This window comes from Python bivittatus, unplaced genomic scaffold (genome assembly GCF_059951505.1).
Source record: "Python bivittatus isolate LINGU-HERP-01145 unplaced genomic scaffold, Pbiv_v1 ctg000580_np1212, whole genome shotgun sequence".
Classification (NCBI taxonomy): Eukaryota; Metazoa; Chordata; class Lepidosauria; order Squamata; family Pythonidae; genus Python; species Python bivittatus.
This window is the reverse complement of record NW_028277087.1, coordinates 24,075,324-24,147,412: the sequence shown is the minus strand read 5'-3', so window position 1 is coordinate 24,147,412 and position 72,089 is coordinate 24,075,324. Positions and strand designations below refer to the sequence as shown.

The window sequence follows — 72,089 nt, the reverse complement described above, 5'->3', positions numbered from 1 at the left end:
GATTACTAACTTAGCAGTTCAGAGGAATGCTGTGTACCTAGTGGACCTGGGCAATAGACTTCAACAGAGTGCCTCATGATGTTCTCCTTAACTGCACCATTACAGCAACACTCTACTGAGTGTACTGTACAAGTCTTCATCTGAGATGCTTATTTCACAATCATCCTGATCAATCTCACCATATTTGATCCAAACACATTTTTATCAGTCCCTGTGAGGTACACATGTCAGCAATCCATCATTCAGGGCATTCAGAACATTCAGAGCATTGTCCCCAACATTTCCAATCTACAGTTGCATAGGCAATTCCTTTCTGGTCCTTTCCATGGAGTGGATCAACAGATGCAAATATGCAGGATTTTGAGTTTCACCACTTTGTCACAATGGAGGAAGCAGAACATCACCTCAATACTAAGAGATTTAAAAGCATGAGGCAGCTAGTCTGCTTGGAGATCTTTCACTTCTACTCTCTTTTCCTCCATTGCTTTCCATTTAAAGCCACGATAATGATGTGGGAGGCAGCAAGAAGGACCCACACCCATCTCTGCCTGAAAGAGTAGAACACTGATGCTCTCAGGGCCTCTACAGGCACATTTGCTTATATCTGTGCATTGTGAATATGCCATAAATGCAATACAAAACAAACCAATTTTCCACAAAAGTGCAAGGAGGGTAGCATATTTTGGCAAATGAAACCTTTTTATTTTACAGAAAGGTACAAGCATAGATGAATCTGTATTTTTAAAGATTTAAAGCATAAATCCATAACAAGGAAAAAAAAGATCAGAAGACTGTCCTAATTTGTTCTTCCATCAGCACAGACTCCATCCTAAAGCTCTCTGTAAGTTACTGTATGACGAGGGGTGGGGGGAAATCAGTGGGACTGTTATGAAAGAAAATGCGTTATTTAGCATAAGCAAAATGGATGGATCAGGCCCAATGGGTCAAGCATATTTATCTTTAATGTCCAGCTTCTTGTCAAATGATTTACTGCCTCGTTCTATGGGATATGAAACAATTATTCTACTTGTGGCGCTTAGACAAATGGTGCTTCCAAACTGACAAGATTCGTCTGTGGGCACTTATAAATCTAAGACTGCAGCTGTTGGACTTGATCTAGCTGTCTCTTGTGGACATGGGGTCTATGAAGGAAATACCAGGGAATCTCCCTTACAAGAGCATCTCTCTTCCTTGAGAGGCAGCTTCTCATATGTAAAGGAATACGTACCAAAGACCTCTTCTGAAGAGTACAGTAAGTATTGAGTAAAGGGCCACTGCCTATCAAACCAGATCATATTAGGTTATATCAGTGGTTGGCAACCTCTGGCACTAGGGCTGAGGTGAGCTACCCATAGTTTATGCCATATTTTTTCCACTTTATTTTAAACCCAAGCAGCAAAATATAAGCCTTCAGCCTCTGTTAGGCTAAACATACCTAATTTACTTACTCCTTTCCTTTCCTGTCCAAACAAAAAACAACCTTGCAAAAAAGGAAACCATAATTCCAGCAGAAGAGGCATGCTGTGGGTCCCATCTGTTAGAGAATTACACTTGATGGGCCCAAGGAGGCGAACCTTCTCTGCCGTGGCACCCACCTTATGGAACATTCTCCCTCCTCCGCCAAAGTGAGGTCATCACCATCCCTACTTATTTGCCAGAAGTCCCTCAAGACCTGGCTATGTCATCAAGCCTGAGGGTCCCAGGGAAGAGGTCAGATCTTGAGGTAGCTCCTTTCTAATCTAATCCCTTGTGTGTCTTATGCTTTTTTAACTTTTTAATAATGACTGTTATTTATGTGTTCATTGTTTTATATCTTTGTTGTACACCTCCCAGAGTCATCTCTGGTGAGATGGGCAGCCATATAAATTTGATAGATAGATAGATAGATAGATAGATAGATAGATAGATAGATAGATAGATAGATAGATAGATAGATAGATAGATAGATAGATAGATAGATAGGAAATCTTCAGGGACGTCATTGCATCTCTGTTACATCCACTGGGCCTGCAGAGGCTGAATTCAAAAGAAGAAAAGTGCAGTATTTGTTTGAAACAAAGATTGTCTATCCCTCTTCTAGGGCAAACAGGGCCTTCATTCTAACTTCTGAGAAAGCAGGAGAACAGGGAGAAAGAAGAAGATAGAAGAGAGAGAGAGAGAGAAAGTGGAATAAAGAAATATCTACTTCAGATCCAGAAATGGAAACTAAGCACTATATGCTGGCTTGTAAGAGAGTCCCTAATCTAGAGATCCTAGTTTCAATAGAATAGCATAAGCATGCTTGGGGTAAAACTGAGTTTGGTGGTACTTGTGAAATACATGTGAAAATATACCCAAACTGAAGGCTGATCTGCATTTCCTGCTTCCCTCAGCACAAGATCAGGCCATCTACTATTCTAGGAGGGCACGACTGGATGATGTTATCATCATTCCCCCCACCCCACCCCAGGCTGCTGGGAAGTAAGCTCCAGCCACATTTTCTTGCTTTGCACCAAAATGTTTTTCCCCTCCATTGACACAGGCAGGGTAGTTCTGTCTGCCTGCTGTGCTTCATTCCATCTTACATCACCTTCATTCCAATTGGCTGGTGTGTGCTCTGACAGGCATGCCCACCTCCACCCCCCAGTACCACTCTCCGTCCTCAGTGGCCATTGTGTGCTGGGCTACCTGCCCTGAAAGGCTGGAGTTGTTGTTTTTTTCTTTCAGTTCAGCAGTGGAAGCACAAAGCATATGCCCACCAGAGGGAAAGCAGTTGGTTTTCATTTTGTTTGCGTGAGTGGGAGGGAAAAAGAAGCAAGGTGATCCACCAATATTTCTTTATTCCACCACACAGATTGTGTGAACCACAATCTGGACAGAATACCAGACTATCACTTTATCCAAAGCAGAAGAAGGGGCTAAAATCCAGAGAGGAATTTCTTAAACTGGCTTCATTTCTAGCCAGGTTACGCATGAGAGTCAAGCCGTTGAAGCAGCAGTATGGAAAAGCCCTAAATCTGATACAGATTTCTTGTCAAACAATAAGGTGTGATCTGCTGAAGTCGAATCTAATGTGGCAAGAAGAGCACTTAATTTACTGACTTTGTTAGCATCTATCTTGAAAGAACATCCTGGCTCAGAAGTTGCATATAAAACTAGATATGAAGGAATACTGGGTACATTATATAATACGTACTATATGTTAGAGAAGGATGTTAGCACACTGTGATGTTAGAGAAAGTTATGCATAATTGCAGATTTACTTGCATCTTTTAAAATATTATTTACTGAAAATTGTCAAAACTTACTAAAGGTTTGAAAACATCAAGTGCTTCAAGGCTGACAAAGAAAACAAAAACCACTTGGATTTTGGCAAGAGCTTCATTGCTAAAGAGGTAATTTAACAGAATCTTGACAGCCTGCTGAAGCCATTCTCCAGGTCAACTTAAACCCAATGTAACTAAGAATTACTTCCTTCTCCATGTTCCCAGTATTTGTTACAGGTCCCATCATAGGAAGCAGGTTTCCCTCTGGTGGGCATATGTTTTGTGCTTCCACTAACCCAAATTTAGACTGATGCATTTTAAGCCTACGCATGGCAACTTAGATTTGAAGGATAAGATGCTTTTCATTAGAGCAGCCACAATGGCTGGACAATGTTCTGCACAACTGTCAGTGCGGAAGGAACAGTCAGTTCAGGCAAGGCAAGGCAAAGCAAAGCAACACAGGCACTTTGCTTCAGTATTAGAAGTGAAGGATCCATGTTACTTCACAAAGCAGCTTCATGGAGGAGCTTTATTTAACCCTTCCTCAAAAATCTATACCAGTGTTTCTCAATCTCAGTGCCTTTAACATGCTGGCTGGGGAATTCTGGGAATTGAAGTCCACACATCTTAAAGGCACTGAGATTGAGAAACACTGGTATATACAGTCCTGATTTACATATTTTAGCTCCACCCACTTTGAACAGTAGCTGTGCCCACTGCTGGCATGTTGCCTCTAACGGATTACCTTGAAGGAATAGTCCTCAGCAAAAAGTTTCCTTAGTCCCAGGGGCACTTGGGGGGTCAAAAAAGTCAGGATGGCAGCTACGATCACACAGTTGAAGCCACAGCCTTTTTATTTCCACCATATGTTAAAGGGGGTAGGTCTTCAATCACATAGTCTTGGCCACCATCTTCACTTTTTTTCCCACTCCAAGGACACTCCTGCTAAGTCCTTAAGTAGCTGGATCTTGTCCTAACTCCACACAAAGCTGCATCACCAAGTGAGACCATTTCCACATTTTTTTTCCTATGATTATATTAGGAATTATAAACTTACAGAAAATTATTTTAAACTCTTACATTCTGTCTTATTCTAATGGTCCCTTTCCTATTTCTCTCTGATGAAATAATATAAAAAATATATAGCAGAGCAATCACAGTCATTTCCAATGGATTTTTTTTATTAAACTTCCATAAAAATTCAATTAAAAAGCAATGAGCTCCAAGAGTCTTCTTTCAAATATTCAGTAAACAAAATTATTCTATTTTTTTATTTTTCTTTCTTTTTTCTTTTCTTACAAAGAATACTTCAGCATGAAAGTAGTGTTGCTAATCTCGGGGGAGCAGTGTGTAATATCTGCCAAAAGCGATTTTCTGACTATTTGTAAAACTTGCATATCTTTTTATTGTTATACTGCCTTGAGCAATTTACTGTTTTCTGAGATGTTTCAAACTCTAGAAAGATCCCAAAGATCATGCACTGAGACCCCTGAAGCAAGATGTCATCCATCCCTGAAGTGTAACTTTCCTTATGAATAATTCCTTTATACTACATAAAACCTGAGTTATAAATTCACCATGGATGCCAGCAAGAAAAGCAGAGCCTATACAGTCCTTGTCTACTGAATATACATAAGGCTCAAGATAGGCAAATTCTGCAGTCCTTGGCATTTTTCATGAGTTCCCTCATAAATCCATTTTGCCCCATTTCCACATAAAATGTGTTTTATCTAATTGTGTGTCTCTCCATTGATGGAGAATTGCATGCCTGGGATGGAAAGGGACTTAGAATGGAGGAGTTGGCAATATATTCAGAATCCAACACAAGGATGTATTGGGGAATCTTTCTCTCTCTCTCTCTCTTTTTTTTCCCCACAGCCCCTGGTCAGATGTGGTCCATTTTCAAACTCAGTCTATCTTTTGCCAGTTTCTCCCTGCACACCTAATTTGGTCCAGTTCTGTTTAGTTATGGGCAAATTATTCTGCTGACAGCTGGAGTCTCAAGCCCCTTTACTTAACTTCTTTCCAATGTTCTACTGAGTTGGAAAGAATAAATCCCTTGGAAGAATTACAAGTTTTAAAAGCATATCTGCTTTTAAACATCCATCTCATTCTAAAGAAAATCTCAGAAAATCAGCTACTATTAAGTCTGCTTCTGTTTTTTAAAAAATAAATCCTTGCCATCCAATAATTTCCTTGCACAGATAATTTTGCATTTTTGTCATATGTTTTGACATTATGCATTATTGTTTCCTATAAAAGGCAACTTTCTTCTACTCTGATCTTGAAAAACTGTTATGAAGTCCTTGAAACAGCTTTAAGGTTTATTCTTAGCAAGGAAGTATTGCTCTTAGGACCTTATCTCTTAAAAAAATCTGAAGCTGAAGAAGGAATTTGTCCATTACAAGGAATGAATTATAAAGCAGCCATGCTTTATAAAATGGGGGTGGGAATAAGGGGGTCTTCATGAAATTCAGAAACCCCATTTCCTGATTCCTTCCCATTGTTAGCCAAATTACATTCCCTTCACAGCCTTGTAAAAAGAGCAGCTAAAGCGGACATTACAAAACATAGAGCATGGAGCCTTGAAAGTGTAGAAAGAGTAGGATATGCATGTCGCTCCTCCCATGACTCTCCTCAACTTCCACAGATTCACAAGAAGATCTAAGAGGAGTTGCCCTCCTGTTCTTTCTGCAATATGGAATCTTAATAAAGCAGATTTTCTGAGGTTGATGAGAGTCCTCTTCGTCCTGAAGGAGCTCAAAGTGGGGTAGAAAAACAGTAAAAACAAAACTCTTAAAACCCTCCTCAATAAAAGCTATTCACAACCAAATAAAGTTCCATAAACTATCAATTAAACAATGAGTGTGCAGTAATGAAAATATTAAAAAATGTAAAATTGTATATGGGCACGAGGAATGGTTGACAGAATCAGAATCACAGTATCATATAACACTGGAAAGAGAATCTACACCCAATTTTCAACTACGGATTATTGATATGTGTTGTTGTCAACATTTGAGTTTGTTTGTTTGTTTGACAAAAGGGCAAGGAAAAAGACTTTCACGTCATATGGTCAACATTTATGGAGTTATTCTAAAATAATTTTCTAGGTTCCCCTTTTTCTTTTCTCCCACTTTTTATTATTATTAGGCTTATTAATTTTGAAGCTATATTATTCCATTAATATTCTTGTGTACATTTATGTTTTTTGTTAATTAGTTTACTATATTAGTTTAATATAATAAAATATATAAATGCAATATAATCCAATTAAAAAAGGCAGAAACCTCTGTTTTTGTGCTCCATAAGCTGTGTTCACATTCAAAAACAAATACATATATTTGCGTCCCTGGTTGAATAGGTGGAAGATGGAGAGCATAGGGGTTAGGTTCACCACTTGTATCACACCTTCATCCATTTTCAGGCTCTCAGAAATTCTGGTGGAGACTTGAGATGAGGTCATTTATGGTGTGCCCATCCTATTTTCTCCACTCTGCCATAGCATCAAGCAAAACATGGGTTATTTCAGTAGTTTCTCTGGAACCCTCTGCTGCCTTCCCTGACTTTTCACCGCTTTCCCTGTTCTCGAAGATAGAATACAACTAGTTCCCACCCTGTAACCCAGAAAATATCTGGCCTAACAAAATGTACTCTCTTCTCCTCTGGCCTCATCCCCATCTTAATTACCACAGACCAAGTAGGAAGACAGAAGAAAAATGCCTCAAGCCAGCTGCACAAATGTGGGCACTCTTTTGGCCTTGTGCAGCAGCAATTCTAAAGATTTTTCTTGAATTAGTAGATAGATATGGCCCAGTATACTAATGCATTTTCCCATCTTCTTTTGTCATCTCTTTGTTTCTCCAGCTTCTGCCTCCGGAAATTACTATTGCTCCTCCATCCCCTGTTTTGTAGTGATTACAAGTTAAAGCTTTATTAATATGAATGGAAGGCTTGCCAGAAACATTATACTTGAATTTAACCACCGTGCAACTGACGTCCATATGTATTTCCTTTTATGTGACCTTGATAGATGTGGCTGCCTTAATAAGGCTAAGATGAATGAACCAATCATTTTAGACAAGACGGCCGACATGCAGGGCTCTTTGATTTACAGTGCTGTGGTAATAAATACCAATGGCATGTTTAGTTCTTTAAATTCCTAGATGGGTCCCAAGCTATTGTCTTGCTCAGGTTCCTGGCTCATATTACGTCTACCAGAGTGTCAGCCATTCATTTTAAAATGTGCAAGTATTGCACAACCAGAAGGTAACTCCATAAAAAAAAATAATTTAGTTTTTCTGTAACTTCCTGTTGATGTGCAAATCATAATGCATCAAATATCAGGATAGGTGATTAGAATTGCCAAGTGTCAGAAAAACAAACCAACAAATAAAAATGGCCCAGGCAGGGTGTTTGATATCTGATCCAGTTGCCAAATATTTTTCCCTTATTTTTTTTATCGCAAATATATTTAACATGCACTAAGTTGCATAACCATTGGCCCAATGAAACCTTACAAATGTACATACCAGTTACTCATTTCATAGTAATGCACCCAACCTCAATCTGTTTCCTTAAAGTCCATTTTAATTTGAATAGGGAAAAATGACTAAATATAAGCAGAATGGCTCCTTCAATACCAACTGCCTCCAGCAAGTCAGGGAAGCTGATTGATAATAGAGCAATAAACCATAAATGCCTAACGTGGAATGGGGAGAGAATGTAACTTCCAGATAGAAGTTTATATCAACTTATAGGAGGGCAGCACATTTTATTTATTTTGGTTTTCTGCTTCCAAGTATCACAAGGGGAATATCCAGGGGTGCTACAGTGATGTTTGATATACCTATTTTATACCCTTAGGAATTGCAAGGCTCTTGTTCACCATCAAGTCTGCCTATCTAACCAGGGCAGCCCTAAGTAATGCCAGGTATTCAGTTCCACCACCTTCTTTTTGTCTCTTCAACCAGATTATAGCAGCTAGGTCCAAAGAAGAAAAATGCCTTAAGGGCACTTTAAACCAACATCCTGTGGCCAATCTGAAAAGACCTAGGCCTTCTGGGGCACGTTACCAGATTATACCACTCCCTCAGGCCCAAACTGGCATCAATAATGTCTGTTTAAAATAGTGTTCCTAATTTATTAGGAATAGACAAGAGCAGAGAAACCATAATGGTTAGGGGTGTTAGGCTTAGAGAAAAGGACCATGTTTCAAGAGTGGACACAGCCACAATGAGCAGGGCCATTCAAGATGAAGATTAAGCCTCAGGAAAAAGGTGACTTTGAAAGAAATCAGGCAAGACATAAGCACGCACGAAGTATATTGTGCTTTATCTGGTTACTCACTACATCTAGCAGTCTCAGGGTATTGGATTCCTTCCTGAATTCTGAAACATTTCATCCCCTTAATATGGGCAGGAGAGCCTGATTTCCCCACAGCCAACTGCTGCTCTCCAGGGAAAATTCTGAAGAACAAAAGCAAATTCCTGCCTCACTATTTAACCTCACAAAGAGGGAATCTGGGTTTGCTCAGGGATTCAGCCAACTGGCCTTCATAGACTACCTTTCTAGAAGTAAAATAGATCCCTTTACAAGCCAATCCTGATCTAAGAGGGAATTCTAGAAACTTGCGTTCCTAAAGAACTGGTAAAGGGGTCAAAAATGGAGGAAAATTGTGCTGTCAGAAACTGGCAATTTTGCCTTCAGCTATCAGCTATATAATCTGATTATGTTCTGAGGACCAAAATGGGATAGGAAGTTTTGAATGTGGGCCACATGTTGTCTAACCCTGACTAACAGTATCTCCGGCAGAATGGATAGAATCCCTGTTTTTCCTACCTCCATTTCCTTCCCCTCTGTTGTTTTCCTTATATCTAATTTTAGACTGTATATTTCTCAAGGCAGGAACCTCTGTGGTTGCCCTCCATAAAGCATCAGACATATGAATGGTATTATATAAATAATTCTAAAAAACCCTTGTCTGGTGTTCATCATGTTCAAGGTTACAGTCACCATCATACTTATTGGCAGTAAAAGTACTTCCACGGCAGAATTTTACACAATTTTAGGATCAGCTCTGGACCTGATTGATCTCATAACATTGTCTGTTTCAGAATGCTGAATCTATCTCTGATTCTGTTTTAGTTTATTGGAAATTGTAGTATAACTAGTATTTTTCCCTTCCAATAAATCACTGTGGTTCAGCATTCCTTGTGTGTGTAAAAATTACCTCATAACCCCTGCCAATTCCTGGGCTCAAGCCAGCCATGACAGTCTGTCTCCTACCCATCCCTCCCCCAAATAAAGTTCATCATCCAGTCCATGGAATTAGTCCCTTTCTCTACACACCATTCAGAATTGATCTTCCTTCTGCTTCAGTCAAGACACCACCACAGCATATAATCATGGTCAGAGCTATATTTACAGGTTGATGTCATTACACTTATTCAACTCAAAAGGGCTTTTATATTTATTGGAGAAATGGCCGTAGGGTGGTAGAGGATTTCTATGCTTTTGTCTACATTTTTACTACTGTTATTCCTATTACAGAACTGCTCAGTTTTGTTTTGTTTTTTTACACAACTTTAGACAAATGTATGAAAATATGTGTACCAAACAAATGTGGAGGTTAGGTGGTAGAAAAAAAATATATATATTTTTGTTTCTTTTTGCTTTGGAGTGAAAGTGAGAAGATTTTCATTACTTCATGGGTGAGGGGTAGGATAGGGATTGGACTGGATGGCATTGCCCTGTTGATCAGCGGGGGTGGGGAGGGTGCGAGCATTGATTTGCTCATAGCATTCTCTGAATTTCAAAGCTGGCAGAAGTGAAAATGATCATGGGACAGTTTCATACAGCTTTGGGGAAAGCTAGGAATAGAAATACTGTTGGCCTGGAATGTCTGAGGTTCCAGGAGAATCAGTAAAACAAAACATACTGCTAAATAAGAAATGCTTTAAGACTGGATATAGACTATATTTTTTCCCCCAGTCTGAGGGCCATACTTCACTTTTGAGTGGTCTGCTGGAGGATTAACTCCAAATGTAGTCAAAACCAGGACAAAGAAAGGGTGGGGAGGTAACTTATAGATGTGTTGTAATATTAAGGGAATCTATTTACAACCCATTTAATGTTATTTAATAAAAGCTAACTCAGTTCATTGTTTAAATATTAACTGTGCTGTTTGATATCTTCTTCATGTTCCAGTTAATTATGTTGCCTCATATATGTAAGAAAAAATAGAGGAAAACAAAAACAAAAGAAATTTCCAAATCAGGAAAAGATTTTGGGGTAGCAACAAAACCAATAGATCCTTTAGAAATATCACTGTGTTAATGAGATTATGCTTTAATTTGGAAGGAAGGAAATGACACTGAGAACAGAAGAGCACACAATAAATAGCAAGAAAAAGAAGTGGGTAAGAGAAAGAACAATTACATTGGAATTAATGCAATTTAAATATAATTAAAAGTACCCTTGGTAATTGTGCAGCTTAGAAATGTAATACTTGTAAATGGTGTTTAATTATGAAATATAGTTCGCATAATATAAGGCCATGGCTACATAAAGGCCATGACTAAAGAGATCTCAGCCTTTGGATAGTCCCAGTCAGACAGAATTGACTTTACCGGGTTAGATAGATTAGCACTCTTGCTCAGCAATCCCATTAAGTCAGTGAGGCTTATTTTTGTGTAAAGGAATTTAGAACTGACCTGGGGGAAGGTATGAAAGAACTGCTAAGGGGGGAAAAAAGGAACAAGCCATAATGGAAGAACTTGGTCAAGAGATGTCATAGTCTGCAGATTGAAGGAAGCATGAAAAATATAGTCAAAATAACCCCAGTTTGATTTTGTTTAGCATAAGATGGGACAGGTTTTCAAGATTCTGTTATTATACCCTACATAATAATGAAGCATTCTTGGAATCCATACAGTGTCTGTTTCTTGACCTGACCTACATACCTCAAAGGGCTGACAACCTGAAAGGATGTAACACAAAAGAAGATCAAGACCTGCTTTTGATGTAGGATGTAGAATATTGGATTTAGATTGCAGGAAGGTAGATTCTGATTGAATGTTATAAGAAAATGCACAGTGGTAAGAATCATTTGATAGAGGAACCAATTACCCCAAAGTTTATGGTCTCCTGTTCTCTGGATATGTTCAGGTGGAAGCTAGATACTCAGATGTTGAGGATGCTTTAATTGGTTTCCTGCACAGGGGAGAGGGGCGCTTCCAACTCTATGATTCTACTGCACACAATTCTATTGTGAACTGTATGATACTTCTATTTTAAAAAATCAAATATCTAAATTCTTTTTGCTAGACAACATGCAGTTCTTAAGGATGCATATTTGCCAGGTTTGCATTCTTAGTTTATTCCAGATGCAAATGAGTTCATAGATAGAGGTGATTATTCCCTACTAGTACAGCATGCTTTTCTTCCCAAACCCCCCTCCCCCACCATTTCAGATAACTCATTGGGCAAAACTATAAAGTTGGGACTATTTTTTAAATTTTTACTTTGAGAAGAAGTAGGCAACATTTTATGGATGGACAGACACATTTAATGTCTTTTGGGGATGCATACAGGGATTGCAATGATGTTCCCAAGGGAACAGGTTTTCTCATACAGAGGAATGGGGGCTAGTAGATAGATAGATAGATAGATAGATAGATAGATAGATAGATAGATAGATAGATAGATAGATAGATCGTTCATTCATTCATTCATTCTGAATTTGGTGGGGGATTGGAATTTTTCCTTTCTTACAGATCATTCTCAGTAAAGTGCATTAAGGATTCATACTACTGGTCTTCTATGTTTCCGTCTCTAATTGGCAAAAAAGCATTGGTGCTAACAATTCGTGTTAACAATGCTATATCAGAGCAATGGCATGATTCAGTATAAAATATCTCCTTATGTTCTCTGGATTCATATGCTACTTTTTGTACAAAAGGAAGAGGAATGTTCTATTCTCTCTCCCATTTCCTCCTTTGGGGATATGTTTAATTGGGGTAAGCTCAATTATTTGATTGAGTTCATTTCCACCCTAGTGACATTGAGCATGTTCTAAAATCACCAGCCATCACTGAGGTGATACAAAGTCTGTCTGCATCAGTGCTATATCAGCAGGATGATTGGATGACTCTAGAAGACTCTAGAACAACGTGTCTCAGCTTTGGCAACTTTAAGACATGTGGACTTCAACTCCTAGAATTCCCCAGAATCCCACACTGGCTGGGGAATTCTGGGAGTTAAAGTCCACATGTCTTAAAGTTGCCAAGGTTGAGAAACACTGCTCTAGTTAAGTATCCTGTTTATGATTTGGTAAGTTCACTCCTGGTTGCTACAGGCCCTTATGGCTGAATTGAGGTCTATGTCTTCAGGCAAATGACTGAAAGTTTCCTGAAGCTGTAACTCTTTTCTTCCTTTTAATTAGATCAAACATTGCCATTTTAGACTCTACAGTCTGCAGCACTCCTAGGCTTATGGTTGATACTTGTTGCCTAGAAGTGCTGTTTCAGCCATTCTCCATAATCATCATCACTGTGAAATAGCAACCTCCATAAGAATTTCATGCAAGTATATTAGACTTATTATAACAGTCATCCTATTTTAATAGCAATTAACTCATAATGGGAGAGGATATTAAATTTGAAGCAGCAAGGCTATAAACCCTGATGCATAATAGAAATCACATCATTTTAAGTGATGCTTGAATTTGAATTTCCCACATTTGTAAACAGAATGAACAAGCTTTTGTTGGCTAAAATAGCCATTCATTTCTAAAAGAGCACTTCTGCTTCCATGCTATTTTCTTTTTCTTTTTCATAAAAGCACTGAATATGCCTTTATATGCCACTTTAATGTCTCCAAGTATTTCAGTCATCTTTTCAACAAACAAGATAGATCAGTGTTATTATCTCCACCCTGCAGATGGCGGAGACCTCTATCCTCTAATGAATGTATACAGGGATGAGTTGTGAACAAAGAACTTCACTGCTCACAGCTCAGTCCCTTAGTGTAAGGCAACAAGGAGAATCTTACACCAGAGTCTCCAGTAGCCAATTCCAAGGTCTCTTGTGCTACCAGCAGTTTGATTCCATCAAAGATTAGGCAGACTTGGCAATGGGGCAGGGGTGGAAAACTAGCAACCTTTCCCAGCTTTTATTGGATATCATTCTTTGCCATTGGCCATGCTAGCTAAGGTTCATGCAAATGATCCTATGAACTGGGATAGCCTGTCCTCATCTGAGCTGATACCAATTCCTGGCTTGTCTTTGACATCTATTACTTCTGGCTCTTCTCATCTTTGTCCATATGCACTTCTTTGGTGTTCAGTTGCAGCCTGCCTGGGGCCTATGCCAAAGCCTGGCACATAGCCATTAACATATTTATAAGTGATCCCAACTGAAATTGCATCCCGGAGTAACATTTATGTTTCTCTAAAATAGGGATGAGCAGTCCATAAATCACGTGCTTTAAGCAGCCCAGTTTCATTTTTCTTGCCCCCAGAGCTCCAGTGATGTCACTGCTGATAGTCAGTGGCAAACTGCCAATTTTTAGAAGCTGGATCATCATCTCCTCCTCCTCCTCCTCCTCCTCCTCCTGGCAAAAAATAAACCCTAAAATAGATGCTTTATGCCATGGGTAAGCCTAACACACCAATGTTGCTTAGCTCCTCAATAACCGTCCACCAATTCTCCATATCCTTCAATACCTTCGAAGACTATTTTTGAAAAAGTACAGGTCCTGACTGCAAAAAAATTGCCCATCTTACTGTAAATCAGGATTGGAAAGATTCAGAATGAGGATTTTTGTTGCATGCATCCTCTAAATCTCTATTCTTTCCTTCCTGGCTCACTTACCTGGCTTTATTCATACTTTCCAATTTCTTGATACTGTTATTTGCTGTTATATCTATATAAGCACACCACAGTGTAAGCAGTCTTTCCAAACCAATATTACAAAGTATAATTTTATTGTGGTTTATTCTCTTGGAATGGAGAACATATTCAATCCATATTTTAGTCACTTTGCTATGACAAATATGGGTTGAGGTTACTTGCAAGTCATTCTTAAGTCAGGCATGGAATGACAGGAGATAAAGCACAGGAATCATTTTCATTCTGGTTGCACCAAGAAACATCCTAAAGGATCATTTAGTGCAAATGTGGAAATATCTCAAGACTGGATAATGTTTTTTTAAGAAAAGAGAAAAGCATAAAACATACCCACACAAAGGAAAGCTGAGTATAGCAAAGAGGAAACACTAAGAAATATTTATTGCCACAATGGTGTAATATTTTCATATGAATCAAATTAATATTTCCTTTTAATAGCATGATTATTTAATCATAAACACAGATTGTACAATGGCACTCTTTGTAATTAATTTAATATCCTTTATGGCTTTAGTAAAGACTAGATCAATACTGACCAACCAAACACAGGCAGATCTAAAGAATTTGTAGAGATAGTTTAAAAATTATTTCTAAACCATCTTTCTTGAAAACCATAATAACAAAACACCTTCAGGCTTTGGACAGGCATTTAGACTTCATATATGATGATGCTGATAACACTATGGTGATTTGCTAGTTTTAAAGAGTGCAGGTGTCTTTCTTCTAAATAATGCTGTCTTTATTTGCTGGCTTACTGTATTTATCTGATTCCTTTTCAAGGCAACTTGGAAAATTCATAGTTTAAATTCATAGTTTATTCTCTAATGAGGAAGAAACATGCCCTTTACACAATGAAAATCTATAAAATCAAATACTAATTGTGTGTGTGTGTATCTGTGGAGAGAGAGAGACAGAGAGAGACAGAGAGAGCCTTTGCGCAAATCTATATCATGAACCAGTGGTGCCTATTCCTGGATTAGAAGATCCTACTCATAGTCACTCATGCACTAGTCACCTCCCAGTTGGAATAACGCAATGCACTCTATATGGGCCTGCCTTTGAAGACCGTCCAGAAGCTACAACTGTCCCAATCCAATCTAATCCTTCTCCCACTTGAAGAACCACCTATCTCCAACTGAATCCACCTATTCTAGAAGATCCAACAGTGTGGGTATGCTCTAGGTCCCCTTCATAAAGCAGTATAATCTGACAGGATCCAGAAGTGTGCCTTCTCTGTTGCAATGCTTGCCCAATGGAACTGTTTACCTTTGAAATTAGGATGTCCCCAATCCTGCTGGCTTTCTGAAAGGTCATGAAGATCTGGCATTTCCTGCAGGCATTGGGCCAGGGTAGTGAATGACCACATCTGCAATTATTTAATATGTGGACTAGCCTTAATTGTGTCATGTTTTTATTATGTATATTGTTTTCATACCAGTTTGAATCCTATGTTAGCTGCCCAAAGTCACAGTTTGCAACTTGGACAACCATATAAGCTGATTAAATTAACACGAATGTTTAAAAGATTTATTAGTATTATTTAATACATTTAATTATTATTTAATACGTATACATTTAAAAGTATATGGTATGAAAAAGATGGTTCTCAAATAGTGGAAAATTATTTAAAGGCTGGTGTAAATTTCCACCTGGCTTAGGAGCATAGTCCAGGAGCAGGATAAATTTTGATTCATTAGATTTACAGCACTTTCTGAAATGTCCCCATGCCCAATAATTGTCACATAAACATTTGTTCTTTCTAGTATCATAAAGACCTAAATTCTCTTCAAACTCATAAGGTGAGATCCAACCAATACTATGTCCTCACAAGAACCATGGCATTATTCCACCCTAAATAATGAACAAATGCTTTTGTTAGATTTCATTAAATTTCAGTACACAATAAAGTTCTATGACCTCTAGAACTCCCTACCACAATATATTATGATAACCTCAAACTTAAATTGCTTTAAAGGGAAATGTCTTCTTTAGAAAACCACCAGCTCTTCTAACATGCCTCCAGATCAGATGGCAGCCTATACTCCCAGTGAAGGAAGGGGGCATGCCCCCACCAACTGGACTACAAGATTCTCAGAAGCAACCAACTGCTGTCTTTAGCTTTTCAAACAGTTTTATGAGAAGATCACATCAATGGCTGTTCTTTCAAAATAAACCTCTTCAGGAATTAAGCACTGTTGGATACACAAAGACATTTTCCCCATGCCATCAATCAAGCAGCATCTCTCGGTCCAAGAGATGATGAGATGAAGCGAGAGGAAATTTTTGCCTGGGTGATCATTAGGTCCAGCTTCTCTGTTTTGAAGAAGAATAAATGAGGTATGTTTTGAAGTCAGGAGGTTCCTTGCCCTTTTCCACCTGAATGACATATCCTAACAGACAAGTTGATCTAATGGACAACTTAGCTTCTGTTCATAGTCACCAACCTCTGCCCTCCCATTAGTATTGGGTGTCAGGAGCAGAAATTACCTAGATGTGGGAAATGATAAAAGGAGGAAGTAAAGGATGGACTCTTTTATTCCATCAGGGTAACCACTAGCAGGATACAGTGATCTCAAGCTCAAAATCTCAGCTAAGATGATTCTTAAACTCCCACTCCTTGACAGAAATAGATGGCAAAACCTTTAGAGAGGGGAGCAATTGCTGTTAAAGAAAATTAACTATTTTCTTGCAGTTTTTCTTTTCCCATAAAGGCCACCAAATACTTTTCCCCAATCTGGTGCCCTCGAAATATGTAGGACTTCAACATCCACAAATCCAAGCATCTTGGCTGGGAGATGGGGGGTGAAGTCCAACAAAGGCAGAGAGTATCAGGTTGGGAAAGGCTGCTGAGGGGTTACTGTTTGGGGAGACCTTTGATCTGCCATCAGTGGCAGGAAGTATGAGGACACCTAAACATACATTGCATGGTGGGGGTTCAGATGTTGGGATGAAAGGACTTTGTTATAAGGAGCTTGGAATGAAATGGGAACTCAACTTTGGTTCATGAGTAGATTTACTTTTCTTTGAGTCCAGACAAGATTTTCTGTCCCCTCTCTCTCCCACCCCTTGGTGTCTGAGATGCAGGAAATTATGCTTAGAGACAGAAGAGTATTGCAATATTAGCTCTTTGCCTGTCCAGATGTCTGGAGTGAAGTTTACACATATGGACTTTCCCCGCTGAATTGTAATGCTATTGTCCACCCATTCTTGAATTGGCAGACAACTGTATGAAATTGGCTCTCCCCATTGCAAAGCCTTATCCTGCCTCTATTGCCTTTGTTCCCAATCAGTGCCCTTTGATACCACAAATCATGGTATCCTTCTGGGCCAGCTTAACTCAATTATGAGTTCCAGTGGTTTTCCTCCTTCCTGTGCAGCTGGTTCCAATTAATATTGGTAGGAGGAGAGGTCTAGCCCTAGAGCACCACACTGGAAGGTTCTTCAGGGCTCTACACTCTCTCCACTCCTATTTAATATCTACATGAAATCACTGGGTGAGATCATTCATCAGCATAGGGTTAAGTATCATCAGCATGCTGATGATATTCAGCTATACATCTCTACCCCAGGCTGACCAAATAATACCATCAAGATTCTTTTTTCCAGTGCTTGGAGGCTGTAAGTATCTGGATGAGGAAGAACAAACTTTGGCTTAAGCCTAGCTAGACCAAGTGGCTGTGGATTTTAGGACCTCCTGGATCTGGGTAGGTTCTGCCTTTAGTTCTGGATGGGATATCCTGCCTTAGACAGAACTGATGTGCAATCTGGGGTCCTCTTGGACTCTCAGCTCCTGCTTGAAGAGCAGGTAGCAGCCATGGCCAGATGGGACTTTGTTCAAATCCTTCTTGTACACCAGTTGTGCCCATTCCTGGATTGGGAGACCTTGTTCATTGTCACTCATGCCTTGGTCACATCCCTCAAGATTTGGATGGCCCTTGACCCTGTTTGTCTTCTATAAGGCTCTGAAAACCTGGCTCTTCCTTCAGGTATTTGGCTAGGGTGTTAGATGAGCCTGTTCTTTAATTTTTGGGAATAGAATTGTGATTGGCCTCAGATATACTATTTCTTCTGTTGTTTTTATTTTTTGTTTTTTTGTTGTTCTTTTTGTTTTGTTTCTGTTTTAAACCTATGTTATCTACCCAGAATTGCAATCTGAGTTGCATGGCCAGATAAATAAATGTGATTTCGTTCCAAGACAACAAAGCCTAACAGACCATATTCCCCCTACTGTTCTCCTTGAATGGTGGTAGAATAAGTGAGGAATGACTAATTTAACACTTGTACAGCTTGTTATCTCAGTCATTGTCAGGCCTAGCCCAAGGAACTCCAAGAGACAATGCCAATTCAGCCCAGCTATGTTTATTAGCTACAACCTCTAGCAAGAATCTTCCCAGACTAAAACCCCAGTTCCCAAAGTCCTCCAGCCACAACAGTGTGAATTCCTCAGGGAGGTGCCAGTCTCATCCTCTTGTTCCTCCCACGTGGTTCTGGCGAGCTAAGAAAATGTTTATCTCCCTGAGCTCGGCCTTCATAATTCCATTCCATCACAGTCATGGACTGAGTATGAGATGATAGTGAAAAAGGTGGTTGACAAGTCATGTTTGTGCCAGGGTTTAGGCAAGGGGGAAAGGGCCCATAGACCTGGAAATATATCAAGTCCTACAAATAGAAAGTGATTCTTGAATATTTTTATCTCCCCACCATCACCACCATGTAAGTCACCAATCCAGAACCAAATTTTAAATCAGTCCCAGTAGAAAGAAATGGAAAAAAAAAAAAGAAGAACAATTAGAAGGGTGTCAGGAGATGGAAAAGCGATTGGAAATCACAACAGGGAGTTCTTTTTTGCCCCTTTGTCATTTAATTTATCTTTTGTCTTTTTGGAGGGGGACAATTTTGACTTATGCTTTCTGGAATGCAGCTTGTTGTTGTCTTTCTAAAGAAAGACTTCCTTGCGTATTTTTGACATCCACCTTTGATTTTTGGGACAATCTTGGCTTTTTCTCTTTTAGTCTTTGGGACTGGAATGGATTCCAGTAGGCTTGTTTTCCTGGTTTCCTAAGTTTTCTCCTCTCTTCATTTTTATTTTAAGGCATTTTTGTTATACTTATGTCCCTTAGCACCACTAAGTTCTATTTTTGCACTTTGTTTTTTGCATTCCATCATGAATTATTTTCTCTGTCAGGACCTTTCTGGAGACCTTTGGATTCATCCCAATTTTCATCTGTAACCACAGGATCCCACAGTCCGCTACTGTGGATTAGGTAAACATAATCTTTGCTTTCCTTTGTTTAATATCTGATATAGTTTAGTTAGGAAAGTTATAAAGAGTTACTTTTACAGAGCTGGACTGCAGGAAGTCTAGGTGAAGCTGAAATCAAATTATAATTTTAAATGCATAGGTATTTGAACTGATTGAATATTATATTAATGGATATCCTCTAGCCAAATTGATTGTTTTATTTATGTATTTCTTTTGGAGTGATTTAGGAATCTCATTTTCAAAGGTAAACAAAGGGAAGGAAAGACCACAGACCCCTTGGTGGTGCTAGATTGGCAAGGTAGCCACTGAGTTGCCAGCTGAGAAACAGGAAAGTTGCAGACCAACCTGGGACTGCTGAGATCTGAGAGTGATTCAGTGGAATCCAAGGATAAACTAAGAAAATTCCATGCTGGAATTGGGAAAGAAAGCAAACTGGCATACAGTAGAGTGGATAGGGAGACTAGGGCTGTGGTGGGAGGCAACTGAAGAGATTAGGAATATCAGTGGGAAGACCTTATGGTCTGGGATAGAGAAAAGAGAAAGTGATGATAGGGCTGAGGGTGTCTGGAGGTAGTAGACGGAAACTTGGGCTGTTCTTAAAAGAAAAAAAATGTGGATTCAAAGGAACTAGTTTGTGTGTTAGGACCCACTATTGCTTTGTATTCTGGTTCTTGTACAAATTATTTATCCTTTAGCTTATTGATTTGCTGGTCTGAGGAATGGGCATTGAATAAGTGACTCCATCCACTACAGCAGCTATTCTGTGCATGGGTCTCCCATCCCTATGACATCTATGTTCTGATGGTTCTCATGACATTTTCTCCAAGTGCTTAATGTACCCACTGGCTCTGAAAGTCTGGCTCTTCCCATTAACAACTGCTACCCAAACAAATTCCAAACTGTTCATTATAGACTCCGTGCCAAGAAACAGTAAGGTAGGACTCTTTAGGGAGATACCTCAATTTTCTGAAAGGTTTTGTTATTTAGTGGTTTCTACTTGGGATGTTTACAGAATGTGAACATCAAACCTATCTGAGAAACATGTTATTTGTGCCCATGTTACAGGTGAACTAACTCTACTCACAGGCTGCCTGGCATCTTCTGTTTATTTGTTGCAAAAAATGTGGGCAAATGGCCACAAGGTTTCTGACAAAATCAGCAGTTGCAACTGTCACAAGAACATGGAAAAGAAGCTGGAGTGAGATAGGCGGCAACTAAATTTGAGGTAGGTAGGTAGGTAGGTAGGTAGGTAGGTAGGTAGATAGATAGATAGATAGATAGATAGATAGATAGATAGATAGATAGATAGATAGATAGATAGATAGATAGATAGATAGATAGATAGATTACCTGCCAAGACTAGCTTAGACTGTCAAAGACTGATGGGTATATTCTAAATGAAATCTAATTATTTATTTACAGAGTGCACTTCCAGTTACAGATCACAATGTCCAAATGTTTGCTAGGCTTTTTTTTAACTGTCATCTCTCTTGTTTATCAGTCATTATTAAAAGAAAGAGAAATGAGAAAAAGCAAGTTATGCATTCTGTTCTGGGGTCCAACCTGTATTCTGATTGTTCCCATTACCCAATGACGGGCCAGCTTTAAAATCATCCACTACGGAAAATTTGGTTCAAAAGGTTGAGTAGGTTCATTTCAGTAAATAGAATATTTTATCATGTATCTACTGAAGCTCATATTTTGGACTGGCCCACAACCTTTTACAATGATGCCCCTTATCCCAAATCAAGTTATACACAATCTAAAACCAGCCAAGTTATTTTGTTACTTAGTTTTTTAAAAATCCCAACACTGTTCTTTCTAAGAATAAAAATACAAAAAAGGGCATTAACACATCACCACTTGCTGTGCTTAATGACAGACTCAGATGCCTCTGGCCACCCTGTCATATTGCCTAATGGGAGGGGCAGCTCTGGAAAAGCTCCAGGGTCAATCCTGCATTGCTGCTTCTCCAGCTTGCTCTTGCCGCTGGTTTGCAAAGAAGTGTAAGAAGGAACAGCTGACATAAAGCATGTGTTGGGCCCCCCAAAAGAGGCAAATGAAAGTGAGAAGCAGTAGCAATAATGAGAAGGAAGAAATAAAAGGGCAGCAGGGAGTCTGAGAATCTCCTAAGGGCATCTCCTATCCTAATCTACTTGGGAAATCCCTACCATTCTGCATTCTTATTTTTTTCCCTGGTTTACATTTTCTAAATAATAATGCAGCTGGGTCGTTTTCAGTCTTGACCTTAATGTTCTTATAGTGGTTGAGGTTTGTGATCCTTTGAGAGCTCAGATATTATATGACAATAAACACCATTATAGATTTATAAAGAAAATAATGACAAGTTGAGTATTTGTGACTGAATACATGATTAATACCTGGATACCTCTGATTCTAAACGTTTGGGAGGTAAGAAGTCTGGAGAAAGAGTTGCAGCTTCATTGGATCTATTTCAAGAATAGCAAAAGAAAGGAGAGAGGTAATTCAGAGAGATTTTGCTCAGCCATTTTGGACTTATATAAATGAAAGCTCTCGTAGGTCAAAAGAAGCCAGTATTTATAGCACAAGCTGTAATGCTTTCTTTTATTTTTCTTGGCACTGGCGTTTTTCTCACTTGATCTTCAGATAAATGACAGGAGCATTAAACATCCTACCCCAGTATAAACACATGGGAACACTCTGTATTTAGCTCATTCCCAGATGGGGTCTTTGGCAAGCTGTAACATGGATGGAGGTTCAGGCAAGTAAATGACTTGATAGTTGCATAGGCAACTACTTTTATCCGGCTGTAAATTCTTATTGTATGCTTTGCTATGCAATTTTAAAAAAAAAAAGAGTACAGGCTAGAGATATATATTAGAAGCAGGAGGCTCCTTTCAAGGTGATGTTGTCTGGAATTCTCCATCCAAAGCTAATGTTCTAGTTCCTAAAATTAAAAGTGTATTGATAGTGGTTTTCTTTTTTTTCAGTGTAAAAGTTATCTTAAGGACCGAGATGTGAGACTTCAAGTGCATTTCCCAAACTCCAAATAGCAGGTTTAAACCTGTCTGGTACAGTGAGTTAGTGAGCAGGACTACCAGATCTGGGCTACAAAAATCCAAACATGCACTAGATGACATCAAGGAGAGCTGATCATCTGGATTTTTGCAGCCCTGATCTGGTGGCCCTAGAAGTGGGTCATGTGGGTGCCATACAGAAGATGGAGCAATATTGTTTTCCCATCATTTCTTCTCCTGCTTTCCAAACATAAAGACAACCAACTGCTTCTTCTGAATTGCACTGCTCTGGCTATGTATATTTCTAGGTTCAGATAACTGTGGTACAGAGAGTTTTCCTGGATCTCTTCTTTTTCTCATTTCTGCCTGCCTCGCCTGCTCTCAGTCTACCAGCACTCCAATGATTTGCTTGGCATTCCATTTTCTTCTGCTTTTCACTTTCATTTCAACCCCACTACAATCCTTTGGATTGTTTTTCAAATACTACATTAACCCAGGATTGACCCTGAATCTAATGTTACCCTCCTATAAATCTTTTCCACTGGTTTTGGATGTGACTAGGACCCACAGATTAACTTTCTGTATACAGTCATCTCTCACCAGTCCCACCAAACTACAATGTTTTTATCAGAAAAAGGCATTCTGCATATGCTCAAAGTTGCTTTCCTTTTCACCTTTAATGTCTTCTTTCATGGACTGTAAAGGACAGGCTGATCAGAGAAGCAACGTGCATGCAGCAGTGAGCCGGTTCATAAGACAGTGACCATCCTCCAAATCAACACCTCTTTCTCTGCCTAAACACAGATGCTCTGTCTTTCTCAACAAACTTAAACAGAACACAGATCTCAGCCTTCACTTTCCTGACAGATGCATCTTGCATTTCTGCCTCAGTCTCAGTGCACATTAACCAATGGCTATTGTTAGTGGCAAGCTGCAAAGCAGGAGATCGTATTGTTGGCAGGAGCCATTACTATCAAGACAAATTCTGCCATTTGAGAGCCCTTTAGATGAGGTATCTTAAACCATCCTCTTCTGCCACTTTCTCTGCAGACATCAAACAAACTACAATGGGTTTTTTTCTTTTCCAAATCTATTTTTAGGGCTTTCACATTTACAGACTTGATCAAATAAAAACGTTGGCTTACGCATCTTTTTCGGTTTCTGCTGATTCTCCAGTAATAAAACTACTCAGATCTAGGGAGGGGGTGGGATTTGCCAGGAAAACCACCCAGCTAAACATTCATTCTTTGCAGAATTTGCTCCCATCAATAAACGTTTTAACTGCTTTCCGATTCCATTACGGGGCCACTCAGAACTTTATCTCACATCAGTTAAAGAAGCAGCCCAAAACATTAGTCCTGCTTAGACCTGTTGGAGCTTTGCTTTTCACTCCTGAAGGAATTCAAGTCCCCTCGTTTAATTTCAATGGAAACGTAAGTGTTCCAGCCTTAGTCCTACTGCAGCTGAACTGCTCTTCTCTGGATCTTATTTCCAGGTCTCAGGAGGATTGGGTTTGATCACCTCATCTGATTACAACATCTTTGACAGCTTTAAAGGAATTTGCAGACCGAGAAGGACAACAGCTGCTACTTTTTTGAAGGATTTGCTAACCATGCCCCCCAACTTAGATGCACAGGCTTGAGACTTCAGAGTATGCTTTTTAACACATCATGGAACAGGTATGTGACTGATCCAATGTTGAGTCCTGGTCTGAAACAGTGTTTTTCCTTGCAAATTTGTCTTTCTGACCTGTTAAAATATCTATAAAATATACTTGGATTTTTAAGAGTGGGGAGAGAAGCAGATATGGATGGATGGAGAGAGAGAGAGAGAGGGAGAGATCAATTGCATTATAACTGAAAAGATGGACAGAATAATCAGTAAAAAAAACACATAATAAAACAAAATATAAAAAACAGAATCCAAAGGAGCAACACAGAATGCTGGGGCGGGGGGGGGGGAACCATCCAGTAGGTCATACCATTCTCATATCAGTGCCTGGGGAATGTTATGGATCTTCCTTCAATAAAGACGAGGCATATTCCCAATTATTTAAAACCTGATAGCTCCTTAGCAGTATAGGCCAAAGCCAATGCACATTAATGGTTGTACTGTATATTCAATGGATACTGTAATATTTAAGAGAACTGAAATATTTACAAATTGTACTGGGAGGGGAGCAGCAGTTAAGATCAATGAACACACCAGAACCCTAAGGGTAAGACCAGTTAGAGGGACTTAGTTTTCAGTAAACATTAAAGGCTTAGGCCATGTAATGCTAATTGCTAATTGACCCAATGCATCAAGTATTTTCTAATATTGAAGATCTGTCATATAGAAGAGGGTAAAAATCTCTTCTCTACTGAATCTAAATGATATGATATAGGCAAGAAGGTTGTGCTGAACTTTTTAGAGATCACAATAGAAGTAATAGGCTAAAAGTCTGCTGGCCTTCCTCATGCTGGAGATCACAAGCATATTTTGGTGATGCTCTAGCAAGCAGGGGATTGGTCTACAGGACTTACCAGAGCTCCTTCAGTACTCTTCTTCTAAGAATATTTTGGTTGCTGTTCTGGTGCCTCAGAGGCTGAGCATCATTTGTGATTGTTTTGAGAATGCCATTGAATCGAGGTTCTCATAAGGAGCCATTTCTTATTTCAGTTGTAGATCCTGGGAGTGTTTCCTACATAATGTCACAATTTTCCAGGCTGCTGAGATTAGGAGTCCTGAAGCTGTCTTTGTGGTGGGGTTGAATGATATGCCAGGAGTTGCATTTCAAAAATCAATGGGGCTAGAACAAACACTATGTTTGTTTGCATTTACAATTAAGTGATACTAAGAATAATTAATGTGATTACTCTTTGCCATGTATTTAATATCTTTCTCCTTCTGCCATGTGAAAAATTACAATTTGGTAATAATACTTAGAGATTGTTTTTGGCTACACTTAAGACCTTTCAGGTGGCCCTGGACCTTAGACTGGGCATCTCTGTGACAGATAGATCAGATAATTTAACATAAGACCAAGTCTGTGTATATTGAGTCTTATCACATTTCTTTAATAATAGGACATGTTTTATGATAAGCTGGTGAGTAGGGGGAATGTCCATGCAGTATCTATAGATGTTCACCTAATTGTGAATCCATCAGCATGGAGCTGTTTCTTCCTGGCCAAAGCATATCCTACAAAGTGTATTGCTATGGGACGTAGTGATTGTTCTACACAGCTATGGATAGTTGCACCTAGCAAAAGGGAGTTCCATTCCATCTTTATGCTGTAACAGGTAGTTCCGAGGCAGCACCTTATTATTTACTTAATGGAACATTATAGCTGGAATGTTGAACAGGGGATCAGTTAGCACCTAAGAAGCCAAAGGAACTCTGGAAGCATCCTTCCTTATTTATTCATTATTTGTTTCCTCTGTGAGCCTTGATATGCAAGCTTCCAGTTACATCGGCACACTTTGCTGCCTGCTCTTACATGGTTTTGTTTTCAGATTGTACAAGATAAGGTTACTTCATTATTAATATATGCATAACTGCATGAAGATATACATATGTATGTTTGCATTCATATGTGTGTTTGCACCTACACATACATAAATGTTGTATCAGTGCAGGCACGCACAGCCCCTGGAAGTGCTAATAGTTAAGATAAACTAAGTCCATTATCCCTGGGAACAACTATTTCAATGACCCTATTTGCAATAAAACCAGATTCAATGATATGAGAAAATTGCTAGGTTTTGGACTAATTGAACCACGCTGTATGAACCTGTACAAAGACATCATTTACAAAGTACTTTGCTTGTCTCAAGTATTTATTCCTGCGGAAGGAAATGGGGGAACAAAGAGTTCATATTATTTCTGCTGCTCTCCTGTGTGCATAAAAATGGGTTGGGAGGGTATCACAAAAGGTTTATTGCTAGACTTTTTTACCACTGGGAAGTATAAGAGGGGAATGGTACTCTCCTGCGTCTCAACCTTCCTTTTTGCAGAGTTATAGTGCTGGTGGTGTGTTCTAATACCTCTACTCCATTCCTACACTGCGAATGGTTTCCATAATTTTTTGTGAGAGGAGGGTGTCTGGGTTATTACTTTTAACAGCTGTTGCGTACACTTCATTGCAGAGAAATCTTTCTGTTATAAGGTGAAGTGAGTTGGCTGCCTCAGGCAGTGGATTTTCCTTTTTTCACACCACACATTATTAACTGTGCAATTCCATACAGAATGGGGTGATGGCCCTCAACTCTGATGACTTGGAAAGGGGATGAGACCAATTAAAAGAGGATAAAGCTACTGATGGCTGTTAGTCATGTGGCTATATGTTACCTCAAATAGGACTGGCAATGTGTCACTCTGTTGGTTGCTGTGGAACCCAGGGAGGAGGATATTATTACCCATGTCCTGCTTATAGGATCCCCATAGTGGGTTAGGTTTTAGAGTGAATTAGGAATAGCTTGCAAATTAAATTAGTTGTGATGCAACTCAGTATTAAGGCTGTGCAGTGCTTCAGATTCAGAGAGGAAAATGCATGCAAATATGAAGGTTGCAACTGATGGCAATTCCTTAATCCAAAGGCATCTTTTCCCAAGATTGTGCTAGAGCTCTGGAGGCCAGCTATGCAATCCTAGGAAAAGAAGTTGCTTTAAAAAATTGCCGACAGGTGTCAACAGCCCTGCATGGACTCCAATGCAGCTTTTCCTTCAAATCTGAAATTCTACATAGCCCTTCTCAATATTTGTCTTGGGGAAATGAGATTAGGGGATTTGATGCATGCACCCAGAACAAGCCATTAATTTATGCTCTATGATAATAAGAGAGAATGCTGTTTAAAATCTGCCCCCTGACTAGTGGAATATATTGGGCTTGCCTTATATAACTGTTTGTATCAGCAGTCTTGATTATATATTTTCATCAAAGAAGAGATGATTTTGCACAACTTCCTTCAGTTCACTTTATAGCTGAGGCTTACTCAGGAGTTTCAATAATGAGTTAGGGCACAAAATGTGTCAGGGAATAGGGTGGTACAGATTAGCACATATTGTCACTACATGCACCAGAGTTGCTCAATTGAAATAAAGTGGGATTGCAACAGGATGGGCTGGAGTGTGGGAAGAAGCAATGGTAGAAGAACGTGTATCTAGCTATTTATTCGTTCACACACTCAGAGCTGTTTTCTACTGACTGCATGAATAAGATTTTGGGTTGATGTAAAATGAAGAGTTAACAGCAGCAAAAGCACTAACTCTTCTTCAACGTTTTTTCTGATGGGAAGATAAAAGGGTCCACCTGTTCTAAATGAGGGTGATGCTAAACACTGTTTCATATACCCACTGTCCTGGGAAACTGCATCACTGGCCACTAATAAAGAGTACTGTTGATCAATTTGCATTTCTGGATTTTATTTCTCTCTGTCATTCTGTAACTGCAGTATCCATTCTTCGCAGAAGTAATGAAGGAGCTTGTTTGCCAAGGCTTTCAGAAGTTCTGCAAATGTCATTTTTTTGCAGCATGAATTTATTCCTTCGGTTTCTCCAATGCACAAGAAGGAAAAGGTAAGATGGAATTCTGGAATGCTTCTGGCAGATGTTAAGCAGATGGTAACTGAACCCGGAGGGTCTGTAACGATGCCCAATGATCCTGAGTAGGTATTGGCTATGATATCACAAAAATGGAAAGCCACCTGGGCTGAAAAGATTAGGGACCAGAGGAATGTGTACTTTGCATTCTCAGGGTCCATAAATTTGTCTGGTTTTACTGGACTGTTTACGTGTAAGCCTTACAAGCTAATCACTTTCAGATGACTCCCTCAGTGTATGCTTTGAGCCTTTATCTCTGGATGCACAACTAAATATGGCAACATTCTCGACTTCTCATAAGAAAAGAAGGCTTAGATCTTTAAACCTGATTGGGACTAGTATATTAAAGTAGCTAACACAATCTGCACTACAAAATGCGACCATTGTAAATTTGATTCAGAAAATGGAACAAGCCTCTGGATACATGTGTTTCTCCTTCTAACTCCCACACAGGCACACATGCGCACACACACTGTATTGACAGTGTTATCAGCCCAATATCATTAATTTTATTATTTGTTGGATTTCTCCCCCGCCCATCTCCCCCACAACTGGGGACTCTGGGCAAGTCCCCCTAATAATGTATCTGCAGTCTTTTCCTTCCTCTGTCTTGCACCATAAACAATGGCAATATTATCATTAGGAATGTAGAACTGAGAGTAAACTGCAGCATAATGTTACAGCGTAGATGCTCTCAGGATCTTTCTAAGACCCTTAGGCTAACCCCTACACAATGTTTTGCAGCAGTTCAGAAACAGCCCCAGAGCTGTCCAATTTCACAAGGTCAGTGGTTTGGGGAACTAAATTGTCTTATGCTGGGGTTTGTATTACTTTACTTGAAAGTGAAGCAAAGATTTTTACTCCTTTGCTAAATGCAGTTCTCCATTTATTTATTTTTTTGCTTTAATATACATTTTCACACATTTTATCCTATATGTGGATTTTAATGTACAGTACATGCATTCTAGTATTTTTAAGCCAGAAACTTTATAATAAAATTAGGAAAAAAGGAAAAACTTTAGAATTCCTGTGTATTTTTCCAGGAGATGCAAATCAAGTTAATTTGCTTTAAAACATGAATCAAATGGACTCTCAAAATCCTTAAGTAGTTCCTTAGAAATGTGACAGTTGTGAGCCATGAACATTAGAAGAGAAGTCTAGGATTACAAACACTTTTAAACAGTTTTTTTTTTAAACTTGGTGGTGCATAGTCCCTATGGATTCCCTCACAGTTCTGTCCATGTTGTGATTTTTAAAATGTAGGTTTTATATTAATAAAGACATTTTTCCCCTTCTCATATGGCAATACAGGTAGTCCTCACTTATCAACAGCAATTGGGACTGGCAACTCTGTTGCTAAGTGGTGCGGTCATAAAGTGAAACATCACACAACCACACCCAGTTTACGTCAGTTCATTGGCTCTGGCTGCAGTTGTTAAGTGAATCACCATGAGTCATTAAGTGCGACATCATGTGACTGCAACTTCTGACTTCCTGCCAGCTTCCCCATTGACTTTGTTTGTCGAAAGCTGGCTGTGAATGCCACAAATGGCAATCACGAGACTGTAAGACACTGCAACTACCACAACTTCAAGGGCTGGACATAAGTCTCCTTTTTCAGCACCATCATAACTTTGAACAATCGCTAAACAAGTGGTTGGTAAGTGAGGACTACCTGTAAAGAGGCCTTATCTCTGGAAGGCACTTACAGTGCTCAGGTTTCTTCCACATCTGAAGAAGAGTCCAAAAGCAATGTATCCTACAAATAACTCTAGTAAAGAAACTCTTCCATGTGCTGTTGACACAGCAGGAACAAATTTAAAAAACATATTTCAACAATCAGTGCTGAGCCATCTTAATTCAAGGTATATATTTAATGATGGCAGGACTACAGAGTATTAAAACCCTAGATTACAGTAAATCACATTGCCTCCCAACTAAAATTATTGAAATAATTGTATTGTAATATCAGTAGGAAATTCTAATGTTCCAATCCCACTTCACTGCTATAATAATAGATCCAATTTGTAGCATATATATAATATAACCGTACTATATTAGCATGGGAAAGATATATGAGCTGTCCACAACTAGGATGATTTCTGAGGACTTTAATCCATGTACAAAAATAAGCTACAGGAAAAGTTTGAGAACATTGGCATTAGATCCAAATTCAAAGAACACAGTGTGATTCAGAGCACATGTGAGCATATTGAAGCAGATGACTTGCATGGCTTGCTCACTGAAGCTGGTACATAATCCCAGGAAAAGATGTACTTGATTTAAGGTGTTACCAGTACTTACTGTGTGGAGATCCACATTTTGCCCTTTGAATCCAGATCTCTGCATCGCCCAAATTAATACTAAATACATATGTGGTGCAGCAGGTAATATGTTGCACTTGGGTCCAGATAACTAAGGTCATTTCTGCGCCAGCAATTTATACATCACCCACCCATTGTTAAAGAGATAGAAAGCCTGTCTGCATTACTGTTATTCTGGCGGAGCAATGATTGGATGACTTTTAAAGACCTTAAAATCACTAGTGAGGAGGGAACTGGTAGATGTCAAGGAAGGATCTGTGGGCTTCCTTGTGCCCATGGATGTCCCACTGGGGGCAAAAATATCAAAGTGGTTTGTCATTGCCTTCTTCCAAAATGTTTCTTTTTTAACTTCCCAATCTAGCCTATAGTCTTGGGATTTCTGGTAGTCTCCCATTAAACACTAGTGAGGTTCAATCCTGTTTAGCTGTTTCAAAAACAGCCAAGGTCAGCTAGGTAGTGCCACCTACTACAGGCTTCATATTAACCAACATATGTTGCATAATTTCAACTGAGATAATACAGTGAATGCATCTGGACATTTTGACAGTTGGACATGGTATTAAAGGCCAAAGACTTAGTACAACCCTAGTCATACTAATCATTTGTAATGTTTCATGGATCAAATTTCCCTCTTCCATTTCTTCTGGAAATTGATTACTTCTCAAAGCTGACTCCCACCTGTGGCCCCCACTAAACACATCTTTATTCTCATCTAAGCCTGTTTGGATACTGCTTTCTCCTTTAATAGGATTTATTTCCTTTTCTGGTAATGGGATAGTGAGATGTGGACTTGTTACCCAGTTTTCCAGTATGTTATTTTCATCAACTAAAGCCTATATGGAGGATTCAGAGGTAATAATTATCTGGAATGATGGTAATTTATCCTACTCAAAATTATGTACTTGCACATATAATTACTGTAGACTTCTCATTATGCCAAGGCTTTAAGTACTTAATATTGTTGCTTCCTCCTAATTTGCTTTTTTTAACAGAATGGTTAAATATTCTCTTCTTCTAGTTATCCCAGGTTTCTCTCCTTTTCTTTCCTTCCAATACTAGCCAAGCCATTTCTCAACTAACCTCCATGTTTTTCTTTCTTTATCCATCCGTAGTTGCTTCAGCGGCTTGGCAATCAACCCTTTCTTGCTTACAGCGCTACAAAACATACAACCATCAAAGAATTTATAGCCAAACTACATATAACCAATCCTCACACCATAAACTGACTGGATGTTTATCTTATGCTCAACTGTTTTCTTTTTTTCTTCAGCCACGTTTTACCCAATGTCCTCCGTCCATACTAAGGAAAAGATCTTCCATGAGCCAAGCATTCAGAGAAAAGCAAAAAGTAGAAAGAAGAGTTCGATTCCAGGAACCAGGAGAAATTATTACAAATGGTATGTTTCAGCCTTTCTCAGCTATGATCTCTATCATACTCAATCCTTCTGAGGTGTTCTTAAGTAGCTTTGAGTTATTTTTAAGATCTCTTTGTTGAATTGTAGCTGTATCTCTACACAACACTTTTTTAAATTATCGATCAGCCCAATGGCACACTGGTTTTCTGTATCAGTCCAATAGCACAAATGACGAACACAGAAGCTCAAAGATAATAAGAAGCTAACAGCTGGAGGGGGAAAAAACCCCCAAGTTTACAGTGAAAAAAGATAATGTTCTAGTACGTCAGATCTATATTGAAGATGTTGAGTGACCTCTGAAGGGGAATATGAGACTCCCTTTTCAGAGATCAAGAGAAGAAAATCTTCTCTGTTTGGGGATGCTCTCTGGTGTATAAGACTTATGCTTTAGACTTGCACTGCAAGCAGAGCCAGTGAATAACCGGAGATCTCATTCACACACACTGCAGGGGAGTTGTTTTGTTTAAATATGTGCCTAACACTTTCTTACATGCAAATGCTGCCAGAGAACTGGCATAAATAATCAAAAGGGAAAGGGCTTAGTGGCTGAGTACATCGTTTGCATGTAGAAAGACCCAGTTCAAATCCTTTGTACCTTCAGAATTTTTTGAGGGATCAGATTCCAAATATGAGAGGATTCCAAAAGCGCTCTTGAGAACCTAAAGAGTTGCCACCACTCAAAAGAGATAATGCAGATTTATAAGAGTAAGTGATCTGAGGAGGTATCAGGAAGTTTCCATTACAGCTTCACATGAACATTGATTGATTTATGTTTGAATTATATCTCACCTTACCTCTGTGAGATCAAGGTGGCATATATATATGGATATATATATTCATCCTCCAATTTTTCCCAGAACAAAATGCAGTGGTATAGATTGGGTTAAAAGAACGTCAGTGAGCTATGACTGAGACTGGACTTGAAGCTAAATTTCCTTAGGCATAACTCCACACATTAAACATGATACCACTCTCCTAAGAAAAATAAGTAAGAGCAGGTAAATTTTCCCTAGCACACTGAAATTACAAACAAATGAGTTTCCAGAAACTCCTCTGTGATTATCTCAGGATTTAACCAGGTTTTTACCCACCCACCCAGCCCCACAAAAAGATTGAAAAAACTCAGTTTCTGTTCTACTTTATGTTTTACTAATACAAAGGCTTATTTCAGAAATACACTTTGCTTCCAAAGAAATGAATAGAAATATTTGTTCCTTTGGGGATGAACGAGGAATATCAGGATAAAAATTGAGGGAGGAAGCTAAAATCAAATATGCAAAGGCTGTCTTTCATTCCCCACATGGGTTTTGCCCTACAAGTATCACTTTCCCATGCACTAATAGTGCTAGTGGGGCTCAAACAAGTTTCATAGGTGTGTAAAGGATGCAGGGATGTTCCTTTAGCTTTGATTTAAAAAACTGCTTTTCCTACTACCATAGTGAAATAATAAGTAATACAATGTTTTGGAAATTTCCATATAAATGGTTACTGTCACCTATTAAGTTAAATGGAATGTAGATCTTCTAAGCAAGGTTAGGATGACAGTTACTCAAACAATGCCTTCTATCTAGGAAGTGCAACTTACCTTTCATTATTTCTTAAGCAGACCTGTGCTATTAGCAGTTTGAGAACAATACCAAAAGTGTGAGGGCCGTGATCCAGTTTGAGAAGAGGGGAGATTTGAGGTTTTATAGAATGATATGGGGTCCTGAAGCCCTAAAATCTCCCAACTTCTCCCAGAAATACAAAAAAACCAACTTCTTTGGACAAATGCCCTCTGGGGAATTCTGGGAGCTGTAGAAAGGGTGCTGAAAGACCATAGCCCCAAACCTACTTTTTGCCTCCCCCCCCCATCTTAGAGTATTGTTGAATAGCAACATGATAAACTTAAATGTTAATTGTTCTGTCTTTGTTCACAATTCAGCAACACATAATAAAAATGTAGCTACTACAGTATTATGTATAATATGTACTAGCTTAACATGTTCATAAAACTGCCTTATATTAGAGAGAAGTGCTTGTGGGAAAATGTACAAATTTTAAAAATGTGTACAAAATTGCACACATTTAGAAAAATGTTCACAAATGCAGAGATTTTCTAAAAGAATAATATTACAAAATAAAGTGAAAACATATCAAACCAAATTCAAGGTTGTTAACATGAAAAATTGAGTGAAAACAAAATAGATGGATTGTTCATCCCTACTTCTATTTAAAACACTTATTATAAAGTTACATGAGCTATTATGAAGTTGCCTCAATGACAAAGCTCACAATGAAAAATCATGTTTGGAGTGGTGGTAAGAAATCCTCATTTTCTACTGCCAACTCATCCATTTATATCCTTTAGTGCAAATGGTCTCTGATAAATTTTATGTTGCCAAATGACAACACAAACCATCATTGTGGCTCAGCTATAGATTGAAAAATGAAAGCATTTTGGCACAACAGACATTTTTCCATTTGCAGTAGATTTCTCCCTAAATCAAGATTTGAATGGCTCTTATCAACAAATACCATTCCAAGATACAATCAGATGATTTATCCCTTGGTGGCTCTAAAAAAAAGCAGAATTTTTTATTCTGTCATGTTTTCTTTAGGAAATAAAGTAGGAAGCATGGTTACAAAATCCGTGTTTCCTCACAACAGGCTATATTTCTGCAACAAGCACAGTCATATCATTCTTCTTACAACTGAAATGGATTTATAAAAAATATTTCTACTCAAAACATTCTATAAAACAGATTTGCCTAACCTGATATCCTTGACCTGGGCTAGACTACAATTCCCAGAATTCTCAGCCAACATGGATTGAGGATTCCTAACCCACTCATTCCCCACCTCCAAGAATCACCTCCCCTAAGGTTTTTTTCAGTGTTCCAAATGACCTAGCTAAACCACAGAGCCAACAGTTGCATTGGGAAAATAATACTTGGATGAGCATCCTGGCATGTATAATGTGTGCATGTGTGTATATGTGTGTTTGGTGTGTGTAATGGAAAGTAGTGAGATCCCACTAGGATCCTGTCCCCATCCCGTGAGTCACCTTCCACGTATAGAAAACAATAGAACCTTGTCTATACAAGAGAGCCCTATCTTAATGTAAGTGAAGACCCTGAGAAATTAGGATCCTAAGTCATGTGGCAACTGTTCCACTGATAAAGGAAAGTGTCTACTATAGACATTTGTCTTAGAAGACATACCTAGCTGCTTGATAATACATCCCTTGAAGATGAGTAGAATCTCATTTTCCAGAATATCCAAAGAGGGATCCATAGTTACTTTTAGAACTTCTTGCAAAAGGAGTATTATGATTACAAAAAAGGCTCTTTGTAGGATAACACATCTGGCTCACCTGGCCAATTTACAGTATCTGAATAGATAACAAACCAAAGTTGAACTTGTTTGTGTGGGGCCTTCTGTCATTTAAAACTGGACATAAGGGGAACATTCACTTTGTAACAAAAAATGAACCAAATGCAGCCCATTTAATTCCATTTTAACTTATTTCAGAATGAAGTCATACAGCAACCTCTTGCCTAGATATTTGTTAAAAATTTCATGCATTTAATAATTGCCTTGAGCTAATCATTGTTTTACAATTTCTCATTTGTTTTCATTATTCCACAACTGTTCAACTATTCCTTTTGCTTCAATAGATGAGAGTAGTGGAGCTAATTTCTGTGGTGGTTCCTGATGGCCACCATTTTGATTTACTGAGAATACTGCAGATATTTCGTCACCTTGGGGCATCCTGTGAAAAATAATCACACACATCAAGGGGAATTCAGCATTGCATATAGTCATGTATGTAGTGGCTAACATTGTTCCTCAAATGCCCCCCGTGGTGCAATATCTGACACATTTTGAAGAAGTAAAAACACATCTGCAGAGATGAGCTTTGCTATTACCATCTGTATTTACAAAATAGTTAAACAAAGGGGAACAATGAACATAAAAAGGAAATAATACAGCAAATAACGGATTAGTGACAAAACCAATATCAAAGAAAGACTGAAATAGTAAAGTCAACAAAGGAAATTATTGCATACTGAAAGGTGGAGGGGGTCAAAAATTCAAGATGGCAGTCACAACCACCACTTGAAGTCCCACCTATTTTTATGTGCCTTAAGCAACATGCTTAGAAAGTGCTTCAAATGTATGGTTGTACCTGTCATCTTGATTTTTTTGATGCCCCTTAGGACAGGCCTCCTGCATATATCACTGTCCACATGGGAACATAATCATTATTTAGTGGAAAAGGCAACATTTGGGTTTTGGTCTCAGGCACCATCACGTTTAGCTTGGGCTGCTGATGTGTGGCTAGGCAAAGACCATGTTTTATACCTGATGCCTTCCCAATGCATTAGACACCCAGCCAAAAATCCTAGCACACCTTGAAAACAAGTCTGAGAAGGCATGTTTCTTTATAGAAAAAAACTAGAATCAGCTAAATTAATTCAAATGACTTTCTCAATAAAAATCTAGCTCACTATGTTTGTAGCTTTGTAAATCTGTTCATTATGTTTGTGACTGGGTAAATCAGCATTTGCTTCTTAACTGGACAATTTCCAACCTAATTTAATTTACCTATTTGTATTAATCCCCAAAGATTTTCTTTGCAATATTGTTCAAGTTTGCATTCTATTTTCTAGACATTTCCTACTGTGACTACATAGTTGGTAAGTTGAAACCTTTTACTCACTGACTTTGAGGCATATATTGTTTGCTGCAATAATTATTAATAATGCCTAATACACATCTGCTATAAAAATACAAATCAGTTGGAATGGTCCCAAAGCATTATAGTTCTTCCCTGGCTCAAATATCACTCTGCCAGGAATTCATCTTGGGCAAGGCACTACATCTTAGCTTTGGCCTCTCTTTGCCTTTGAAATATAGTGTTATGTAATAACAATGGCCTGTCTTGTAGAGCTGTTGAAAATACATATATAAATACATACATGGAAAGTGGAACGTCAAGGCCAAAGTGGTCCCAGTGGTGGTAGGAGCACTCGGGGCTGTGACTCCTAAGCTGAGAGAGTAGCCCCAACAGATCCTAGGAACAACATCAGAACAGCTAAGATACTGCAGAGAACCCTCAAACTCCCAGGCCTCTGGTAGAGGACCCAAGATTGAGGAAGACACATACCACTCATAGGGGTGAGAGGGGACTTTATAAATAAATAAATAAATAAATAAATAAATAAATAAAAAAAATGTATATGGTATGCATCAATGATGAGCCCAGGTGTACCAGTTTGCTTGCAGGCAGTGCAGTGTAAGACAAAGTTACCAATGGCAGACTTCATTTTACATTTATTCCCCAACACAAACACAAACAGACATACACAACTCCTCAGCAAAACTCCAGAGTGAGAGCAAGCAACCTTATGGATTAAAAGAAAACTGTAACTACCAGTAAACTGAAGTATGACTGCTAGTGACAGAAGCATAAAACAGGAGAGGAAGCAAGGTCATAAATCAGCCTTCCCAGCCTGGGTGGACCTTCAGAAATATGAAATTGCTGAGAATTCCGTTACCAGCATGGCTGTTCCTGAGAATTCTCAGTGCTGAGGTCTACTCATTTAAAGGATGCCAAGGTTGGATAAAGCTGAGATAAATTCTTACCCATTCCTCCTTCTGGTTTTGAACCAGGACTTTTAGAGAAATCCTGAGCTCCTTCATGCACTGAATCTGGTCACTTGCAAGAATGTTATAAAGATTTTCAGCTGTACATACTAGCAATGTACTTAACACTTGACATAGGAGGCTCTGAAGAGCTTTGAGATTTGTGGAGACTATGGAGGTAAGGTTTGCAGGCCTGCCCTCTGTTTTTGCCTGGCACGTGTCAGCTGAAAGCCTGGTCTAAATGGCTAATTTCTCAAAAGCAAAAACAGCCTACTTTAAAGGGTTGCCCTCTAGACGGATTGAGAGTACAGGTTCAATAGCTAGGAATTGGGGAATTCTAGTCACAATGAGTCTAGAGCATGAGGCTGGTGAAAATTAGGCTGCTATATTCCTGAGTCCACTGTTTGAAGATGTCTGGAAGCAGAGCAGCTTTTTCTTGCCTGTTAAGGAAAAAAGCAATTTCAGACCATTTATTTTAGATATTAGAAGCCATAGTATAATACTAATAACAACAACAGCTGGAATAGTGGACTGGACCCAAGCTGAGCTAGAAGCCCTGGATAGGAAGACCAGAAAAATAATGACAATGAATCATGCCCTTTATCCACACAGCCATGTTGACAGACTATTTACCAAGGAACATAGATGGGTGTGGGATTTTGCAAGTATACCAGAGAGTTGAAGAAGAAAAAAGGGGATTAGAAGGACAGTGAAGAAGATGCACTGAAGCTAGTATACTGTGAAGGTTCACAGAATACTGAAGAGACCAAACTGGCCTATAAGAAAGACCAAATGAAGAATAGAAAAGAACCATGGCAGGGCAAAGTATCACATGGCCAATACACAAAAAAGCTAGCAGGCAAAGCAGATAACAACAGGACAATGGCTAAGAGCAGGAAAGTTGAAGAAAGAGACAGAAGGGCTAATTCTGGCTGCACAAGACCAAGCCTTAAGAACAAATGCATACAAAGCCAGAATTGAGAAGACAGCAACAGACAGCAAATGCTGCCTCTGAAAAGAAGCTGAAGAAACAGCTAGGTAGCTGCTGCAAGAAGATCGCACAGACTGACTACAAACAACAGCATGACAAAGTAGCAACAGAGGTGGATTGAAAGATCCGCAAGAAATACCACTTGCGTTTAAGTAAGAACTGGTGGGACCACAAAACAGACCAAGTAATAGAAAATGAAGAAGCTAAAGTGCTCTGGGACTTTAGAATTCAAACAGATAAGCACCTGCTACACAACACCCCAGACTTAACAATTGTTGATCAGAAAGATAAAAAGGTCTGGATAGTGGACATTGCAATACCTGGAGACAGCAGAATAGAAGAGAAGGAACTGGACAAAATTACAAAATACAAAGACCTGCAAATAGGAATAGAATGACTGTGGCAAAAGAAAGCAAAGATAGTACCAATAGTAATAGGCGCCTTGGGTGCAATCCCAAAACATCTGGAGTACCATTTGAACACCATTGGCATTGACAAAATCACCATCAGTCAATTGCAAAAGGCAGCTTTACTTGGAACAGCTTACACCCTGTGATGATAACACCATCCATTAACAACATCTGCCTATCCCAGGACCTTGGGGAAGACTCGATAAAAATGCCAAATCCAGTCTAAACATCTGGCTGACTGTGCGACCAACAATAATAAATGAGACTGAAGCAAAATAACTTTTGAATCAGCACATGCATGGAGGAGTAAGCAAACAAGCCACTGGCTGGCATCTATTCACAGAAGGTACAAAAGAGAGTAATTTTAAATAGCAATCGATTTAACAAAGAAAATGGAAGGCTGTTCAGAGATAATTTGCAAGTGGAAGAAGGGCTTCATGAAAGATGAATAAATCATTTGCTGCAAGTAGTTCCCCCCGACTCTATTAGAGAACATTGATTCAGTTTCTTGGGTGTTTTAAAATGATTTGCTCTTAGCATTCTGCCTTCCCCCTCACACATTTTGATACATTATTATGGGCTGGGTTGCCTGACTTTATGACTTCTGCTTTCCGTCGTGTGCCTTGGCCTGACAGCTTAAGTGTGTTTACCATGAATTCTGGAGCGGGTAATAGCAGGTAATTTAAATAGGCCAGAGTGAATGGTGGCCCTTTACCCATAATGATACAGCAATGGAAGAGTTTTTTCAAAAGAAAAAAGATGATTCCGCTTATTAGCTACAATATATGCATATAACAGGCCAATGGCGGTACTCCATTCATTTTTTTAAAATAATTATCTGAGGCATAGATTTTCCATGCATGAATAGCTTTATAAAAGAATACCATTATTACAAAATAATAGCAAAGCACCTTAAATAAAAATTGCCATGTTAGGTGAGACAGATGTTTTATCTGGCTCTGCAACCCGTCAGCATGTCCTGGCTTGACACAGGCTCTTACGTTAGTTCCAAAACAGAGCAGGAGAGACAGAGAGGAAGCAGCCTGATATACAAAGGGTTCACTGGGTTTTCCAGGTTATTGTTGTCAACATGATTTGTGCAGATTGGTCTAAATCCAGTCCTTGTCAGGGTAGTATCTGCTCAACTATTATTCTGTCCCATCAAACATTGGGTAGATTAATTTTTTAAAATGCGTGCACCAACTTACCACTATTCTCACACATAACTGTCCCTAAAATGCCAGTTGTAAACATCCATCTTTAACATGGGCAGTTCATGGGCAATTTTCCCTGACACATCTCAGAGAAATATATATTAAATACCAGTTTCCCAAAAATATATATTTCCCTGATAAATCTCAGGGAAATATACATTAAATACCAGTTTCCCAAAAAGAGGGAGGGTGGTTGCATGCAACTTCCTTAATGAAATACATTTAATTTGGGGTAGAGAAATATTTTGAGACAGTCACTAGCAGGTTTTGGGGATGGCATACCCATTGGTGCTGTGACAGCGCCATTTTTAGGGTGCTATTTCACTAAAAAGAAGTCTGTGGATATCTGTTTGGAAAGAATGTTTTCCCATCCTTTATCTGAAAGACATAGCATTGTGTATTTCTTGTGCAGAGCATGAACTGACTCAGCTTTTCTCCAATAATTAACTCCATCTCCTAGGATTAATCAATGGTAGTTGATAAAGGAGTATCACTAGGGGAGGGGAGGGTTCTCCCCATTGTGGTAATTCAGATCTCACATGATTAAGTGTAAGACCCCCCCCCCCCATTCTTCTTTCTCATATGGGATACAAAATCAGGAGGAGTTTGATAGCACCTTTTCAGACTACGTAACACTTTTTATTGAAAGGCATAAGCTCTTGTGAGCTTATTATGCCTTTTAACAACAAACACACTGGAGATTTAGCACACTGCAGTTGTTAATTGATAAAGTGCTTGTGATCTGCCTCACATGGAACCTATATCTGCATAACCAACCTGTCTTGCCTTCCCTTCCCTTGTCCCTGCCTCACCCCAGTTTAAATCCTACATCAGTCTAGACCGGTGTTTCTCAACCTCAGCAACCTTGCTGGTGGGGAAATTCTGGGAGTTGAAGTCCACGCATCTTAAAGTTGCCGAGGTTGAGAAACCCTGGTCTAGACACTCTATGCATCTGATGAAGACAGCTGTGGTTCAGAAGAGCTTACGTCTTTAGATTAGATTTGTTGGTCTGAAAAGGTGCTATTAGACTCCTGATTTTGGGGTACCATAGACTAACACAGCTTTCCTCCTAAATGTAGGATACAAAGTAACCATAAGAGATTCTCTTAAAATGGCCAATACGTTGTACTGTTTGGGTTTGACGGTGGGAAGGGAACATTGTAACGTCCATTTGAATGCATTCAGCTGGAGAGGCTTACCCTGAATGTCTCTCCCCACCTTAAAATGTATTTGTCCCTTCTTATTAAAACCTGAAATCACAGTCTGGAATAAATGTTGCTACTTTTGCTATTGTGGAAAACAACCCCCTCCCCACCCAAAATAAAAGCTGTTAATTTTATAAGGACAGGAAATATTTTTAACAGAAGGGTTGTATTTCTCCTTCAGTCTCAAGAGACAGAACCCACGAATTGTTATACCCCATCACAAATGTCAAGATGGCCTACCTGGAGTGATCCTAGTGTGGTGAAGTGATCCAGGTGCTGAACTGGATTAGAGACATATCTGGGATTTTTTTTTTTTTCAACTTTCCAATCTAGCCAATACCTCTGAGATTTCGCAGTGTTGTCCCATCTGGGTTCTCACCAGGTCCCATCCTGATTAACTTTTCTTAAACTCATCCAAGGTGTTAGGGGCTGCTATGTGCTTTGCTGGGATGTGAAAGATCTACGTGCAAATCCTCATACCTTTGTGGAGTTCGCTACATTTCTATCTTTCCACTTCACCTCACAAAGATTTGATAACGCCACAAACTGGGGAAGGGGGTGTTCTGTAAGCTATTCTGAGCTCCCTGGAGAAAGGACTGCATAAAAATGATAATAAAAACAATTCTAGAAAAGGATTGCCTACATTATCTAACTGGGAATGTAGCAATAAAGATTTTAGCCCTGCTCTTAAAGCCTAGGCCTTTTTATAAAATACAGGTTTATGTGCTACAGCTAAAATGAGAGTCCTCAATTGTGGCTTCAAAGCTCCATGTTTCCCTCACCAACATCTTAAGTCTGCCTCCAGAGAGCTGCCCAGGTTTCTTCAGATTTTTCAGTGTTCAAAGATGGATTATTGAATGGAAAGTAATTGTATCAATTGTACTAATTTAACAAAACTAAAATTCAAAGCACATTAAAACAAATATATCTTTGTCCTGATGCCACGATTAAGGCCTAAAATGGAGCTCCCTTATAACCACACACCCAAAACTAGGAAATGTATAAATGTGAAAAATATTTATCAGGTACTTTACAAAGAACAAATAGGCAGAGCATTGTTCTGGGAAATGTACCATGTACAAGTCAATCAGTGTGAGACAACAGAGGAAACAGCAGAAAACGAAGGCAAAGGCAACAGGTGAACCATATGCACATTTATTTCTGTTTATTGATTTATTCAATAGACATATAGCTCCCTTTCTGACATGTATCAAGAATGAGCAGTTATTTGGCAGTGGGGTTCCTTAAACAGGAGTCAGGACCAAATAGGTAATCAAAATGAATGGTGAGAATAGGGGTCATAAAATCCAAATGCCAGTTCCACAGATTATTTGCTTTGGTTCCAGACTGTCATAAGAGCAGCCCCAGTCTGCAATGCATTGCTGTTGTGGCAAGGTTACAGGCTATGAGGCTGAATTACAGTAAGACGCAGGTCTCAGGGTGCTCTTGGAGCCAATACAGATTGTTGAACAGGGATTTAAAAGAAGCCAGAAACACACAGGAGCAGGAGATGGTGATCATTCTTGAATAGGAGGAACGATAGACACAGGTTCCTCTTCTCAAACACCCAAAGAAACCCTCCCTCCTTCACAAATTCTTTTAGACTAAGTTATGGCATTATCACGGAGTGGAAAAAGGTTCTAATATGATTGGGATTTCAATATATACAGGAGAAAGCTAATCCATTTCTCTGTCTGTTTTGTGCAACACCCCAGTTCACAAGCAGCCGGTCAGGATCTTGCCTTTGTTCCTGGGCCTTTCCTTTTGTGCCGTGATGCTGTTAGCTGCAAGCCTACACTACAGCAGCGGGAAACGAGATTTCAAAGTCCTGGAAGAATTTCACTCCCATCTTGTTACAATCTTTCTTCTGATCAAACGTATTGCTTTGAAATTTTGGACTTGGTTTTTGAGGCAATAGGCACGATGCATGCAGAACCACATAGAGCTAGAAGTAACAGCTGGCTTATTTTAGATTAACATCTGAATGAACTCTGGAGTGAGGGGAAAATATTTTTTTAGAAAGCTAAACAGGACAAAACATTGTCATATGGTAGAACAACAGAATTATCCATGAGACACATTTCTTTTTCTTCTGTCCTTTGGGCTCTATATTTATTCTCAAACTGCAATTATCATTGATTAGCTATCTTAGTAGCAATTAGAACCCACTGTTTTAAGGTAATTAACATACTGAGAATATTGTTGGTGATGTGTGGGCATTGCAAACAAGATAGCAAAGTATTGCCAATTAATTTCTTAAAAAATAAGAATTCTTGAACCAGACAACATACAAAAAACTGTTCTTTGGGACTGTTAATGTGGAAACAAATGTTGGACATTATTTACAGAATGATGCATGGACACAAACATGGAAAAGTGAATATAATAAACACTGGATTTTGGGTTTGTTTGGTTTTTTTCCCCTGAGAATTATCAACTTTTCTTCAGACCTCAAATCTCTAAAAACAGGGCAAATGTTTGTGTTTCTTGACAACCAGATGCTGTATATTAGATGTTGTATAACTGAACTGGGAATTGCCTCTTCTTATTCAGATTATATTTGTGACCAGAGGTAGGCAAGATGGTTTCTATCTGTAACACATTTTATCTACTTTGTTGTTTGTAATTGTCTAGTCTATCATCAACTATGGGTAGTGATCCCCAGTTTCAGAAGTCAGAACATGAAGAATCTAGGTCAACATTTACATTGATAGAAATGCTGCATTTCCACTATGGCTTAATGGTATATCTACAAACACTCTGACTTTATAAAATAATTATTGAAAAATAGGTTTTTCCAAGATTGGTATACCATGTATATCTTACTATGAGCACACCATGTCTGTAAAACTGAACACAGTGTAAAATACCTTTTGTTTTACAAGATTATAATAAAAATATGATCACAGTTGAAAGATTAAATCTTATATACACTGTTCTGACTATTCATATTGTCTGAAATCTGTGGATTCCAATGTTTCACCATATAAAAAAGAAAGTCTGTATATTTTTATGAGACATAACTCAAATGACATGTTTATTTTTTATTTATTTATATTTACTGCATGTGTTAATGGCGCCAATTGTGTGATTCTGTATGCAAAGTGATAATAAAACAAAAATAGCATAACAAAACACTACTACATTAAATAAATTATACAGTCCAGATGAGTGCCCAGAGTCAATAATCAAGTGGAGCTGAATGCCTCACGAAATAGGGAAGTTTAACAGTCTTCTAGAATATAAAAAGTCAGTGCCCTTCAGGTCTTCAGGGGTGCATGTTCCACACTACAGGGGTCACCATTGAGAAAACCTGCCATGTTCTCCAAGACCATGAACCTCACAAAGAAATGGGACTCTCAGAAGCTCTTTATTAATAAAATGTTCCGTAAGGTGATGTGCAGCCTTTGGAATTTAATTAAAAATGCAGACAAGTTAAGGAAGTACTACCATGCAGCCTGCTACTATGAAGTATGAACCTGTTGAAGTATCCAGACGCAGTTTGATTATAGTAAATCATAAAGGCCTTAATATCAACTTTGTCCATGCTAAAGCAATGGAGATCCATCCAACCAGATGGCACAATGACCACATTCTGAGGAAAGTACCAGAGCTGCATTCCTGTTTCTCCCCTAGGATAACAGAAGGCAAATACTAGGAAAATGGCTTGATGCAAAACTATAGTCCCCAGATGTTATTTTAGTGCTGCCTTCTTCAACTCGATATCATACAAAGGTAAGCAAATATGGAAGCTCCAACAATTGCCTTTACAACATGTCTCTATATTCTGTCTTCCACTATCATTTGGAATGATGTCATCTAACTCTCTTTTATTGATTAAACTACAGTATGTCATTTCTGTGATCTGTGAGTCAGTGCTGAAAGACAGAAGTGTACTTTCTTTCTATCAAGAATTTGTTATATCATTCACCTTATTTTACATGAGATTTCCAGTTAGAAGGGTCCACATTACCTCCTATAGCTTTATTATTATTGTTTTTGCTCACACAGTCATGATGATGATGTAATCTACAATTAGATACACAGTCTAAGACTGGTGGAAACTTACTAATTCAAGTCCCAACCAAGGACTTCAGAATTATTAAGGTAGCGTCTGAGAATATAGGCAGTTCCAAGCAGGATATTTTTTTTTTGTAAAATTAGGGTGTTCGGGTCCAATAAATTGAAAATTTCCAAATATCGAGGGAGTTCTTAGGTATTGCTCCAAAGGCCTCAGTCACAATTGGTATAACAGATTTCTTTTTCCATAAACATTCAAATTGGATCTGCAAGTCCCAGTATTTTGTAATTTTTTCCACTTGCTTTTCCTCAACCTAGCATCATCCAGTATAGCAATGAGCCAGACTTTCTTCTTTTCAATAACTGTTATATCAGGTATGTTATGAACAAGATGCCTGTCTCTTTGGATCTTAAAGTCCCCTAAGATTTTAACTTGCTCATTTTCCAAAACCGTCTCAACTTGATGGTCCCAGTAGTTCTTGCTACATTCAAATCCAAACTTCTGGCAAAGTTTCCAATGAATAATTCTGGCAACTCGGTAAGGACGCTGCTTGTAGTCAGTTTGTGAAATTTTGCTGCAGTCACTGATCAAATGGTCAACTGTTTCATCCTTTTCATTACAAAGGCAACATTTACTGTGGTTTGTTACATGATGAATTTTCGCTTTCATGCAATTAGTTGGCAAAGCTTATTCTTGAGCTGCTAAAAGAAAGCCTTCTGTTTCTTTTTAACATTCCTGATCTTAACTGGCTCCATGTGGGGTTTTTATCAACTTTTCCTTCTATATCCTTCAAGTATTGACCATGCATTGGCTTGTTCTTCCAATTAACAAATCGGTTTTCAATTGTTTCTTTTCTATACTCAGCCTTCACCTTTATTGCTTTCAAAAGCTTTCCTTGATTGACTTCCTTCAATAATGTTCTTCACTTTTCGTGATATAGTCATTCAAGCCATGCTTTTCTTCCTCCACAGTTTGTTTCACCTGTAAGAGTCCTCTGCCCCTTTCAGCTCTTGGTAAATACAGCCAATTAATATTGCTTTTTGGGTGTAGAGCATGGTACATTGTCATTTCTTTTCTTGTTTTCCAATCCAAGTTATCAGGTTCCATCTGGGTCCAGTCAACTATTCCTGCTGTATATTGTATAACAGGGACTGCCCAGGTATTGATTGCTTTGATGATGTTTCCACCATTTAGCTTTGATTTTGAAATTTTCCAAACTCATTTAATATATTTGGTAGAAGTACTTTTTTTATTTGGTTCTGTAATAAATTGGAAGCTTCCAAAATTCCCCAATATTTGTAGCCTTCTTCCGGTGCTACTGCCTTTATCAAATCTTCATTGTCAAGCCATGTTCCATCATCTTCAACAATGTTCCCTGCCTTTATAGCTATAGTTGCACACTTGTTGATGCCAAATTGCATTCCAATCTTTGCTGAATACTTTTGTGCTTTTTAGCAAGGAATCCAATTCAGCTTTCATTTTTCCAAATAGTTTTATGTATTTAATAGATTTTCATCCAGAAAGAGTAAATGTGAATTTTTTACTCCTTTTTTAGCCAATTCATATCCACAGTTTGTCTTATTCAAAATTGTTGTCAGTGGCACTATTGATAGTATAAAAAGTAAAGATGATAATGAGTCACCTTGGAAAATTCCACATTTAATTTCCTATTATTATATTATTATTATTATTATTATTACTACTACTACTACTACTACTACTACTATTCTATGAGGATAGTAAAAAGCTCCTAAAAACTCTGAAAATAGTTCTCGAATGGCTGTTTGCCACTTCTTTCTGAACAAATGAAATTGGAAGAGTTTGAAGCCAGAGAGATTTCAACGGGCAGAATTCACCATCTGGGTGTCCGTCTCTGCCGCAACGCTGTCCCCACTCCTTCAGGGATGTCTAGTTCACCATGAATCCTCACTGGAAAAAGAAGAGATTGTGAGACCCACATGTACTCCAGACAGCTGCTTCTTGTGAGTAGACTTCAGGAACTGACATTTTTGGGTTGACTTGTGAGTTGAGCGGCTGGGAGTCGAGGGATCTCAATCATGCTCACAGCCATAATGTAACCTATATGGACAAAAGATTCACCCGGCCTCATTTCTTAACCACTTTCAGAAATTGCCTCTTAACTGATTTTTAGCTATCAGGAACCTTTGCAACAGGAAGTTGTAAAGCACTGGCTGAGTCTCCTTCAATCCTTTGCAAAATAAGTTTTAAATAAAGACTTAAGGATTTTAAAAAAACATTTTCTTTTGGAATAAACAGCAAAAGTGTGATTAGAATGTTGATTTTGGAAAGTTACAAATGGACTAAGGGTTCAGATGGATTTGAAATAAGATTCTGAAATTAATTATAATAATCTTTCCCATGGGGAAATACTTTTTGAATTTTTTTTAAAAAAAGCATGATAGGATGGGACTTTGAAGGTTGGACACTAGAGGGAACTAGAAGGAATTAAAGATCACTATTAAAGGAGAAGAACACTTACATTTGACTTACTAACACAGAATGGAGCAAAATGCTTTAACATTGGATGTATTGAAGGATATTTGTGAACAATGGACCCAGAAGCTAATTTTAAAAATGTCTGCCATTATAGATAGACTATGTTTAAAATATGTTATGGAAGAGGAACAAGTTTTACCAGACAAGACTGAGACTGATTTGAAAGTGGATTTAAAAATGACAGACTACAAGAATGATATGGAAAAATGTGCTACACTGGATATACAAATGAAACCGGTTGATGTCTTAATAATTAAAAGGGATCTGCAAATAACAAACCAAAAGAGTGATCTGGATAACTTTCCTAGATTGGATTTACAAAAGAGTCTTGTTAAAGCTTTGAAGGATTTTGTGAAAAGGAACAAAGAAAAAATGAAATTAAATCAAGCTCTAGGATAGTATTTGAAGGGATTAAAGATCAAGACTGCTAAAAGTAAAAGGAATATAAAGTTGGTTTATTTGATCATGGTTAAAATAGATATGTTATCTCTGATAACCAGGACTGAAATGAGTTTTTAAGGATTTGTTTACAGATAAGAGATGGGATATGGGACGAAGAGAGAGATCATTTGTTGTACTTTAAGAAAAGGTGATATGTTACTAAAACTGTTTATACTTGTTATTATGAAGGGGGAAGTCATTTCTTTATATATTTCTTCTTTTTCTTTACTACATTCTTATTTTTCCTTTCTTTTCTATTTCTATTTTTTCCTTCTTTTTTGCATTTTCTATTTTTTCTATCTTTTATTTTTTAATTTGTATTAGTTCTTATTTTTTATTGTAATGTTTAATAAAACTACTATCAAAAAGAAAAAGGAAGAATTTGAAGCCAGTAAAAAGGAAAGGGGACCCACTGGCTAGACTATCTGATATCATCTCTAGTTGTTTTTCTCTTGGCTAATGTCCATTCTGATACTTGTTAAAAAACAGGGTGAAGTGAAAATAATTTTCCAGAAAAAGTATTGCTTCTAAGACGCTTTCTGTATTTGTATGTATATGCAGACATGTGCCTGCATGTGTAAAAAAAACTGTTTGCTGTCAGCAACATAATAATTAAAATCTAATTTGTTATAGAGGCTAATGGCATTATTATTTTTAACTGATGATCCTTGATTACATTTAAGGAATTAATCCAGCAGTGTTTTCATTTCAACTGATTCCATTTGTCACCCAGCCAAGCTGGACAGTTATCAGGTTGACTCTGATCATGGATTGTCCCCATTTTCACTAAAAGATCTCGGATGAGCACCATGATACTACTCCAAAATAAAAGAACATGGAGGCAGCTCAGCATCAAACATGATTTAAAATGTGGAGTTCACTCCTCCCCCTCCCTCCCCATTTTTTGGTGATCTAGAAATCAAAGTAGGGATGGGGAAATGTTCAAGAAAGTATTTTGATGCCAAAGTAGATAACTAGAAATGTAACACAACAGCCAGCTAGGTGAGTTGGATGTTGCTGTTGCTGTTGCTGTTGCTGTTGCTTTGCACCACAGTTTGGAAAAGAAATATACTTAAAGAATGATAGAAACCAGATTCAGCAGCACCATCTATAACTGCAATCTATCCCCAAAGATGAGAAGAAATATCTTTAGACAAAGATATTTTTTTGCTTTAAAAATGTGATTATTCAATTCTTCGGAAATGGAACACCAAAATGCATTAAATTTTAGGACCGTTTATTTATACATGGCACTGTATTAGAAGCTCAATGTGCTCTCCAAAGGGAGGCAAAAGCATTTGATATAAAACACATTCATTAAACAATAACAAGAAGAGTATACAACTGTACTGTACAATGCTGTTTAGGCCGCCTGAATCCCCCCAAAGCTGACAGGAACAAAGTCAGTGATTCAAATGAGGAAAGTAATGGAGCTTTGAATTTCAGCTTTGCTTGATATACATGAAGCATTACAACATAAAATTCTCTGCATGTAAAAAAAATGACTCCCTGCTCAGTTCTGTAAGAAACAAACACTGTTAGTATTTTTAAATTTTCAAATTATTCTAATACTTGCATGCTATTCATACCTGAACAAACAGCAATACAGACTTCAAAGCACAATGGAAACATCAGTCAGAAGTAAATGCACTTTCATAAAGTGTAAAACAAATGCAAAATGTATCTTTTCCATTTCAAATTCTTTTCTTTTGAATTTGACCTGTTGACCTGGTTCATGTTATATACATTTAGAAGCTTAGAATTCAAATTTGAGGACCCAAGTAGATCAGATGGCGAGTTACAGTTATGCAGTCTGTGATTGTATTTTTTTTTCTGTCCTGACCTTATACCTAGATGGACCTTCAATTTAGAATAATGTCGAATTCTGACAAAGCAGTAAAATACTAGATCAGTCTGCCAATCAGTGATCAGTGATTGGTGCTCAGATCTCATTTTTCTGTTTCAATAAGGGATGTAGTTTTTCAAAAATCCATCCTTAGTTTAATCAAGACATTTATAGGATGGCAGTGAAGATGTAGCTGACCAAATGCATTGTTTCATTACAATTTACTGTACTGTTTCATATGGACATCACTGACACCATTGTCATAAATCCTCAAATTAAATAATAAAAGATTATTCACAATATACATCTCAGAAAATGCATTCAGGGATTGCAGCATCCAACATAATTTTTCAAAAGACATTTGGAAAAGAGCCATACAATAAGACAAGAGTCCAAACTTCTACTGATATAATAGTCCCAATTCAACACATATAAAATATTTACACAAATTTGGAGCCACTCACAGAATTCTCTGGCCAGTGACAATTGCTGAACATTCTGTAAGATATAATCTGCATCTCTAGAGGATAACCACATTAGGGAAGGCTGTTCTATCTGCATAATAGTATCAGGGAACAAGTTGATAGAGAATACTTTTTACATGCAGAAAAGCCAACATTTAATTTCCAGCACAAGTTTCCCATTCCTCGTGCCCTTCCTCAGAAATATGAAAACTGCAACTCTCAGAATTGGCATTATTAGAGTTGTACTCCCAGCTTTGGGTTAAGGAAGACTGCTGTAGAATCTGCAGCTCATATGGTTCTTAAGTAGCAGAGTTGAGCTAAGGAAAAATTCTGTCCAAAATCTTTTAAAAATGTTATGATTATACCCCAAAAAACATTTTTTTTGTACTGTTTACAGCCAAGACCAAAATTGAAGCACCACCAACAACTGTTTAACTTCTTCTGTCAAATCCTTCAACTGTGGCAAAAATATTACATGGGTGCATAGGCCTCCAAATGTTGATGAACTAAATTTCCCAGTTTCCCCAAGTTATGCTGGCTGGAGCTGCTGGGAATTATACTTCAGCAACATCTAAAGGGCTATCCAATAGGCAGTCTTAAGATGGATGGGTGCATGATCCTGTCTTTCCCCAATCTGGCATCCCAGTTACAATTCCCATGTATTAGAAGAGCGCCAGGTTGAGGAAATTTGCTGACCTAGGTTGGTAAGCTATTTAGAATAATGAATATGTGATATTCTGGGAATCTGATAATGTTCTTCTTCCTCTGTCATGGCCTGAGACAATTCTGCTGGATGAGAAATATAATCCCAAATCTAGTTCCACAAGGAAAGACAGATGCCAAAACTACTTCTTGAGAGACATTTTGGGGTTTTGTACGGACACTATCTTGATCATGCTTTATCTGCAAAGATTTGGAACTTGGCAAAGTGATGCAAATTCAGAGACTTTTTTTTTTCCCAGTGGCAAGACTTTTCACAGAAGGTTCTTCAGTTTGGAATGCAAGGTGGGCACTAGTGTGAAGGCTTACAAGAAAAATATAATCCAGCAGTTTGCACGCTTTGAACAAAAAATGGGGATCAGAAATAAATGAAGGACAGCAGCAATACATTCTATACCTATGAAGGCTTTCTGTTTGCCCCAGGGCTTTTGGAAATGTAAGGTGTTCTCTGGAATAGTATCCCCCCAGAGATTCAGTTGGCCCCAATCCTCTTGAGGTTTAGAAAGTGATAACAAATTAATTATTTCATCAGGCCTTTGTGATGGAGACAAATTGATTTAGATACCTCCTATGGTTGGAGAGTTGATAATGTTGTTGGCAGACTTCCTCTGTTTTGATAAAGTTATGTATTATTATTTGTTAACAATTTATGATTTTGGGTTGTTATTTCTATTGTTTTAATTCTGTTTATGTGTGGTAGGATTGTAAGCCCCCAGAGTCAAAATGGAACTGGAATGGCACCTAAGTCTAGTAAAACAAAATAAATAATAAGCATATACCATAAAACAGTGCTTTAGGTTTGGAACTCTGTAAGAAATACAGCTCCCTTCCCTAGAAATTTTTTTTAAAAAATCATTTGGACTTTACAACCCTAGATTACCAGGCTTGTAAACATAATATTCAGAAGGCAAAGGAAGAATGAGTAAAATCAAAGCATTTAATACATACATTATATGTGATTAACATCAATGACTGATTCAGAAAATGATTTCATTTTTAAGAAATGTCACTTCTACAACATTACAAAAATGGAAGCATCTCAATCCCATATATCTGCAATGGTGTACAAATAGATACATGTAAAAATGACCAAGAACAAGTTGTTCCAGACACAGATGTCCATTCTCATGCAGATCTAAACAAATTGCCCAATCACTCAAGTCTGTATTGTGCTTCAATTTCTCTTGGCATTCACTTCTATTAAGAAGACTGATAAGGTAAGGTGTGTCTTCCCCAACCAGCTGCCCTCTAGATGCAATGGGTCTACAATTGCCAACCACTACTATCTCTACCTCCGTGAAATGAACCTATATTACACAAAAGCAATAAATATACAAATTCATCAGTACATGTCTTTAGTTTGTTGGGGCAAAATCTAAGGCCGTAACAAGCCAAGAACAAGAAATAGAGACTCCTGCATTAAGAGAGGGTTTTGACTGCTTCCATTTTATCTTGAAATAAACAATAAAAGCATCACTGCATAAGACTTGCCATTTATTACACGTGTAGAAAAAAGCAGGTTAACTGTTTTTTTACTCTCCTTAAAGCTTTGGAACTGAGTATTTAAACATCCTAAATATACTTCCTTGGAAGAGAGCCCCATTGAAAACAATGTTTTGTTTTTTAAATAAATATCTTTGGGACTGACATTCAGGTTATCAAATAAATAACTTCAGAGATACCAGAATAACCTGAGATGTTAAAGATGAATTACTCCACAAATTGATTCTTATTTGTAAACAATAGCTGTAACTGTCTATCAGTAATGCAGACTAAATGATTTTGCCTCTGGGAACACGGTTAAGAATTATATCTGAACTTTTATATTCAGTTATAATTCACTTCAAGCTATATTATAGCCATTTTCTTGCCTCCCTGCTTTTAAATTACAGGTAAACTTTGCTTGCATAGATACTTCCCAAGGGCACAACTTACTTCCCAAATTATATTAGAAAGAGGTCTTAGTCAGGGTTTAAACTGCAAAATGTAGGGTTAATCATGGAAGAGTATTATGTCTGTACAAACACTGTTAAATATATATATTAGTTCCACCAATCTCTGGAATGCAAATTCCCTGGTCTGCAATAACAGCAGTTTGATTAAAAGAAACACAGTCTTCTAATTCAACCAGGAAGCAACTTCCCAACTATTTTGATCCCTATTTTATAGATTTGGGTAGTTGCACTCAATACTGTATATTACACTCACAGACTTAAGATAGTAACATCAAAAATGAACATTAGTACAGTGGAATATATAATTAATATTTTATAGTACAAATTCTAGTTGCATATATGAAGAAGCAAGCATGATATATTAATTGCTTACAAGGGAAGTTGTCAACCATTATCACTATATATATTGTCACTATATTTTACTAAGCAATAATAATATATTTCACATGCCAACTTCAAGTTGAAGCTAAGCAAAAGTGCAGTCTGTAATCCAATAGAAGCGAATATGTGTAGCTCAGGGTTGAACTGTGGAGTCCTTGGGGTTCTCTGAGCTTGGTTGTTTTCTTGCAAACATTTTGTTACCTGGCTAGGTAACATCTGCAGTGCTAGAATGGGATGGGGTTTGCTCTCTGTTTGTATACTGTGGCATGCCCTGCCAGTGTTGGTGGGGATGTGGGTTTTGTTTTGTTTTATTTCCCCCCGCCCCCAGTAGTTCCTTGATTAGGTTATTATTTACTGCTTGATTGTATGTCTGGTGGTAATCTTGGTGTTAATCTCTGCTTATCTGGGTGATGACTGCTGGCGAGATGTTCTGGTCTTTTGCTTTCCTTTTTATTGTCTCTTTTGAATAGTGTGTTGTTTATGTGCCTGTTGATGGCTGCCTTGTCTGAATACCAAGCTTCCAAGAATTCCCTTGCATTTTTGGATTTAGCTTGGTCTAAGATGCTGACCGCTTCCCAGTGGAAACTATGGTTAAGTCTGTCCATGTGTTGTGAGATTAAGGAGCTTTCATCATGTCTTCTGACTGCTAGTTGGTGTTCATGGATGCGCTCTGCCATCTACACACTATTCAAAAGAGACAACAGAAAGGAAGACAAAAAACCAGAACATCTCCTCACCAGCAATCATCACCCAGATAAGCAGAGATTAACACCAAGATTACCACCAGACATACAATCAAGCAGTAAACAATACCCTAATCAAGGAACTACCAGAGGAAAAAGCAAAACAAAACCCCCACCCCTGCCCCACTGGCAGGGCAGGCCACAGTATATAAACAGAGAGCAAACCCCACTCCATTCTAGCACTGAAGATGTTACCTAGCCGGGTAACAAAACAACCAAGCTCAGAGAACCCCAAGGACTCCACAGTCTGCAATCCCTTGAGGAGATCTGAAGAGTATACTAGGGTTATTCCTCACAGCAAGCCACCTACCTCATTATGATAATATAAGAACATGTACCAGAAGGAGATGGTTTGTTAGGAAAAGAAAAACTTTCCAAAATGAAAGCTGAAACTAAAAAAGCAAAATCCAAATTTGAAAATTTCACACTGGCAATTGTTGCTGCAAATCCATTTGAAGCATAGAATAAAAAATTTATATTAAATAATGTATAAATGCAATAAATTAACTTTGGCAAAATGAAACCTCAGATTTTTAGATGCTGATTCTGGAATGTTTTCAGCATAACCCTAAATAACCAAGATAATATTGTTACCTGTAGAAGACTAGAACTGCTGACTTACAAGATTAAGCAGCTAATGGTATGCTTGAATAGCTTCAGTGTTCAGTACCAACACGCAATTGGTATCTTATATGCTAATATCACTACGTACCACACTTTCAATTCTGGACCACAATTGCTATTGTTTACATAATTGTGGCATCAACTGATGAAAGCTGAATCATGTAGATGGTGGTTGATGTACTACACCAGCTGACTGGGATGTGGAATACTTCAGCAGACCCTTCCCCCCACTCCCTGCTCCATATGCGGTTTGGCACATAGCTGTGTTAAAAAAATAAGGTTTCATTTTTCTTGTTCTACTTAAAGATTTTCTCACAGAAGCCAAGAGACAACACCTAAGGCTTATTCATTGAAATCACAGAGAAAGAGAGCACCAGTGGCCACAGATAATAATTTTGTCCAAGCCGTATGGCCAACTCCTATTGAGGTATATATTTAACATGAGCTTGCAAGTTTCCATGGATTTACGTATTCCATGGAGACATCAAATCCCTCCCTTCACCATTATATATAATGGATACCCAATAATTGACTTCCACTCCTCCCCTACTTTGAGAGGAAAAGTCACATCATTTGGATAAATACATGATTAGATATCAATGTAAATTGCTCACATCATGCAGGACATCATTTCTGAGAGGAAGCAGAGGTCAGCTAAGCAGATGGATCAAAATCATGTCTTGAAACATCTAGAAAAAAAGCCGCAGGCAATGGCAACTTTAGGCAAGAAAACAAATCCACAATAATGGCAGTCCAAGAATTAGTTCAAGCATATATGCCAAATACATGTTCAACTGCAGCATCATATCATGATTTGCACATATGAATTGGTTCTCCTAAATTAATCCCCAGAAATTAATTTGATATCACTTACTGTTAATGGTTATCACAGGTTATTCAATTGAAAGAATTTGCACACATGGCTGAGAGTTACTAAAAGCAATTAAAGAAATCATAAATTGTGATCTACATAACTACGTGAATCATAGTTATATGAACAGGGATATTCTATAGACAATATCTGTTCAACAGAATGCTAAATTCCAGATTCTGTTTTCTTCCTTACAAGTTTTCTAGGCATGCCAATTCAATTTCTATCTTTACCTCCAGCTAAGGCCCATAATATACAACCTAGGCAGTGTGGCTTATAAAATATTAGATTATGCCACTTTTTTCTTCCTGAAAAGAAGTTCGTGATGAAGATCGTCCCAACAAAAGTTCCTTCTCATGAATCAGGCTATCCAAGAGGTCCTCCTGCCGGTAGTTATGATAAACCTTCAAAAAGGCCAAAATAGTAATTCCTAGCCATGTCAGCCAGGCAGCCCAGAGGCCAAACTAGAGAAAGAAAGAGAAAGAATGAGGGTACATTAAAAATATAATATGGCCTTTCCCAAAATCATACCCTTCAAATCTGTTAATCCCCAAAATTATTGGAATTGCAGTCCCAAAAATCCTGGAGACCACCTTACTGGGGAAGGTCAATCTAATACAATGTGTAAATCAGTGTATTATCCCTTTGACTGAATAATGGTTAATGTTGAAGATTTGCTTGGTTCACAGAAGACAGTAATCTACAGCCTAGGGTTTACAAAAACTAATGGCTAAGTTGACACAATATGTTAAGCTTAAATGAAACAAACAACACTAGTGTGACATTTGACTCTAGACTTTTTAAAAAAATTTTGTCTGTAACATCTTAAGAAGCCCACTACAGAAAGTGGATTTTCTTAACCCCAAAGTTCTCAGAAGTATGAGAATGAATTTTTCAGCACATGAAAGTAAAGCTTTTGAGGTATCCAAACAATACCCAATCCATGCCTTTTTTTATCCTGCTTGCAGTCCAATTGGGACTATGGAAAATTATTATCTACATTCTAAATCATACAGTCAACTGATGCAGAGAAATGCTGAGGCCCAAGTGGTATAGCCATTGTTTTATATTCACTATTACCAGGATATGCCTCTAGAATTCTCTATACCAGCATTTCTCAACCTTGGCAACTTTCGGAGGTGTGGATTTCAACTCCCAGAATTCCCCAGCCAGCAAGGCTGGCTGGGGAATTCTAGGAGTTGAAGTCCACACCTCTGAAAGCTGCCAAGGTTGAGAAACATTGCTCTATGCTATGCTGGAATACAGTTGATGAAACTTCTGAAAATTACTGTATGTAGATATTGAGTTCCACCCCAACTTTTGGAAGCATTCACTTTTTATAACATATCAGAGAGCAGTAGCATATATTTTATGTTACTAAAAGGAATCCAGTCCATGTTGGCCTCAGTATTTATATTTTTTTAGTCTAGTCCTTCTTTGTGCTATATCACAATCTTGCCTTTCCTAGAAATTTCACAATGTCACCTAAGAGCCAGCACACATATTCCTTGTAAGTGACAAGGAGATGCAAATAAATAGAAACTCATCTTCACTTTTCTTGAAGATATATTCTTGCCATACTTATATTGCTGGGTGTGAAGTTTCCAAATTAAAAAAAAACTATGCTGTTATCTTAGAGTAAGTTCAAATGTGCATTTCCATAATTTCATGACTGTAGCATTACTGTAGAATCCCAGAGTTGGAAAACATTAGAGATATTATCAATTCCAATTCTCTGTTTAACATAGGGCCTGCAATACAGAATGCAGCTGCAGCATTCTGATATTAGATATCTACCCGGCTTCTTCTTCAATACATGTAATGAAATAGAGACCATCACCTTCTAAGTTTCACTGATGTAATTGCTCATCACTAGGATGTTTCTCTCAGTATTTAGCCAAAACTGGCTTCCTTACAATTTCTATTCACTGGTTCTAGCTATCTTCTCCAAAGTAACAAAGATCTAATGTGTTCCATCTTCCAAAGTTGACAGATGGTATTACATATGCCCCTTTCTGTTCTGCATAATGTCCAACCATCTCTTCTAGAACTTGGTTTCTACCTTTTTTCCACCTTAATCCATCTCTGGGTATGCTCCAGCTTGACTAGCATATGTGAATGAACCACTTCAGATCTGTTATTACAGACAAAAATGTTGCTTCAGCTAAAATGCAGTGCTAATCATCAAGCACAAAGTGAAAAACAATGCTGAGTTCACATATGTGAACTTATTCTAAATAGCATTAAGTAAGGAAGATGCTACTTCAGTATGAGGAAGTCATTTAATGACATTTGAAGCTTCTCCAAAGTTATGTGTCAATTCTATGAACAAAGTGGCTTGACTTACCTGTGTGATAGCAAACTGGTCATAGAATGCTGAGTTTTCTAAATTCAGCTCAAGATCTATATCTTGTAATTCTTCACAACTAAAGAGAGAAGACATTTTGGATGAAAGGAAAGGAAAGGAAAAGCATTTCAGTAGTTCTAAACTATCTTTCACAAAATCAGTCCTCTATACCACTACCTCACTCAGTTGCTCTTTCTTTCTCTCATACACACATAGATACTCACTACATACATCACAACTGATGATATGCCTTATTAGCAAACAATTCTGTGGCTATCTTTGAAACACAGATAAACTTTTGTATTACAGCCTCTCTCAAGTGTGTGAATGAGCCAGTCACAACTCACTGCAGTTTTATCTCAGACAAGAAATAATAGAGCAAAGGGTCAACATGTCAATGTCCTCTCCAACATTTTGTCAACTATTCCCATTCTGGCCAATTTCCTGCAGATTACACAATGAGAGAAGCTCTGATGAAGGTTTCACCTGAATTGGCATCATCTCAAACTCAAACTGCATTCTTACTTTGCCAGAACCTCTTTGAATGACCTTTAAAAAAGAATCACACAACCAGTTTAGCCATTGCATAAGATTCATGTTATGGGATTTTTTAAAGACTCAGTAGCACAGCAGCCTGTCACCACATATAAGCCATGGAAGAAGAACCTTGTTGAGGAGAACAGCAAAACTGTTGTATAATTATAATAAATAAACTGAATAAATAAGTTCAAATAAAAGTGTACAGAATCATGTCAGGAAGAGGCAGGACTAACAAGATCACCAAATCAATGGGTGAATTGGTAATCTACCTAACAATAATTAATTTCAAAAACAATAAATGTCTACCTGGAAAAAAAAAAGAATCAGATATTTCCAGAAATCTTATATTGCATTTTCAGTGCTCAGGATCTATTATGACCATGCAATTGAAGCATTTACTTGAGGGATGATGTACAAAGTGTATAATGAGAGGCCAAGCCTCAGTGGCAGAGTAACTGATTTGCACAGAAAAATCTCAGGTTCAGTCCCTAACGTCTCTGTGTAGGGCTGAAAAACACTCCTAATGTGGGACTCTGGAAACTGCTTCTAGTCAGTGAGCCAAATGGTCTGATGCCATATCAGAAATAACTTTCAATATTCCTATTGGCTGCAGCTACTAGTGTTCTCTCTACTACCTTGGCAATGCGAGGATATTGGTACATGATAGTCCATCAACTACATTACAGCCCAATGTAGGAGATTATATCATTGGTCTGTACATGAGCATCTATTGGGGGGTGTCAAATTGTGCAAAAGGGTAGGATTGGTGTCATGATCCATCTTGCGGATTTTGACCCTCCCAACCCAATACTGATCATTGTGTGCTAATTCACTGGCCATATACTATACAACATAGAAGCTTTACTCCACCATCCAGTACTCTCTACCCTAAAAAAATGGAACTTAGCTGGCTTTTGTAAGTGCCCTAGGATTCCTAAGTACAGTGGTACCTCGGGATACGAACTTAACCCGTTCCGTGACTCTGGGCGTATCCCGAGTTGGTCATAACCCGAAGGAAATTTCCCCATAGGGTTCAATGTAAATCCAGTTAATCCGTTCTGCCCTCCGCCCGAATTTGGTCGCAACCCGAGGCAAATTTCCCCATAGGGTTCAATGTAAATCCGGTTAATCCGTTCCGCCCTCCACCCGAATTTGGTCGCAACCCGAGGCAATTTCCCATAAGGTTCAATGTAATTACCGTTAATCCGTTCTGGCATCCACGGACCACGCGTCGGGCGGGAAAGCGGCCGGGCGCGGCGTGGTGCGGCGCGAAAACAGCCCTGCGCGGCGCAAAAACGGCCCGGTGCGAAAACGGCCTGGCGCGGCGCGGTGCGAAAATGGCCCAGCGCGGTGCGGTGCGGCGCAAAAACAGCCCGGCGCAGCACAAAAACGGCCGCGGACCACGCGGCAGGGCCGGAAAAACAGCCGCGGACCACGTGGCACGGGAGGAAAAATGGCTGCGGACCACGTGGCACAGGCAGAAAATGGCCGCGGACCACGTGTCACAGTGGAAAATGGCTGCCGATCCGGTTCGTACCCCGAGGCGGAGTTCGCAAACCGAGGTAAATTTTTGGGGCCGGAGCTGGTCGTAACCCAAAAAATTCACGAGCAGAGGCGTTCGTATCCCGAGGTACCACTGTACTGTACAGTTTAAAACATACACAAGCCTTGTTCCAAGAATATAAATTTATCATGTCTATATGTACTGCATAAACCAAAAAAGGTCTGCAAATTCTAAGCTTAAAATGCTTACACAAACTCTTTGTATCATATCTCTCCAATTAACCCACCTATATGAAAATGCCCACTTTGGCATCATGCCAGCATCTTTCACCCACAATGAAAAGAATCTAATGATCTTCCATTATTGCTTAGCACCACAAAGACTTCAGAAGAAGACAATATAGGCATGTTTTTGTGTCCAATGTTCCAGGCAAAAAGTCAGTCAAGAATAAAGTCTGCCTATAGATTTTTTTTTCATTTTCATTTTTAATAAGTATCTTGGACTTTTACTTGTAAATCCCAGGGTTTGCTATTTCTGAAGACATCTTCTCTCTTTTTCTTGCCTTTTCAGTATTGTCAGTTACCTTGTAGCCTTATCCAAATATTTGATTAGCCAGTGCGGGGGTTTTTTCAAAAAAACCAAGAAAATATTTAGCCAAATATTCAAATAATCATTGCAGTCCTAAATAAAATATTCACCGATGGCATACGCAATATGTGTCAAGGCAAAAGGTAAAATCAGTGGTTTAATCATGAAGGTAGTTGATTATAAGACATAAGAATTCACTGTCTTAATACTATACATACTTATTAGATTTATATTAAAACACACACAGTCATGTAATCACTCTGTACATTTTTTCCAGATTAATCCCAGAGAGATTGACTACATTTACTTAATATGAATATATTTAATGTGCAGCATGGAATTTTATTAGATGCACACATCTGATCGCAGTAGAAATTCCCTGAGGCCAATTCAGTTATGCAAAGAACTGAATACATTCAGCTCAACTCAGTGTAGTCCCAATGAATATTTTTGTTCACCATCTTGTATTGTAAAGCCGTGTTCATCTCCTAAATTCTTATATTCATTCTGAGATTTCAGAAGAAACCAGGGGATCTCAATTACATATAATATGCAGTGTTTTAAATAGGGTGAGAATACATAACCACTCTGGAATACACTTATTTCACATCCAACATCTTCCAGAAAGGTATACAAATGTCTCTTTAATTATACACAGTTATCAAAATCTCTTATGCTTATTAGCCTTGTGCCAGGCAACCATGTTTGCTTCAGTGAAGTACTTCAATGTAGTTTAGTGTTTCTCAACCTTGGCAGCTTGAAGATGCGTGGACTTCAACTCCCAGAATTCCCCAGCCAGCCATGCTGGCTGGGGAATTCTGGGAGTTGAAGTCCACGCATCTTCAAGCTGCCAAGGTTGAGAAACACTGATGTAGATGGTGCTATTCACATGATGTGGCGCAAACATGATATGCCTCACATATCAAAGCACTCTCTTGCTTCAGGGACTTAAGTAGCACACCGGAAGTGACTTCTGGGAACACATAGGACATGGGTATCCTCCTTCAGCTGTTGGGTGGGCTGCAAGAGACCCCAGAAGCAAGGCAAAGCAGCTGATTTGCGTTTAGAAGCAGGGAGCCATGTTGCTTGGCAAAGCAGTTCAAACAATGCTGCGCCCAAAGTATCATAAAAGCCAAGCCCCCCTTCAACCTTTTGCAGAGCCCTAACGCATCTCCAAATTTTTATACGGAATTTGTCCATACTGGGGTGCATACTGAACTCTATGCTTTGCTAATTATTTTTAATTCACATTTCAATTACTTATTTCTATACTATTAACATTTTATACCATTCTTTTTTTTTTCCTTAAAAGCTAAACAATGGCACACAGTAATAAAATACACGTAGTAAATTCCACATTTTAGCTTAGTATAAGTACTCTACTCTCTTAGCTACATGCAGGAGCTCCTCAGTTTTGATTCCACCACTCTCTACAAATCATAGAAGACAAATAATTTATTTTTAAGTATAGCCATCAGCTGCAAAAGAAATTGTCCACCCTTTTTCTATGTAATAAAGACACCGGACCTTAGAAACCTGATGATGATAGAGGAGAAACCTCTTGTGTTATCAGTCTTGCTTTAAGAGGTCTCCAAATTATAATGTTGCTTACTTGTTTTCCTTGCTTTGTTATCTGCATGTTATGTGTTATTACCCATTTCTCCACACCTATGTATAATCTTCAATACCTACCTGTTTGGCATGCTTCCTTTTTCAGTAATAGCATCACACCACATGTTAAACCCAACCGTCACAATCGTGCTGGCGATAAAGATGACAAAAACCACAAAGGCGCTGATCAGAAGATTCAGGAAAGCATAAAAGAAAGAGCTGTAATGAAAATTGGAGATTGGGGAGAAGAGAAAGAAAAACGTATCTCATAAGTAACACAAGCAATCCCTCTGAACCACAGGCAATGCAGGAATCAGATCAAAGGAAAGGGTTCTAGTCCACATCTAGCTCCACATTTCCCTACAGGTCCACTTCCTTCTGATTCGCCAACCCTTCTCTGGTTTGGGGTATTTTTCTAACTTGGCAATAGCCGGAGTAATTCGAGATACCTCTCCTCTCAGGATGAAATACAACAGACAAAAGCCAAATGCATTTTTTCCCATCCTCTTTTGAAGGCCCACCTGAGAAATATTTTTCCTGCCTCTGATCACTTCTTCAGACTTCAATTTCCCCAGATTCTTATGGTCTTCGCCCACTATCTAGACTGACAGGGCAGAGTCAAGTTTTCCCTTCAGTCTTTCCTGTCTGAACCTTTTGGGACGGGATTTCTTCCCTTTCTCTACCATAACGAAGATACAGTGGTACCTCGGGATACGAACTTAATCCGTTCCGTGACTCTGGACGTATCCCGAGTTGGTCGCAACCCGAGGTAAATTTTTCCTGCCGAAGCTGGTCGTAACCCGAAATGTTCATTAGTAGAGGCGTTCGTATCCCGAGGTACCACTGTAATCTACTTAAGCTTGGTCTACATAACCAGCAGCATGCCTTGACTCTAGAGCCTCACATGATAAGGAAGACTTCCTATTTCTGGATGCAGCAGGTAGAAGATGACATTTCTAATTGTTCTCTCATGGAGAAGGATCAACAAACACACATGCATAAATGAAAGATTCTAGCCAGATAGTTCCATGCAATGCAGTTTCTGTATATACACTGAGCATTCTTTGGCAACCTACAGCTCTACCAGTCCGAAGTGGTATTCAACGTTCTAGGTCATTCTACTTCATGCATAGTTCAGGTCTTAGATGTTATAAGAAGGAAGTAAATTCCCCCCACAGCAAAAGCCAAATCCACTTAACATGGCTTAGAAAATGGTCACAGATTCAATCTCCTTTAGACAATCAAAATATAAAGCCAGTTTCAAAAACAGCAAAATCCAGATGGAGTCCTCTTTGCTTTTTTTATTGTTACAGACAGTCCTGCATTTGAAAAGCACTTTCTATCTCTTGTCTTCTGTAATTTCGGTGGCTGACTGCAAGACCTTTCATAAAGTCCAGCTTCCAACCTCTTGTCTTTCCAGGTATGCTGGTTGGCCTGCAATTCCCGTAATTCCGTGAAACACAATCATTTGGAAATCCATAAAGAACAATTTAAAAGTCCAGCAGAAAGCAAGAAAAACTAAAGAAGCCTGATCAAATAGAAAAGGGTTTAGTACTCAAAAGGAACTATAAATATTATCTTGCAAACATTTCTGTCTGAGTGCAATAGCCAAAAACATATTGTTTCTGATCACTCCCTGCATTACTATGAATAATCAGCAGAGTCAGAACAGGACTTCTGTAACTGATTTAAAAACCTGAACATGTTGACATGATGACCACTGGCTTTTTAATATATCTTGATGCCAAGCTGTTTAAATGAAATGCCATTCATAGTGCCCTGAATATAATATGGAGCTCATAGTATACTAGACATGTCTGTCCCGAAAACCCTTCTTCAGAGGATATGGAGCGCTCTGAAAAATAATTTTCCCATGAAAATGTTGGAGAGGGGAATCCCAAATCCTTGAGGGAAACTTCTTTGGACTTATAACTCCTCCTTGGGATGTGGAGAGTCACCCTCTGATTCTAAAAAGAAAAGTGAGCCTTTTTAACCTTCTGTTGATAGAACTAAAAAGCAGAACTTCTCATGAGTAGAAACACTGCATGGACATTTCTGATTGGCTGCAGCTGAGCTCAAATGGCATTCTGATGCTAAGCCTCAGAGATTTGGGAAATGCTGGTATAATGTATGTTTATCCATCCTGGTTTTTTTTGGGGGGGGGGGGCTGGATATTGTTTCTAGGACTGTGCAATGCTTCAGATTTGATTTGAGAGTGGTGTTTTGAATTCTATAGGAGCGCAAACTCACACAAAATATGCAGCACAGGGATACATGGAAAAATGCAAGTGCTTTAAAGAGTTGCAGACGTTTTGGAACTGAATATGAATCATTGCGCTGTCCTAAATGTTTCTGGTACTCAGCTGCAGTAGCATTCCAGGATAATTATTTAGATATCCTAACTTTTATGTTTATGAAAGTCTTCCTCTCAGCAAGTACTACAGAAATACATCCCCATAGAGATCAAAAAGTATTTGTTACAAAAATGTGGCTTGGGTTGCTTACCTGAATTTGTCTGTTTAGCACACACTAGAATAGTACATATAGTCCGTTTTAGGTTCTGCTTATCGTTCTGCTTTGGGTTAATCTGGGCGCTAATTTTAAGAAAATGAAACTATCCCCAAGTCATATCTCCTATTTAAAAACATTCGTTTCTTTCTTATTTTCCCCAAGATTTGGGAAATCCCATAGTGCAACTTAACACAATTTTTATATCTGATGAAGTCCCGCTTACATGCCTGAGACTTGAGCATTTCTTCTATTTTCTATAGCTTGATATTGCATTTTAGGACATACATAGAAAAATATGCTTTCTACTTGGAATGAAAAAGATATGTTAAGACAAGGCACACAGGTGATTTCAAAACTGTGCAGTAATATTCTGAAATTCTGGTAGAAAGGAACAAGGATATGAAACATATATACACATCCTCAGAGCTAGAATATTCAGGAGAGTAAAGACCCACACCATTATGGAACATTCACATCTTTAGAGATTTGAGCTTAAACAGCTCATTGATGGTAGGAGGAAAAATAGACAAAATAGAGGAAAAACTTTGGGCTGAAGTAGGTCTTCAGTGGCTGTCATATGAAATTACTGTAATGAACTATGCACAAAGCACATTGAAGAATCTACTTGGAAGCACGCCTAATTTTCCAAAAGAATGGAATAGACAATGCCAACATAAATTTTCTAAATGGTCTGACTTTTATAGCAATAGGGTGTCAAAGGATATGATGGGATTAATACAGTACAAAGGGAACATTTAGGGAAATTTGGCATGAATTAACCACAATCTTGTACCTCCAGATGTGTTGCATTACAATTTCCATCATCCTCATTCATCCAATACATCTGTAAGGCACCAGACTGGGGAATGAGAGGTCCAACTAGAATTAATCACTTATGAGTCATGTGAATGTTTTTAATTTGTTCAGCTTCTTGTCATGTATGTATTCTATTATTGGTTTTACAGGCAGTCTTTGTTGAACGACCACTCATTCAGCAACCATTAGAAGTTAGGGTGACACTGAATGAGGCAAATATATTATCCTTCCTTGTAGTTGCGGCTGTCGCAGCATCCTCACAGTCACATGATTGCAATTTGGGCACTTGGCAACCAGCTTGCAATTACAACGGTAGCAGTGTTCCATGGTAATTGGGACTGGCAACTCTGTCGCTAAGTGACACTGTCGTAAAGCATGATATCACATGACCATGATGATTTACAATGACAGTTCCGGCAGTCCCAGCATCTCCACAGTCATGTGATTGCGATTCAGGCACTTGGCAACCAGCTCGCAATTACAACAGTCACAGTGTCCCATGGTCACGTGATTGCCATTTGCGAACTTCACTGCCAGCTTTTCACAAGCAAAGTCAATGGGGAAACCAGCAGGACGTCACAAATGGCAATCACATGACCTTGGGATGCTGTAACCGCATGAGATTCACCTAACAATGGCAACTGGGACTGCTGCAACTGCTGTTGAAAGTCAGCACGGTCATGTGATATCGTGCTTTATAACAGCATTGCTTAGCGACAAAGTTGCCAGTCCCAATTACCATCATTAAGTGAGGACTACCTGTATTTATACATTGCTTTGAACACTTATTTATATATATATTTAAATAGCTTGTATGTTTTATCTGTCTGTTTGGATGTCTTTACATGCTATATTAGGTCATCACTTTGTACAGCCATACTTGAAAGTAAATCCCATTGACCAAAGAACAACTTGGTCAAGTTGTACAATTGTACAGTTGTATAAGAATTAGGCAATGAGTACAGGCTGCCCTTTCCATCAGGGTACCCTCCAGATTCGATTTACCATAACTGGCTGCAAAAATCTGGAGGGCCAGTAGATGACAGCAGAGACATACAGAAAAGTCTTTATTGCTGCCATCAAGTAGTTGGCTGGGATTATGAAGTCCCAAAATGGCATGCCTACCCAAGATTATTCTGGATTACAACTCCCATAGACAGTACTCCCAAAGACACGGTTACTGAAAATTATGGAAGGTACCGTCCACTGCGGCTAGAGAGCTCCAGATTAAAAAATGTTCCCATCACAGATTTACCTTGGCTTACTTAACCATAGTTTATTTGATTACCCCAACTGAGTTAACACAACACTGAGAACTATAAACAAGCTACTAAGGATGGGTAACACAGGGCTGGCTAGTTTCTGGGTCAGTATGTTAGGAACCAAGCTGGAGAACAAGAGAAATCCCGCTCCCCGGAGAAACCAGCTTTTGAAAACCCCCATTAGGTCCCCTGGAGCCCCTTCTCCTTCAGCCCCTTCTCGCCTCCCCCGCCCCCTGAACAAGCAGCATCCCCTTCGCTTCGGTTCCCGGTCCAGGTGGAGGCCAGACCAGCACTTACTCCTCGTGGCCTTTGCAGAGGAAAAAGAGGGTCCTCCAGGCCTGCACTGCGGCGAGAAGAAGAGAGAGGAGGCCGGCGAAGAGGCTGAAGCGGCAGGCGGACTCGGGCCCCCACTCCTGCACGGTGAAGCGCTGCCGCTCGGCCGTCAGGTTGGCGTTCAGCCACATGCCCTCCGTGAAGAGCAGGCAGCGGCCGTGAAAGTCGTTGCTGTTCTCCGATAGCGGCACCACCACGATGAAGCTGAAAAGGAAGGCGAGGAAGTAGCAGATGCACTGCGCGAAGAGGAAATTGCTCAGCGCCATGATCGCCCGCCTGCCGCAGACCGAGCCGCTGGCAGCCAAGAATCAAGGAGCGAGCCCGAGGATGCGCAATGGGAAGCGCGCCTACGCCTTTTCCCGCAACTGCCCTCCCAGCCCCCGCGCCTCCGAGGGGAGGGGAGGGGAGGGGAGGAGGACAGCGGGACCTGCCAAATCTCGTTATGGCAACTTTTCTCCCGGGTGTCGTTCTCACTGACAGACGTCTTAACTCTTGCCTAAATAGGACTGGGGACTGACCTTGGGGCCTTCAAGATGAGTCGTCTGGCCTTGGGGCCAAAGTTAAAAAAAAAACAAAAAACGGGTTTTGGCTGTGCAATACTATTTCACAGTGCAGTTTCAAAAATAATCAATCCTCTGAGCAGGCAAAGACTACCCTCTTCCCAAGTCATACAACCTCCTCCCCAATAGTTTGTAAGAATCAAGGTACTGAGATCTAAGTGGTACAAATCAATTAATATATATGTAAGCCCAACTGAATTCCATGATTCTTATACTTAATACAGAGATTCATTCATTTTTGCACATATTTTTTTCATGGGTCATTACATACACAAGTTAGCTCTGATAAATGATATGCTACAGTATGCATAAACTGGACTGTGATCCGTGAAACCAGCACCTAGCTAATATTGGCTGATCTAGAAAACTAAGCAGGGTCAGCACTGTTCAGTGTTGGATGGAAACCATCTTGGCAGGCATGGTCTGTAGAGTAGACTAGGAAAATAATAATAAAAAGCAGCCTCCCAGAAGACAGCCATAGCAAACAATTTCTGTATGATGCCAAGAAAACTGTGTGAATGTGTCCCTGTAAGTTACCAGGAGCCAAGCTCAACTTCAGGGGGACTTTTCCTTAAAGCGCCACAAATTTCTTTATTTTGCTGCAAGAGATGTATACAGCTACTGTCTAGCAACTCCTAAGTAGCTGTGCTTAGAGTTGAAGCATTAATAATTGGGTGGGGAACCATCAACTATATAGAAATAAGTGGGACACTACAACATCTTACTAGATTTTTCTGTAGTAGTGCTTTTCTCAGGTCATTTATTTGCTCACACAAGAGGATAACAATTTATGACACCTGCACTTTCAGATTTTAAAGTGATTTCTCCAATTTCAAGTCACATTCCAGACTCCTACTTGATATAAAAGTATAGAGGAACCCTCAGTTCTCATACTGGCAGTGTATTAGGATATATGTAATTATATTGTATTGTATTATAAGCCATCATTGGTCCAACTCAGAGTGTTGTCTGTAACTGATCAGCAATCAGATGCTCTTGTGGAATGCATTGATTTCCCCTTGAGGGACCATCTCTCCCCAGTTGTTTCCACCCATCCAATCTGGTCTGGCAGGATGGGTATTCTCCAGATCCCATTGGTTAAGGAATGCTGGTTGGCAGGGCCCAGGAGACATGTCTCTTATGCCACAGAATTATGGACATTTCTCCCTCCAGAGATCAGAGATGGCCCCAACCCTGCTGTCCTTTCATAAGGCACTAAAGACCTGCTTCTGTGCTTGGACCTGGGGCCCCAACCACATGAAGGACCCCATCTCCTGGCTGTGTTAGCATATGTTGATTTGATACCTTCCTCAGCTGCTATATATTTTAATTTTTGTACTGTTGGTTGTAATTGTTTTTAATTTTATTTTAATTTTGTTTGCCACCCAGTCACTTGTTGAGATGGGCAGCTCTACAAATTAATTAAATAAATAGATTTCCCTCCTACACAAATAGTTGTAGGCAAACATATCAGAATTCTGAATGAACATATAATATGTGCATTGTATGAACAATGCATATAAGCTTTGACAGAAATGTATATAAGTGGAAATATATCCATGTATGTGCATACATACACACACACTTTATCCTTGGTGCACAAAACAATTTATTTCATTCAAGATTCAGCATGTTGTATTTTGTGTTTATTCCAGCAAGGAAAGGAAGGAAACCTTGCCTCATTTGTTGTTGTTTAGTCGTTAAGTCGTGTCCGACTCTTCGTGACCCCATGAACCATATTGCGCCAGGCCTTCCTGTCCTTCACTGCCTCCCTGAGTTTGCTCAGTTTCATGCTCAAACCTTGCCTCATGCCAGGACCTAATGGTTCCAGTGCTTTTTAAAAGTTTTGGCAAGTTTTATCATAACAATCACGGCCATACGTCTCTATTTTATACATCATCAGAAATGTAACAGTGAATAACATTAATCAGCACCAAGAAGAGCTCTCGCCCTTCTGATTGCAACCGCTGTACTGATTGCATGTGTGTTACTGTCCATGGTCCTGAGCTTCACACTATGCTACTGTTGAAATTAAAACAGTAATTCTGGCCGTGTGTACTTACAGTCTAAGCAAGGACAATGAAGTAGGGGGACTTACTTCAAGTAAAACTTCGTAATCTGAACTGGAAAAAATTGGTTGATATTAATTACCATGAATTTAAAATTATATAGATTTATTCTTAGGACGTAAGCATTTCTAGACATTTTTATCAATGTATTTTAGGGCTATGCAGCTTAAAGCAAATATATTTTTTTCCCGGGATCAAGGAGCAGTACTCCATGGCTGCTGTATGATCTTATGCAAAGATCTGTTTGATCCCAAGATATGCTATGTTCATGCTCAGGCACACTCCACATCACCTTTGAAGCTGGATCTCTTCACAGTCCTATTGTATATAATAAGAACAAACTCTTATTTGAATATTGATTCTGATGTACCCAGGACAGCATTGCCCAAGCCAAAGAAGGAATGAGCAAATAACATTTTAATTATTTTTCATTGATTTAATCTAATTTTATTAAAACAAGTTTAGTATTTCACCTGGCCCCACCCTCTTTTCAGAGTGCAGTCCCCAGTATGCCTTTTAAAGTCAAGTTCATAGTCTGAAAAGGTTAAGCACCTTTTAAGAAAGATGCCCTAAGAAGGGAAATGACTAAATATGTCCACTGAGAACTGAGTTCAATGGGTAAGTATTGCTCAGTGACTATTGGAGAAAAAACAGAAAAATGATAAAGGTGAAATATAGTTTCCTGAAAATGGCTGTCTAGAAGCCTGTGTTGGTTTGCACAACTGCAAGTGGCTATTCTCCAGATCATATATAAAATGTGATAGACTATGCACTTTCATATTTGCCTGTATTACTTTTCTGTATCAGTCCCATTCCAATCAAACTAATGAAAATAATTGCCAATTCCCCACCATTACCAATAGAGCAGTCCTCCCCACACCCCAAACCCTTACATTTTTCTCATCTTAGGCTGCCACAAAAAAATATGGTTGATCAACCACATGTTTTTGGTATATGTTTATTACCACCTACTGGTCATACAGTTTTTTGCAGTTCTGAACTTATAGCAGTACACTGCACTTCAGTGATAGGTGATATTTCCAACACTGAAGCAAAGAATATATTGTGGGCTTAGATAATCTATCCAGGTTGTGCTTATAATGAGAATGGTGTACAGTGTGTGTTTGCATGCTGATGATCCCTCCACATGTACCATTTGGAAACAGATATAGTCTAAAGTTGCATCTAGGTTGGACAGAAAAAGCAGGTATCTTTAGCACAGTTAGCTTGTGCTAACTTTATTCAGAGGGGATAAATGTAGCAACCATTTGCTACCTGGTAACCAGCATACTGGTAATCTCCCATAGGTGTAGCCAGTACACATTATAGAAAGAATATCATTAGAGCAGCTATAGAAGAAACATCTTTAGAGTAATTGCACATTCGATTTTGTAACAGACAGTGGTTTGTCCACAGCTTTCTGCTGTTTCCTTCCAAATGACTCCGCTGCGGTTTGCATCTTTCTTGCAAGGACGGATACAGTACCTATGAGTGGATACAGCTAATTTTTTTTCCTCTGGAAGGGAAGAGTGCCTTACAGAGCTAACAGACAGAATAAGTCCTTCTGAAAGATAAATAATTATTTTGCAGTTTCAAATCTTGCATTATTTAGAACAAAAACTCATCTCCTGAATCATGATTTCATTGTAAGTATAAACTATTCTCCTGCAGGTTGTGCAAGATTCTATTTCCACTGCTGAGAAATTGATTAAATTCCAGTAGAGCCCTAGACCATTTTTCAAAGAATGGAACAAATTACAAATGATGATGCCCTGGGGCAAAGTGATTTTGCTGATAATTCAAGGTCCTAAGTGTGAGGATGACAGTGGATAGAAGTAGCCTTTTCACTAGATTCCCAGATATTTCATTTTACTTATGTTTGGAAGATTGGGAGAGAGAAAAATCCAAAACTGCTGAATGCTATTCTCAAATTCTCTTCTTTGAAATGTAAACTTTTATGACTCCTGGGTATTTTCTAAAATTAAGATGGGAATCAGTGAAGATGTGAAGCTCAGTTTGTTCCTTACTGGAAGGGAAGTTGGATAGAGAGAGAAAAACTTGGTTCAGTTTGCATCTGTGAGATTTTTTCTATTGTGAAGTGCTGAGAATGAAAATTTTAGTCACAGACTGTAACCCTAAATTCTTTTAAGACTACTCCATGTTCTCTTTAGAAACC

At 38.7% G+C, this 72,089-nt stretch overlaps 2 protein-coding genes across 3 annotated transcripts; one reads left to right on the top strand and one right to left on the bottom strand.

Moving 5' to 3' along the window:
* Positions 1 to 22,093: 22,093 nt before the first annotated feature.
* LOC148214695 (nutritionally-regulated adipose and cardiac-enriched protein-like) lies at positions 22,094 to 46,801 on the top strand. 2 transcript variants are annotated; one of them, XM_088149778.1, is made up of 6 exons: positions 22,094 to 22,161; positions 23,913 to 24,096; positions 27,868 to 27,975; positions 31,594 to 31,720; positions 36,394 to 36,420; positions 42,905 to 46,801. In XM_088149778.1, exons 3-6 carry the CDS (start codon positions 27,958 to 27,960, stop codon positions 43,105 to 43,107), a joined length of 375 nt encoding a protein of 124 aa, XP_088005904.1. In that variant the 5' UTR covers positions 22,094 to 22,161; positions 23,913 to 24,096; positions 27,868 to 27,957; the 3' UTR covers positions 43,108 to 46,801. The 2 variants fall into 2 exon arrangements, with proteins under 2 accessions (XP_088005904.1, XP_088005903.1); XM_088149777.1 differs by having other exon boundaries at positions 27,852 to 27,975.
* Positions 46,802 to 53,949: 7,148 nt separating this feature from the next.
* On the bottom strand, positions 53,950 to 67,570 carry TMEM179 (transmembrane protein 179). The gene is made up of 4 exons (XM_007436621.3): positions 67,249 to 67,570; positions 62,444 to 62,581; positions 58,120 to 58,198; positions 53,950 to 56,236 (listed from the first exon to the last, which is right to left on the bottom strand). Exons 1-4 carry the CDS (start codon positions 67,548 to 67,550, stop codon positions 56,057 to 56,059), a joined length of 699 nt encoding a protein of 232 aa, XP_007436683.1. The 5' UTR covers positions 67,551 to 67,570; the 3' UTR covers positions 53,950 to 56,056.
* Positions 67,571 to 72,089: the final 4,519 nt, after the last annotated feature.

What these genes read in the sequence shown, in the direction of transcription:
- LOC148214695 (XM_088149778.1), top strand. An exon ending in AGGAGAAATTATTACAAATG is followed by an intron (nt 31,721 to 36,393) that starts GTATGTTTCAGC and finishes TCTATTTTCTAG; the next exon opens with ACATTTCCTACTGTGACTAC. An exon ending in CTACTGTGACTACATAGTTG is followed by an intron (nt 36,421 to 42,904) that starts GTAAGTTGAAAC and finishes GCAACACCCCAG; the next exon opens with TTCACAAGCAGCCGGTCAGG.
- TMEM179 (XM_007436621.3), bottom strand. Translation starts at nt 67,550, where the DNA reads ATGGCGCTGAGCAATTTCCTCTTCGCGCAGTGCATCTGCTACTTCCTC. An exon ending in CTCTGCAAAGGCCACGAGGA is followed by an intron (nt 62,582 to 67,248) that starts GTAAGTGCTGGT and finishes TTTTCATTACAG; the next exon opens with CTCTTTCTTTTATGCTTTCC. An exon ending in ACCAGTTTGCTATCACACAG is followed by an intron (nt 56,237 to 58,119) that starts GTAAGTCAAGCC and finishes TTCTTTCTCTAG; the next exon opens with TTTGGCCTCTGGGCTGCCTG.